This window comes from Bos grunniens, chromosome 19, assembly GCF_055505025.1.
Source record: "Bos grunniens cultivar Pamir isolate PY7600 chromosome 19, Bosgru_T2T1.0, whole genome shotgun sequence".
NCBI classification, from domain to species: Eukaryota; Metazoa; Chordata; class Mammalia; order Artiodactyla; family Bovidae; genus Bos; species Bos grunniens.
In genome coordinates, this window is record NC_141183.1 from 22,894,073 (window position 1) to 22,954,118 (window position 60,046).

At 45.0% G+C, this 60,046-nt stretch overlaps 2 protein-coding genes across 14 annotated transcripts; both read right to left on the reverse strand.

Moving 5' to 3' along the window:
- Positions 1–3,966: 3,966 nt before the first annotated feature.
- On the reverse strand, positions 3,967–14,974 carry CDC6 (cell division cycle 6). Of its 7 annotated transcripts, none has more exons than XM_086357775.1 (12): positions 14,853–14,974; positions 13,715–13,905; positions 12,654–12,935; positions 12,330–12,529; positions 11,903–12,078; positions 11,435–11,541; positions 10,291–10,430; positions 9,129–9,229; positions 7,879–7,943; positions 5,554–5,756; positions 4,972–5,112; positions 3,967–4,657 (listed from the first exon to the last, which is right to left on the reverse strand). In XM_086357775.1, exons 2-12 carry the CDS (start codon positions 13,890–13,892, stop codon positions 4,568–4,570), a joined length of 1,683 nt encoding a protein of 560 aa, XP_086213901.1. In that variant the 5' UTR covers positions 13,893–13,905; positions 14,853–14,974; the 3' UTR covers positions 3,967–4,567. The 7 variants fall into 7 exon arrangements, 5 of the variants coding, with proteins under 5 accessions (XP_086213901.1, XP_086213902.1, XP_086213900.1 ...); XM_086357776.1 differs by having other exon boundaries at positions 11,903–12,075; positions 14,741–14,974; XM_086357774.1 differs by having other exon boundaries at positions 14,741–14,974.
- A 3,526-nt stretch (positions 14,975–18,500) lies between these two features.
- On the reverse strand, positions 18,501–59,585 carry WIPF2 (WAS/WASL interacting protein family member 2). Of its 7 annotated transcripts, none has more exons than XM_086357779.1 (9): positions 59,085–59,234; positions 54,558–54,742; positions 38,580–38,711; positions 34,892–35,024; positions 34,083–34,199; positions 33,084–33,740; positions 25,201–25,407; positions 23,628–23,729; positions 18,501–23,389 (listed from the first exon to the last, which is right to left on the reverse strand). In XM_086357779.1, exons 3-9 carry the CDS (start codon positions 38,640–38,642, stop codon positions 23,349–23,351), a joined length of 1,320 nt encoding a protein of 439 aa, XP_086213905.1. In that variant the 5' UTR covers positions 38,643–38,711; positions 54,558–54,742; positions 59,085–59,234; the 3' UTR covers positions 18,501–23,348. The 7 variants fall into 7 exon arrangements, with proteins under 7 accessions (XP_086213905.1, XP_086213907.1, XP_086213904.1 ...); XM_086357781.1 differs by lacking the exon at positions 54,558–54,742 and adding an exon at positions 49,826–49,949 and having other exon boundaries at positions 59,085–59,224; XM_086357778.1 differs by lacking the exon at positions 54,558–54,742 and having other exon boundaries at positions 59,085–59,295.
- Positions 59,586–60,046: the final 461 nt, after the last annotated feature.

Sequence of the window (60,046 nt, forward strand, 5' to 3'; positions counted from 1 at the left end):
CTGGTAAACGTTTTGCAAGGGGAGTTGCACACACCTCCAGCAGCAAAGCAGGGGAAACGTCACAGGGTGAAGGGCCAGGGGAAGTCAGGGACAGAGTCATGGAAGGGAGAGGGCACGGCCTCTTCCTAGAAGGGGGACAGGGTGGCAGCACTGCTTCCGCCCCTGTGTCAGTCTGGCAGGAACTGGGGAGAGGAGCTGGATAGCAGGTTGGGAGGGCCCCAGGGTGGAGCCGGTGGGGTGAGCTCAGGTCAAGCCTTTCACCCTGATGTGCCTCAGTTCTCTCCCAGCTGTTAACCAGGGCTCTGGGTTCTTCCCAGGCAGTTAATGAGTGTTTACAGAGGAGCTTGGAGATCTTCAGATCTCAGCTGGGCCACCACTACAGTTATAAAGCTCAATAAGGGCTGAGTGTCATTGGGGAGGGGAAGGAGCAGAAGAGGGAAACAGACGACTCTCTTACAACCTAAGGATAAAGCCACGCTCAGAGAGCAGAGCCAGCCTCAGCTGCCACAGGATATCCTTGTGCCCAGGGATGGAGGTCACGTACCCGCATCCTTCTCACCACCACCAAAGGCTGGCCCGCAGCTAAGTGTGGGCAGAACCCAGACTACAGCTGGTCTTCATTAACTCCAGCTCTTTTTCACCCCCCACTGTGAACCCACAGCTTCTACAGGCCCAGGCTGGAGGGGCTGCCCTAGCCCGACCTCACTGCTGACTCTGGGGTAGGGGGCACCTACTGTAGGCCAAGCTACCAGCTGAAAATAAGGTCGAAGCAAGACTCACTTTTCCTACTGGGAGAGAGCAGAGAGGAAAGAAAGGAGTGTGGGGGTGAGGGTGGAGGTGGGGGAATTTAGGGCAAACAGCAGGCAGTGAAGTCAACTGGATCTAGGCCCAGAAACCCCCACACCCTGGGGCCAAGTCTTACTCTAGCTCTGCTTTCAGCCCAGTCTTGGCTGGGCCCCAAACTAGGGAAGGCCCTGGCTGCCCCTTTCCGCCTCCCTACCCCCACCCTTATTAAATACACATTTTATCTCTCAGCATCTTCATTATCTTAACTGAAGGAGACAAGCAGTGGATGGCGGCGGCAGAGAGCGTCAGGAGAGGGGGGGCGGGTGTGGGGAGCAGGCGCACCCTTGTTGTAAAGTGCTGATGAAGCTCTTTCAGGCAGTGTGGGAAACAGAGGCGGGATCAAAGGCAGCGAGGCTGATTCAGAACTCAATTAGAGCTTTTTAAAAAAGGAGCTGGCTCCCTCCTTTTGCCAGGCTTCAGACAGCCTTTACCCAGGCCCCTCGCACCCAATTAGCTTCTACTGCCAGCACCCTGGGGCCGGGGTTGAAAACCAAGGGGAGGCCAAAGGGCACAGCTTCTCCCCCTGCAGACCCACCCCTTCTGAGAAGGCGGAGACCTACTGCTGTGCGTAACTTAAAAGGTCTCCGAGGGCACCTGATCTTTTCAGGAGGAACCTGAGATCACACCTTTTCCTCAAAAGTTAAAACAGCAGGACTCCAAAGGTGGGCTCCTCCCTAACCCCTTGCCAACTAGAGGCCACGCAGCTTCTGGCCCATCTCTGGGGACACTAGGTAACATCCAGACAGACACCCCCTCCTCCCAGCCAGTGGGTGGGACTCTTTCCCTCAAAGCCAGGGGCTCCTGGGAGCAACATGGAAGTTGCCTCAAGCAAAATATCACATCAGAGGGAGCCATTGGGACGCATCTGTGAGGCTGAGAAGCCTCATGACACCTGCCGCAGGATGGAGCGCCCCCTCTCCCTGCTCCACCTCCGTGCAGAAGCACCAGCCCGGGCTGCCTCCAGATCAGAACTGTCCTCAAGATGAAGGGGAGGCGGCGTCTTACTCCATCATGGATCTGTTCACTCAACAACTGTTAATGGAATACGCCCCTGGCCCCCGCAGGTCTCAGGCACTGAACTAGGTGCTGGGGACAGATACAAATGTTAAAAAAGCTCTCCACCTCGGCTCTGTTTTGGCCTCTCTCTCAGTAGTCAAGGTAACCTCTCCACAGATATTTTTAAAAAGCCCCAAGTCGTATCTCCTTCCTACTTCTCAGTTTTTATTGGTGTATCTTAAAAGGGCGCAATGAGGGGGAAGAAGGAGAGAGCTCTGCCAACTTTGGATCTCTGGGCAGCTTGGACCTCACACCCTCTTGCCAGTCATCCAGACACAGGCAGGTCTTCACTGAGCCAGAATTGTCAGTTGCAGCTCCGGGGTTGAAACTCAAACCAGTTTTATTGTGTCTGAGTGTGTTCCATGGCAATACCCACCGACACTCTATGGCAGCTTCCTCTGCCTCTGTGAAGAAATAAATAAACCAGGAGACAGACACACACACCCCACCACCTTCGAGAGGAAGAATGTAGGTCAGCATCTCTGCCACTACTCCATGTGAAGCGGCCTATGCTCCTGGCAGAAACCAGTAACCACAAGCCCAGCCCAGCCTCCTAAAAATCCCACCGCCTTCCCAGAGCTCTCAGCTTCAGCGAGAAAAGGACTTTCTTCCTGCTCTCAGTCTGCTCCCCGGCTGTCTGAATTACATTTAAGACTCCGCTGTCAAACATACATCAGCCTGTGCTCCCATAAGGGCAGCGGAAGCCAAGCAGGGACTCGAAGTCAGCTTCACGCATCGTTGACGGAACCAACCCTGTTCCAATTGCTGAAGTCTTAAGAGCAGCAATGACCTAGAAATTGACAGTGGGGGGAGAACCGAAGGGAAGGAAAACTAACCAGTACACAGAAAACCCGATTTCCTAATTCCAGGGGAAAGGGAGAGAGAGGAGGTAGATGGGGGAAGAAATTTGGCCTCTTTGAATCTGCAAATGCGACCTTGGCTCAGTGCCATAGAGGATACACAGCAGCCCCAATGCGAGTCAAGCCATGTTCCTGACTCCAGCCCTACAGTTAAGAGGAAGGCGCCAAGCCTCAAACACAGCGAGGTGGGCAGGTCGCTCCTCTTTGGGCAGGATCCTACTGTGGACACAGAACAGACAGCAGCTGCCCACAGTGTGGAAACAGACTGTAAAGCAGTCACGTCTCTTAAGGCTGCAGCATCCAATAAAGCGTAATTTAAATCAAGCCTCGCATCTGTTCTCAATCCCATTCAGTCTCTGCTTTCCATCAGCCTTCGGACAATCTCTGCAATTATGCTCGTTAACCCTTATAGCCCCGGACACTTTCCAAGCTGCGAGGTATAGACCTGTGTTCTCCCCCCGCAAACTGACCGCAGAGGGAACAAATGCTCTAGTGAAGGAGAGTGTGAGACATTCAGACTCCTGTCTACAGACCACGCTCTGCTACACACACCAGCAGGTAGTGTTCATTTCAGAGGGCTCTCTCTGTGTGCCCTCCTTCTATCCTGTACCACCTGCCGCAGCCCAGATCACATTGCAAGGAGACAGTGGGCAGCATGAATGAAACAGTGGCCAACTGATCATTTGTACACATATCAAATTCTCAAACCCAAGCCATGTCAGGAAGGCAGGAGGCAGAACTCAGGGAGCAGCACAGACTTGGTCACTGGCTGTCAGACCATTCCTATCACACACGGTTTGCATTCCAAGCATATGCTTGAGTTATAAAAGTACAGCAGTCTCCCAGAGGAATCAAACTTCAGTTTTTTTTCCCCCTTCCCTCAACTACCCCAGTCCCACACCTGCACTCCTAAGGCAGTCAGTGTTATCATGGTGCCCTCTGGTGTCCCCATCACAAATTGCCATTTAATGCCACTGGAAGCCAAACCCAGAAAAGCGGGGACTTGAGTAACTATGTGGATTAATTTATCTAAGGAGACTGGGAAAATGAGGTTCCAATGACAATCCAAACCCAAACGAGGGCATCTTGAAACAAGTAAGTGGCTTCAGCTGAGGACCGTGGGACAGTTTGGGGAGGAATTTTCACATTGCCTTCTGAAAAGTTTGAGCTCTCTTGAAATGTGATAGCTGAAGAAAACAAAGACTGCAACTTGAAAATAAATATATTCACAATCTGTAGTCACATTCTCCTGACCACCCCCACAACCTTGGGAGTGCCCAGGAAATTCAACGAGTCTTTAAAATGTCGCAGTGCGGAAGTCTCTGCAACATAACACGAACACAGCACACTCCAAAAAAAAGATATCCTTTGATCAAAGTGTCCTCCAATCTCCACGTCAGCTGGCTTATTTGTCTGGAGTCTCCTTTTTCGTTCTGCTTCCTCTGATCCAAACGTTCTTGAAAATATACCAATGTTTGAGGAGACTAAGAAATCAATATATGAACTTTCTGCAGCACCCATCTGTATACCTGTAAGCATGTTGGTTAGGGGCACACTCAGGGTAGAGGCGATGAGTGTAATTAAAAAGGGTTTCCTTGGTAGTTTGTAATTCATAAATATAATAAAACTCAAAGATATAATTCTGTGCTAATAGTCACAAATCTATAGATTATTTTTTATCAGGTTTAAGTAAAAAAAAGGTCACCTGCTTTCAGACCTGAGTGTATAAAGTACTAAAATGAAGACTCCATCGGTCTCTAAATGCCAGCTGGATACTTTCGGGTGGGGTATTAGTAGAAAAGAATTTAAGGCAATCCAGTAGCTAAGATATTTCCAACTAAAGCTTTGTCTTTCAGAGCATGCTCTATTTCCGTCTCTTCAATCTTCAGAGACACCTGCAAGGAAGAGAAAAGGACTTTTTGTGGTGGAGAACTCACAAAAGCCAAGTTTTTATTACAGAAACCTTTACTATGTTAAACTTTTCTCACAAGAGTCAAGCAAGCTAAACACTTCTTTTCCAATAACATGGGGGGAAAAAATCTGATTCATTCTATAGCCATATCTTCACACACCTTAAATCCTACCTAACAAACAACAAAAAAGTGTTTATCTAATTGTGATCATTTTTAAATCTTTACTTTAGCAAAAATCTAAGCTCTTCAAAGCAAGACAATTAAAAGCAATGTCCCAAAGAAGCAGGACATTGTACCTTTGTGAAGCGGGTTTCCTTGTTTTTCTTTAATCCAAAAATGCCTCTGGCCTCCAAGAGACCGGAAAGTGACAAACACTCCGACTGGGCCACAGCTGCCACCTGCTGTTTGCGACAGACGTTACTGTAGGCTTCATGTAACTGGAAGGGAACAAGGGGAAACAAACGTCGTTTAACAGCCCTCTCTCTTCTAACTTTGTCATCTTTTAAAATAATGTAAATCTGGGTTTGCAAAAGAGTTATCTGAACATCCTAATGCTCTCCATTTTCAATAAAATCCTTGAAAATGCTTTCTGGAGGTACCGCCAAAAACCTACACTGTAATGCAAGGAGGGGGCTTTATTGTGTTTCATAGGGAGAGGCAGAAATAAAGGGGAGAAGATTAATGGTAAAGGCTCAACCATAGCCCAAGGGAAATAAAAGTCAGCTGCCTTTTACATGATACCAGTACTTATTCTCACTGTTAAAATCCATTTTTAATTCACATCAGCTGCAGCATCATAGGCCTTTAGGAAAATATCTGCTCTGCAAAGCAGATTCTCCTCTCTACCCCAGCTCCATCTGCTGAGATTCCTGACTAACCTTCCCCAGGGTGACCTCTTTGATTTTCAACCGCCTGGTCAAGAGCAGCAAAGAGCAGACCAAGATCTTCTGCTGGAGGGGAAAGGAATCTTGTGCTCCTTCTTGGCTCAATGTCATTCTGTTTCCATCAACTTCCGAGATGACTTGTGATATGTGAATAACACCAACCCGCTTGGGAACCAATGACTCAGAGGGTGATTTACCTATCAAGTAAATAAATCAGGATTAACTCGATTTGAGACAGATGATACTAAGTTTTAGTGGAAGGAGAGGTTACAGTTCTGTAATGAGAAGTCAAAGGATGAGACACAGCACGATCCTCAGGAAGATGCCAAAATGTGACACGACTTGGAAAGTAAGGTTATCCTCTTTCTGGGCAGAACGGTGAGCTATTTCATCCTGTATGATGCAATTTAATGTCAAAAAGATGAAATCTACCTCACGAAAGAATAAGGACTAGACAGAGAACTAATGTAAGGTTCCTGATATCTCAAAGGCAAAGAAGGACAGAACCTTGAATCAAAGATGACTGGGCCTGGTCATTGATAAAGGCTGGAAAAATTACCTAATATTTCAAATCAAGTGAGTGGCTAAACGTGGACAGTCCTAAGTCCTCTTGATAGCCTCCCCAAATGACCTTCGAGGTTTGGTTCATTTGCCCAAGCCAATCTCCAGGAGAGCAACACTTGAGAAAATGTCATCGGATAGTTCAGCAGATAGCACCATCTCAGAAGCCGGAGGTTGGGAAACTGCCAAGGAGCCACAGAGGACTGTGGCCTCATTGTCTGGATGCAGGAATGGCAAGACAGAGAAGGATCTGCTCTGTAATAAACTTTGCCTCATGTTGCCTCATGTTACTTCCTGAGACCAAGTCAGTTGTCCCAGAAGAGTTTGCTTCGATTGTTGTTGTTCAGCCGCTAACTCTTTGCAACCCCATGGACTGAAGCACGCCAGGCTTCCCTGTCCTTCACCGCTTCAATTCCATGATCACAGACAGGATGCTACCGAGGACTAAGCGTACTGGAGAAACTGGAGTTCAGTGGTCAAGAAGCAGAATCTCACAATGCTGAGAAGAATTCAGGTCTAGTCTTACTCCCTATCCAATGGCTGAGTCTCTTCATAACAGTTCCAAGAAGAGGTCACCTACCCAGCTAGTGTCTGAGTCTCTTCAATACTGGGACACCCCCACTGTGTCAAAAGAAGACCAGTTAGTGCTCTTTGCTGGAAAGTGCCTTCTTTTTTTCTTTTTTTTTTTGGCTGCACCACAAGGCATGTGGGGTTTTAGTTCCCCAACCAAGGATCAAACCCACACCACCTGTGCTGGAAGTGTGGAGTCTTAACCACTTCCCTGGAGCCACCAGGGAAGTCCAGGAAAGTATCTTCTTATATTTAAAGTCATTCTCCCTGTAGCCTTCTAAAGCCATTAAAGCTAACCACATCTACCAGAGGTTAAAAGACAGGAATTAGATTAGTTTCATAATTTATGACAAGAAAACACAAATTCTTTTAGTTCTGTGTGTGTGAGCGGTGCTCAGCGGGTCCACTGACAAGCCTAAATGTTCCTGGTAGGGGAAAAAAGGGAATGATGTGAAAAGTTGAAGAGAAACCAGCATCTAATCTGTGCACTGGCAAATATTACCTACTATCAGTCAAAGCACTGTTCAGCTACTTCTGAAATATTTTTATTAATCTTCTTTCAACAAGTTGATGATAAGGAAGAAACAATCAAATCAGACTGTTCTGTTTCTAAAGATTAACACGATATTAACCACAAGATATGCAGTTCATGGCCATTTTACATCCTCTATAGCTAAGAGGACAAGGCTGAGGGAAAGGAAAACTAATTTTGTCGTTTCTGTGAAAGCGTGCAGTTTACTGTACCGATGCTATCTTTGTATCGCCACCCTCTGAGGCTTGTTGAAAGTCTAGCGATATCCCAAGCTGAACTAATTCTTTCCCTGTCTGACTCTTATTTCCTGGGCTTTGCTTTCACCTATATCAAGACCTAAAGTGCACTCGATACAAGTACCCAGAGAGACGCTGATCCAATCTTAGTGTCTAGTTTTCATTCCTAGGACTTGGAAAGAAAACCGACTCTGTCCCAACTATTCATGTAACACCCTGGAGAACCCATTTCCAGTAATGTGTGGATTACAGCACTGGCAGGCAAGACTGAAATAAAGTAGATGAAACTGATGAAAAACACAGACACCCATACAGAAATGGATAACAGGATTTAACTATGCTCATCTCATTTTTCTATCTCTTTCAGAAAAGTAAAGCTTCTAATTATAAAGGAAGAGGGAACAGAGATAAACTACTCACATTCAGAGAGTGGTTTGAGGATAGTCTGACTTTTGACATCTGACTCTACAACTTCAATAGCCCTCCTATAAAAAAAAAAAAAAAAAAAAAGTATTTCTAGAGTTAATTTAGGCTGAGCCAAACCAAACACCACACCAAACCACCAAGCCCAAAAATAGGCACATTAACACAAAGCAACATGTTTTATAATTTTAAAACCCAAGAAAATTGGATTATGCCTCAACTCCAGGGGACTTAATTGCCTCGAAATAAATCATGGACCAGGGAATCCAAGAAACTTCAACACTACTCAATTTCCTCTTATAGAGGCCGAGTAAGTCATCATACATTGAGCCAATGATAATATTTTGGACAAGGAAAACATGTCATGGATAGAAGAGAGGACATGCAGTGTGGGTGACTGACTAAAGAGAGACAGCACCACCTATACACACCAGCCCTAAAAGAGGAGCCCGCAGTTATCTATACATAGGCTATGTGCAGGCTAAAACCACACCGGCCTACGTGACTCTTGCTCATAGCTGCAGTCTTTATCCAAGTAGTTTGCTGACTAGGAAGAACTTTCAAATCCAGGATCACATCATCTAGCAAGAGGAAGAGCTTACTCTCCCACTGCTCTCTCCAAAGTACTTTGCCCACAGGAAGCCACAAGCCAGACCTGGATCTTCTGCGTGGCAGTAGGGGGAGGTTGGACCAGCGGGCCAACACAGCAAGTGTCATTTTAATGGCCCCAGTGTCCTACTGGGAAAGAAGAAATTTCATCAGTCAGCACAGAGGCTTTCCCCAGCAGGAGGGGCCAGGGGATGGGAAGGGGGAGAGAGAGCGGTCTGGAACACAACTATGGGGGACCACCAGCTGGAGGAAGGGGTGCTCACAAAAGCAAAGGAAGGGGCAAAAGAAGTCTCAAGGCAAGGATGGTTCAGGTCCATAAATAAACCTGCTTGAGACCAGCTAATGGAAAAGTAAACTGGAGTCTTTTTTAATACAAATGTAATTAACCAATCTATAATCACCACAGGGAGTGCCAGCAACATCTCATTTGTTTCTCCCTCTGTAGGTAATGGACTGATAATGTTTCAGACATTAACACGGTGGAAATGCAGAGCTCCCCACTGAGAAACAAGTCCTCCTTTCTGAACGTAAAAAGTGGCAGAACGGAGCCTCTTAAGCCACATTCATTTGAGTTACACGAGACAATTAACAGCATTTCTTCTTTTTTAATAAAAGCAGCCAACAGTGCCATAACTCACCTGCAAATATCAAGCGCTTTGCGAACATCTCCCGAAACAGCAGAGACTTTGCGGGCGCAGAACTGAATGGCAGCATTGTCTAGGACCTGGTCATTAGATGCCTTTGGACAAGACACAGAAGTTTACAGTTGAAAGTACACAGCTCCTCTTCTGCAATTTAGGTCTCAGACATGAGTACTTTCACACTTAATTCTAAACTTGATTGACCAAACTTTAGGGTCTAAGAGATGCCTTTTCTGCTTAGGAATGGGAATTTCATACATTGAAGCATTTTGTAGGAATGTGGTGGAGGTTCACAAAGGGGAAAAAAGCAACTGAAACTTAAATTAGCAAAACTACACTATACTAAAATCTACTTGGTCAAGAGAAAGTGTTTTCTTGGTCCTATTTTTTTTTAAAATTTTTTGGCCAGACCATGAGACATATGGGATCTTAGTTCCCCGACCAGGGATAGGAGCTGTGCCCCCCTGCATTGAAGTGCAAAGTCTTAGCCACTGGACCGCCAGGGAAGTCCCAGGTCCTATTTTTTTTTTTCTATTTCTTTTCGGCTGTGCTGGGTCTTCACTGCTGCGTGGGCTTTTCTGTGGTTGTGGCAAGCAGCAGCTACGCTCTACTGTGGTGCACGGGCTTCTCCTGTTGTGAAGCCCAGACTCCAGTAGTTGCGGTTGCCAGGCTCAATTGCTCCAAGGCTTGTGGGATCCTCCCGGATCAGGGATGGAACCCGTGTCTCCTGCACTGGCAGGCAGATTCTTTACCACTGAGCCACCAGGGAAGCCCCCTCAGGTCCTATTTTAAGACTATTGTGTGTGTGTTCGTCGCTCAGTCATGTCCGACTGTTTGCAACCCCATAGACTGCAGCCTGCCAGGCTCCTCTGTCCATGAAATTCTCCAGGCAAGAATACTGGAGTGGGTTGCCATTTCCTGCTCCATGAGACTATTAGAGAAGCATTTGAGTGACTCCTCTCTTATGTTTATTCCAATACTGAAGCACCTAATAAATGGAGCCATGGGTGGAAATTCACACAAAATGTTCTCACTATGGCCCAAAGGAATGCCTTGTTTAGCCATGCAGTCAAAGCAAAATATTTTAGAACTATTGTTAGGCTTCCCTTTCACAGGTGATACAAGGAACAGACACCTGGGTACGGTGCTTGGCACTCACCTGATTCAGTCGATCCTGCAAGATGGTGGCTATCTGATTTTTGGTATAAGGTGGGAAGTTCAACAGCTGTGGCTTGCATTTTTCTCTAGCTTGAAGCCTCGGCAGAATTCTGTCTGTGAGATCCAGAGTATTAGCAATACCTGAGGAGGAGATATGTAACACTTATCATCAGTGGTCAAATCATCCTAAAAGGAGAAATAAACCTTCTGAAAGCTGAATAAAATTTCTAGTCATAATCCAGCATTCCAATTGTTGCTTCCCACTCATCCCCCACTCTCAATACTCATTAGGTAGGATGTACACAATCACTGAAGAATGCTTTTTTTTAAAGTGTTCTTTATTTTTTGGCTGTGCTGGGCCTTCGTCATGGCATGTGGGAAGAATGCTGTATTCAAATTAGGTTTAAAATTCTGACTAATAAGCAGGACCAGACACTCCCAAAATTGACTGTTGCTGAAATGCAGTATTTTGTCATTTCTATTCAGAGTTAACAAAAATGATTTGATTAGTGAAAGTTAAAGTCGCTCAGTCGTGTGTCTGACTCTTTGCAACCCCATGGACTATATAGTCCATGAAATTCTCCAGGCCAGAACACTGGAGTAGGTAGCCATTCCCTTTTCCAGGGGATCTTCCCAACCCAGATCTCCTGCATTGCAGGCAGATTCTTTACCGGCTGAGCCACAAGGGAAGCCCTGATTTGATTAAGTTCCCTATTATTTTATAATAACTTTCCTTTAAAAAAAAAATTCTTATTTTATTTATTTTTATTCTTTTTTGATTGAGCTGCACAGTATGTGGGATCTCAGTTCCCTGACCAACTTATGCCCCTACCGTGGAAGTGTGGAACCACTGGACCACCAGGGAAGTCCCTATAGTAACTTTCTTATTATGGTAAGAAAGCAGAAAGCTCGTGTAAGATAAAGTAATAGGTGATCATTTCCTAGCAGTCCGGTGGATAGGACTACTCGCTTTCACAGCCAAGGTTCAATCCCTGGTTTGGGGAACTAAGATCCCACAAGCTATGTGGCACAGTGAAACTTTTTTTCAAAAAAATTTGCTTTTACAAAACAAAACTGATAAGCCGAAGAGATTTAAAAAAGAAGTCTTTAGAACCACCATGTAACATGAACAACAGAGCACTAACCAATCAGCACCAACCGAGAATTGCTTAGCCACGGCCATTCAAAGAGTGTGTACAAGACATCCTGCCCTCTGCTGTCCAGCTGATCCATCTCGTCCAACACCAACACACTACAAAGAAGCAATGAGGATCCATGTTCACCTTCTTAAGTCTCCAATCTGTTTGATGTGGGCTAACTCTAGGTCACATTCCTACAGCTCAAACTAGTTTGAAGGTAGTCATCTACCCCATTTGGTAACATACAGCAATGAGCTTAAAAACATTTTCCCCCAATTTGAAATTAGAAGGTTTTTTTTTTCTTTCTTCTTTTCTTCTTTCGCTTTAAGCTTATGTAACTACCTCTCAGAGAGAAAATATAGGAAATGTTCTTTTGAGGAGTAAACCGATAAATTCAAGAGACAAGACTGTGAGTTTGTGGGCAACAGATCTCAGAGACTTTCACAAAGCAACATGCAACAGAGCAATGCTTACATCATGGGGCCCTTCTCTGCAGTCATATGGTTTTCCAGTCTCCTCATCATGTCCTTCCCAGCTGGCCTGGATACTTCTTCCTGACAAATCTCCTGAGCAATGGCTGGGAATACAGCCTGGGCACTCCTCAAGGACATGCAATTCAGCACGATAGTTTTAAAGCCTTTTAGTTCCTTCTAGAAAAAATGCAAACAGGCAAATTAGTTTGGCCTCAGATAAACTTCTGATGGAACGTGAAGTGTCTTTGAGGGGTTAAACAGCATAAGAAAATAAGCTCCATTTTCATTTGGAAAGATTTTGACAATGAAATTAAAAATGTCTTATTTGGGGGAAAACTGCAATCCCTGAAGTACTTCCACTTTTTCTTAACCCTTAATAACCAGATGTCATTTTAGTAAGAGCATCATAATTCAGACTCTCAATGTACCTTGAGGTCTTGTAGAATTCGGCTTAAGCAGGCAGTTTTTCCAGTTCCAGGAGCACCAGAAAGATAAAGACTTCCAGCTTTTTTCCCATAGATGTGCTCCCTTAGGAAATTCCTGATGACATCCATCTCCTTTTCCCTGGCAGGCAGCTGATCCGGGACAGCTGTAGTCAGGACCTGTTTCGCTTGCTGGTAGCAAGTGCCTGTGCCAGACATGAAAGGACAATTAGACACCACAGAGGGGACTGAGAAGACCCACCGGCTTTCACTTGGAATCATCAGCCTTGGTTACGAGGCTGCACTAACAGCTGCCGTGAAAGAACCAACCTTCTTGCTTGAACAGTCTCAGACATGCAGATTCTTTCTCCGGCGGACACCTCTGTTCAGAATTGGTTGTGATGTCCTGACCTTTTGGAAGTGAGGGATGTATTTTGTTTTGGTGAACTCTGGTGTGTTCTCTTTTGCTAGGAGACTTAGTTGTCAGCTGACTGTCAAATACCAATCTGCGTCCCTTTGACGTCTGTGAGCGAGGGGGACCATTCTCTTTCTTGCCTTGCTTTGGTGGAGAACAGGGAGATAAACGGGGAGTGTTGCACAGGTTGTCGTCACCTGAAACATATTAAAATCAGAATGGGTCACTCATAGCAGTGGACAGTAAAAGGACTTGGAAAGATCTCTGCATCCACCCCTCAAAAGGGGGATGAATTTCTACCAGGGTCAGAATCACCAAAATAAAATGCCTCTCAGACAGAAGCAAACATTGGCCACCAGATGGCACCACTGAGTCTTCCTAGTTGGAGGTTTTAATGAGAGGAAATTCTAGGACTGCTCTAAAACAGGGCTTTCCAACCTTGGCATCATTGATATCTTGGACCAAATAATTTTTTACTGTGGGGGACTGTCCTGTGCACTGCATCACAGTGAGCAGCATCCACCGTCAGTGGCATCCCCTCAGTTATGACAACTAAAATGTCTCCAGGTACTACCAGATCACCCTTCATTAAAAATAGATGCGCTAAAACAAGAAAGGGGAAAAAAGAAAACAAAACTTAAAGAAACAAGAAAGGATTATCAACCACAAGAACTGTCACCTGTTTCTCATAATTTCACAACCACTGAGGCAAGTTTCAAAATACTATATAACGAACAGTGACACTGACAGAATCAAGTTCAGTATTAGGAACTGAAGGTCGGCCCTATCGAGTAGTTCAGAAAGCGATTTCAAAAGCAGCTTAACTCTGAAGTTCAGTAAGCAACCATTCTGAAAATAACCAAAGGGAATAGAATTGTTTTACTTGTACTCAGAAAGCTGTTTCAAAGTCATCTTATTATTAAGAAAGAGGTTGAGAGCTACGGGTTAAAAAGTACTCAAACAATGGCTGTCTTACCCAGACGTTTTCTGGGGCTAAGAGGCAGAATTTTTGCACAAGGAGAACGCAGGATAGCCTGGGCATTTGTCAATTCTAGTTTGGTGTCACTGGAGCTTTTAGCTTTGTCCACTGTCCGAGACGGTTTCTTTTTTGGAAAACTGATTGTAGCCTGTGACTGGGAGCGGGTTCGAGGCATGATGGCAGCACAGCTGGGTACAAAAAAGGAACAGGACATCCAGTCAATATGTAAAAGTGAAGGAAAAATAATTAACATGGAACTTAAACCAAATGATCAACACTCATTTCATAATCAGATTATGTTGTGACAATATTTTAGCATTTAATTCGGCTTCATATCCAAATCTATGCAACAAGAAATACCTTGTCTACCTACTACACATAACAGGCTGCCATAAGTTTTTTAGGTATTTACTCAGCGTCTCTTGTAGCTCAGCTGGTAAAGAATCCACCTGCAATGAGGGAGACCTGCATTTGATCCCTGGGTTGGGAAGATCCCCTGAAGAAGGGAAAGGCTACCCACTCAGGTATTCTGGTCTGGAGAATTCCATGGACTGTATAGTCCATGGGGTCGCAAAAAGTCGGACACGACTGAGCGACTTTTACTTTTATTTAAGTTTTACAACCATTTTAGAGGTAGGTACTATTATCCTTTTCTTACTGATAAGTAAACTGAGAGGCAGTGAGGTCCAACATCATAGCAAAGTAAGATATAAGACCAGGTATTCTGGCTCCAGAACCCAAATTTTTAACCACTCAAGCCATGCAATAAGAAGTTGATCTTAATTGGCGCCTACAGCACTTCTAATTCTCTAGCTCCAGGCCCGGAGTAGACCATTATCACCACCTTAGCGCAGCAGCCTCCCATACTTACAGGCTTCCCCAAGCCCTCAGTCCCTACTCCGCCCAACCTCGGCCCCACATAATCCCAGATGTTCGGGGAACATCGCCCTCCTATCGCACTCAGCACAACTGTCAGACCATTCCGAGGGTGCATTCCTCCCTATCCGACCCCGACCTCATCACCTTCTGGCGATCTGAGCTCTCCTCCCGCGGTCCTTGCCCCAGGCTCTCACAAACTCCGCCGTCCCCAAGGACCCGGGCCTCCTCTCCTTTCCACCATACAGGGCTGCGTCACCTCGGTGCCGGCTCTTCCTCACGTCTCCGGCAGACAACTTCAGGGACTGTCCACGACAAGCTGCTGGATAAACCCCACACCGACAGCAGCAAAGCCCAGCCACGCTCGCGCCAAATCTGCACAGCCGCAGCTTTCCCGCCTCCCGCCAAAGCCCGGCCACGCTTCTGATTGGGTGTCGCCAGAGCGCCGCGCGCGCCTTGGAGGCAGCCCCCTCCTTCACAGCCAATCAAGCCGGAAGGTATACAACCAATAAGAGAGCCCCAGGTCTTAGCGCCACCGTGAGGCCACGCCCACAGATCCGTTTACATCCGGGGCCTCTCCAGAAAGACGCGCGGTTGCGCCGGGGCCGTGTGAGTCCGGCTGGCCCCGCCGCAAAGCCCGGCGGGAGATGTAGTCTTTGCAGCTCGCGACTGTATTCCCACTCCCTTTTTTGGTTCTCGATGCCCTTTCTCAGTGTTGCACGTACCCCTTTTCATTATCCTAATGGGCTAGACCCTGATGCTGGGAGGGATTGAGGGCAGGAGGAGAAGGGGACGACAGAGGATGAGATGGGTGGATGGCATCACCGACTTCATGGACATGAGTTTGAGTGAACTCCGGCAGTTGGTGATGGACAGAGAGGCCTGGCGTGCTGTGATTCATGGGGTCACAGAGTCGGCCACAACTGAGCGACTGAACTGAACTGAACTGAACTGAATGGGCTAGACTTTCAGAGAGATACTACATAATCAGTTAATCAGTTCAGTCGCTCAGGCGGTCCGACTCTTTGCAACCCCCTGGACTGCTGCACTCCAGGCTTCCCTGTCCATCACCAGCTCCCAGAGTTTGCTCAAACTCATGTCCATTGAGTAGGTGATGCCATTCAACCATCTGATCCTCTGTCATCCCCTTCTCCTCCTGCCTTCAATCTTTCCCAGCATTAGGGTCTTTTCCAATGAATCTGTTCGCAACAGCTCCAAAGTATTGGAGCTTCAGCATCAATCCTTCCAGTGAATATTCAAGATTGATTTAAGATTGACAGGTTTGATCTAACTGCAGTCCAAAGGGATTCTCAAGAGTCTTCTCCAACACCACAGTTCAAAAGCATCAATTCTTCAGCACTCAGCTTTATGGGCCAACTCTCACATCCATACATGACTACTGGAAAAACCACAGCTTTGACTAGATAGACCTTTGTCGGCAAAGTAATGTCTCAATACCTACCATTATTTGGGCAATTCTGGGTGCCAGGTTTGATGCCAAGTGCTTTACTAATGCTCAACACTGCAAGGCACAAAGCAAATCAATCCGCTGAGGGTTAGAGGTCACAAAATTTTTGGTGGCCTTGAAGGGCCTAGGATCATTATTTGATACCAGTTTCTTTGTAAAGTTCTGCATAAATAACACTGCACTTCATCACATTAGCCCCCTTATTTGTGTTTCAAAGATGAGAAATAGGGCCAGGCCTTTGCTTTTATTTTGTTACAGATAAGAATATGATACTCTGTGTACCTTCCCATCACTAGTCCCATTGATCCACACAATGTGGGGAGTGGAGAGAATTATGGCCCCTTAATTTAAAAATATTTTTTAATGGCTAAACACAAGGGTTTCAGGACCAGAGAAGATCTCTATAGAAGAGGCAAGCTGAGCTTTTAATGAAAAAATATAAATTAGAGCAGTAATTTACAGGCCAGCTTCCAAAGCTAATAACCCAGTTAAGCCTCAGGCGCCATTAAAAACCAGAACCCAATTCTAGGTGATGGTAAGCATTTATCTCTCATCCTTCTATATCAAATGAAATAGAGCAATAAAACCAGGTAATAGGAAAACAACAATATTACAATCAAGTTAGTTGTAGTTGATTCATATAGGGTATAAAAGCTAATACTTATGTGTACGCCAGGCTTTGAGCTCTGGTATTTTACCTATATCACCCTATTAATTCTCACAGGAACCCCATGAAGTTGGAATTATCTCCATTTCACTAATATGGAGACAGAAATAGAGAGGTTGGAGATGTGCCCAAGATCACACAACTAGTGAGTGGAAGAATTGGAATTTGAACCCAGGAAGTCTGAAAGGAGATCAAACTCCTAACCAGTAAAAACATCCAAGGAGTAATAGAAAAGTCAAAGTTTCTCAGTCATGGCCAACTCTTTGAGACCTCATGGACTATACAGTCCATAGAATTCTCCAGCCCAGAATACTGGAGTGGGTAGACGTTCTAATCGAACTCAGGTCTCCCACATTGCGGGCGGATTCTTTAGCAGCTGAGCCACCAGGGAAGCCCAATAGACAGATGCAGGTTCTATAGCAGAGAGAGGGCAAGGGAACACATTTGAGGAAGGCTTTCTAGGAGATGAAAACTGTAAGAATGAAGGGCATAGGCTGCCACAAATGGAGAAAGTGTTACCATAGAATTGAGGCTTTTTTACCAGCTGGTATTTCTTATCTCTTAATAGGGCAATAGAACCTAGGAAGCAACTTCCACTGTTGATATTTATTTCTATAACCTGGGCACCTAAAAATTGTCCTTCATAACCAATGGTAACAAGTGCCCAGCGAGCTTTTAAGGGATGGTGGTGAACAACCTACCTATCTTAATTACAGAGGGAGCAGAAGCAGCCATGAGTACTTAATGTGCATACTGGAGCCTATGGAAGCATCCACCAAGAAATACAGCACTGGTCCAAGAAAAGCCTACAAGAGTCAGGGACTATGGGGAAGCAGGCAGAGAACTGCAGAATGTCCAGATTGAAAGGTCTCTGAAAGGGTACCTACTTGAAGCTTTCCCTCTCCAGTACTCCAGTAGTTATGAGATACCATCATAATGTTTCTTGCTTCTGTGCCTCGTCTGGAATACTGCTCACCATCCTTCCCTGGCTAATTACCATGAAGACTTTTAGTATCCCTCATAGGTTTCTCCTGGTGGCTGTCCTGCTCTCCTGCTAGACTGTGAGCTCCTTGGAGGCAAAGACCATGTCCTATTCATCTTCATACTGTCACTGTCTGACACAGAGCTAAAATATGCAATCAGTGCTTGCTGAATGAATGGAAAAGACATTCCTGCCAAGCGGCTATCCATCTTTTGCGTGAACATTTTTTTGTGGTCAGACAGTACACAGTCCTTTAAATCTCACACCCCCCTAAACCTAGGAGGGGAGAATGAATTATGTGTAAAATGATCCAGACTGGGCTCCGGCGATGTCAGAGACAAAGCATCTCTCCATCGTTATCCTCCAGGGTGATGAGGATCCTGAGGTTGACATTTTAGTCCTTTTAACTCTGTCTGCAGAGTAATAGGGAGTCAGAAGCAGGCAGCCTCCTTACAGTAACCTGCAGTTTGTGGCTGGGCTGGGTCAGGAAACACTGAAGCGACACTTTCGCCATAGCAGCTATGCCTCGGTAATAATTAAAGTGGGACAGACTAGCGTCCTTATCACCTGCTAATCCACACACAGTATCATGGGGGAAGGAATGAAATCACACAGGAAGAACCTGTCTGGCATCCTTTTGTGAGTCTGTGCACATGTCTTTGTGTGCACTGGTGGGTGTGACTAGCAATACCATCCCAAAAGGACAGAGAAAGCTGATAGGAAGTTAGGAAGTTAAGGGTCATTTAGGCAACCTCCATTTGAGAGCTATTCAAAGGCACAGGAGGAACAATTACATCAATAAATAGGTAGTTTATTAATCATATTAATAACAATGATGAATCAAAGAATCAAGAATTCGGCCTATCTGGCAAATATGGATGAAAATGAAAGGAGGCCCTTTTTCCCCCCTCACTCCCTCCCCCCATAGGTTTTTATATCAAAACTGCGAGTGACTCATCCACACACCCGTTATGAATCAGTCAAGGAAATAATTCCAAGACCTCTGCTAGTGATGAAAGTACAGGTTAAGCTCATTAAATCTATGGTGATTATGTCAGCTGACCACAGTAAGCCGAGACTGTCTGGTTCAATTTCGACACCTGAAGTCAAAGTTCAAGGAAGTCAGCTAAGATTTCAACTTGAAAAGGAGTGAAGGAGAAACGCCAACATCCACATAAAAAACCGACGCACACAGTCTGTGTTCTGTCCTCACCTTTTCTTCACACCTCACTGTGAGAATCTACCATTCGTACAGGCGGAAGAACCATCAGGGATAGAGACAAGGCCTGGGGGATCTCCTTGGGCTCCCTGAAACCATGGGCCAAGGGGAGTTAGGTGGCAAATACAAATAATGACCAACTCTCAGAATCACCCGGTAAGCTTGGCGAAGTAGAACTGTGAGTTTCCAAACACAGCAGGAGGGGAGGAGAGAAAATTCTCAGGAAGCTGCAGATGCTTTATGTCCAAGTGAGTGTTTCTACTGCTCAAGGGGACCTGGAGTCAAACCACGACACCCCCAAAGCAGCAGACTTCTTCCCACTCTCTGCCACCACTTGTGGCAGTAAGTATCCCAGACAAGAGTACACAGTTTGCAGGTTTTTTGTGTTTGTTTTTAAGCAAGGTTTAATTAAACTGCACGGCATCCAGAAGAAAGAAATGTACCAAAGAATCCAACCTGAGACCAGATTACACATTTGGGGGGGGAGTGGAATCAATGCTAAGTGGGGGGAGGGAGTACTGTAATCAGAAACGCCGCCAAAATAAATCATACAATAAATTATTTTTTAAAAAGAGAGAAACTGATCAACATGCCAAGATGGACACGCACATACATACACACACTCTTCACACACGTCACTCTAGTCTTGTATTCAGTGTTGATGAGGGCTCCCGTGCTGGTTGCCATGGGAAAAGACAAAGGTTAGACACGAGAAGAGAAGGCTCAGCCTCTCTGCCACCAGTGGAATGAGGTTCAAGACAGTTAAGAGAGGGAACCCACTCACTTGTCAGAAACAAGAGTAGAAAGAAGGAAACAGCAGTTTATCAAGGAAGATTTAATTGCTTCAAAGAGGGACAGAGGAAGAAAGCACAGAAATCTAACACAAGTAAAGGCACAATGAATGTGGAGTTGAATGGAACCAAACCCTTCCTTCGGTTAGTTATCCTTTATTTTGTTTTTGTAAGTGTTTTGAAGGTGGTTGTCGTTTTGCTTTATTCTGCTTTTAAGAGATGAGTCCTGAAGGCAGAGTCGTAATGCCTCCCATTCCCTAAGTTAGGGTGGCGCCCAGAGAACCACCATGACCACGTGGAGCTGGGGACTGAGATTCAACAGGGAAAGAAAGCCTACAACTGGAATGTCAGGAATCTGATCTGTAGTTCATTGTAGGTTGGGTTTCCAGAAGAACAGACAGCTCAGTGTAGTGCCATCAAAGGGCCTCAGCCGCCCTTTACTCCACCCCCAGAGCTTTGCAGAAGGGAAGGACCCTGGAGTCACACTCCTCCCCCACTCCCATAAGCATGCAGCCTACAGATTATTTCAAGTGATCAGGAGAATTAAAACACACCCCAACCCTGAGTTGCTCTGTAGCAAGTCTATTTACAATTTTCTCTCACCTCTCCCTGGAGGTGAGTCTGGGTTTCAAGCTGGGAAGCTGTGGGGTGAGGGGATGCCCCCAGTGCAGTGGCCAGTCTCCTCGCCTCCACCAGCTGAGAGAGCTGGTATACTTTCTGGAGGCCGGAGCCTCCCATCTGTTGGTGGGAAAACCTGAAGTGCTCTCGCTCAGCAGGCCCAGGCGGTGAAACTACTGGGGGCGCTGTGGCTGGAGGAAAGCCCCACCAGAGAGAAAACCTGGAATATTAAAGTGCTGTGATCCAGGTCTGGGGACCAGAGATGAGGGACACGGGGACATCGAGCTCATTGAAAAACCTGGAGGCCACTGGCCTGTTTCCCAGAAAGGGCGGTAAGAAACAACTATTAAGTTTTTCCCACTTGAGAAAAACAGCATAAAACCAAACCCACATGAGGGCTTTTAGCACAGCTTCCTGATGCTTAGCTGGGCAATGTCTCTTCCTTCCAGGAAGGAATAAGGGAGTTAATGGGACTGGGCAACAGCCTCAACATGAGACCACCCAATCTTCCACTGAAGAGACGACATTCCCACAAGCAGATAAAAAGAGCAGTTTAAAAGGTGAGAAGTTTTAGTGCTCTTATAGCCAGCCCACCTCAAACCTATATTACAAGCTTTTTACAGCGTACAAAATAGATCAGTAACTATGAGGCTCACATTCCCATTCTTCAATAGTAAATATACATGATAATAAATCTGTTATTAACAAAGGAACCAAATAAGGTATAAGGCAAAGACATTTAAATAGGTACTGTGTCATCAACATGCTCTGCGGAAGAAAATCCAGCTGACTAGATCTAGTCCCAGGCCTTTTCCCATGAGGCCAAGAAACTGAAAGTACAATCCATACCCACATGACACAGTCCAAATTCTGGGGAATATGGGGGGCAGCAGGGCACAGGGGAGGACGAAGAAGCCCCAATGAAAACCTGGGGTTTGGCTTTTACGTGTAACGCTTATTTCAATGCTCTGTGTTTGAGTAGTGGGGGTAGTGGGGGAAGGTAACACTTTGATAACATTATACAAAAGGCATCAACTCCCATTTCAAAAACAAATGGGAAGACTTCACAGTCCGAGTGCAGTAACCGGTCAGTGTCTACCCTGGAACTCTGCTGCAGTGTCAAGTCTTGCACTTTCTCCTTTGCCCTCCACTAGCATCCCCTCTCTCAGCTCCCCTGGCTTCAGGATGCCAGGGATACTGCTGAGAGGTAACTGCTAACAGATGTGAAAATAAGAATTATAAATAAAAGAACGATTAGAAAAAGTGTGTTGCGGTTTGCCTCAACAGTCAGTATGGTCCAGGGGATGGCAAAGGATAGCAGACCCCAGACAAGTAACCCAAGTTACAAGCTCTCTCATCTAGCAGTGGGAAGACCTGGGTTTCACTGGGCACCATGAAAAGACCCTTAGTTTGTGATTCAATAGATTGGAAAGTCCCTAGGACAGTTTAAGCCTGTGACGTACCTGGTGAAAAGTCTTCGTGGACTTTTCCCCATTTGTTCCAAACAATAGCATGGTTCCTCTGCTCTCACTCTAAGCTCTGAGCAGCCTCTGCACTCAAGAGCTTAAGCAAACCACACCAGCTGGATGTGGAGCTCCATTCTGCTGTCGGAGAAGGGCAAGTCCCTGTACCATGATCCAAGCTCAGGTCCTACCTAGATTGGGAACCTCCATTTTCTCTGGGCTCTTCAACTAGGACTTGGAAGATGAAACAACACTGCTGGCTGCCATAGAAGATCAACTGGATCGAAGCACACCTCACCAAAGTCATGGTGCTTCTTGGCACAGAGGAATCTTTGACTCCCCCAGAAGCTTCCTCACCTGTCTCTACTCAGAAATGTTAACCTATGCAGGCTTGCGGCAAAATGGGGAAGGGAATGGGAAGAGCCTGCTCAGTCAGCTGGGCTATGAATTTCAGAGCCGGTGGGCCTTAGTTTAAAGTCTTCACAGCCCAGAGAGCTGGACCTTTCCACAAGGTGCTTCACCCTTCCCTCCTTTGTCATCCTGGGGGCTGCAGTTTCTGAACAGGACTGAAAGGGCCAGGGGCTTCTGGAGCCAGGCAGTAAAAGACTGAGGCAGCCTCAAGGTCAAGGTCAAGGTTAAGGCCAAGGCCCTATTTTCCTATCTCTCACTAGAGGTTTTAGGGATTTGAGAATCCATAATGAATGAATGAAAGGGACTTTTCTCTTGAGGGGATAAGGTGGTGAGAGAACGACAACATCCCTCAGCCTCAGCACCTGCGGAAGTGGAGCAGGGAGTCCCAGAGTGCTCCCACCATGGCCCCTGGTCCCTGTGCTGCAGAGGAACTGACTAGCTCTGAAAGGATGCCCAGTTTATTTCACCTTCTCTTTTCACTGATGTTTAGTTCAACTGGTTAGTATTTAGTGTTTATATCCAGCCTATTTCTGGGTATGGGTGTGGGGTGGGGTTACAGCAAAACCAAAATACCCCTAAAAATAGAGCAGATCCATTTCCTTGCCTATGCTCCAAACGTGACCTTTAAAACAGATCATTTCTCTGCAAACTCCTTTCCTGTTTCACTAAAAATGCCCACTCCTGGAAGTCCTGGCCATACCAGCTTCCTAAAATGAAGAAATATAATGTAGCCATCAAGTTCCTCTCTCCCCACCCCACTACAGTGGGTAGGAGAAGGTGGGAGGACCATTCCCACCCTACCCCGACAATGAGTTCATTCATCACAACAAGGCACCTTTCCCCAGAGGAAAGCAGGAGACATGGAAGCTGCTTCCTCATTTGGCCAGCAGGGCTTGCTAGAGGGATGGATGCAGGGTTTGAGGCCCTACTGTCAATACAGACAGTCCGTCACCAAGTCCAGAGATGAGATGCATACACAGATGGAGGTGAGTTGGGAGGACGCTTGGAGTCTAGAGGTTGGTTGCACTGGAGAAACACATCAGGAGCTGTCATGCAGATTTCAGGGGAATGGAAGGGACCATCTGAGAAGAGGAGAGGGTCCATCCTTTTCCTGAGGAGCAGGACCAAGCCAGGCTTCACCTGAGAATGGGGGGCTGAGGTGGGGCTCCACGGGCAGCTAAAAAAAAATAAATAAAAACCACATACATAAGGTCACTCACCAGACCCAGAATCACCCAAACATTCCTAAAACAAGAGACAGACAGGCTCTTTGAGCTATCCTTTAAAACCTGGGATGAGGTTTTGTCTTTTTAAGAAAATGCAGACAAGAAGAAGCAAATGTTAACCTAAGAAAAACACACATCAATTCTATAGCCTGCATAATTATGGAGGAACTTTCTTGATTCTCTTCTTACCTCGGTTTGTTTTGCTGGGATATATTCTCTGAAAGTGTTTATACTCTTCCGGAGCAGGAAAGTCTTCGACTGGATGGAAAGAATACTTTGACTCAAAATCATCTGCAAAAGGAATGGAGCATTAATTCCTATCACCGCCTAATTAATCCCTAAGTCTGCCTCGGCTCCCACACGCCTCGCCGCTACTCCTAACCCTTCCTGATGCACTGTGAGGGCCTGCCTTGCTCAGTAAACCCATGAGGACGGCAACAGCTCTCCATGCCTGGTATGCAGAGTGTGTTCAAAGGCTCTTTACACTAAGGAATGAGTCTTTGAAATGGTTCTTTACTTCTTTCCACAAACTGGCTCTTTACAACTTTTGGTTTGGATGTTTCCAAACCAGGCACATCCCAGTAAAGGAGCCCAGCTGTTTGCCTGGGAGGGGAAAGAAATATAATTCTGTTTTAGTAACATAGTCATCTTAAAGACTATCACCACGGGAAACCAACTGAACTGAATCCACAAACTGGTAGAAATTAAGCTAACCTGGGAATATCTGTCACCAGCTACTGAGAGATTTTGACCAGGTTAATTCCTTCTCAGTCTGGGCTCCCCTCAGGGAATTCTGTAACACAGCTGGGAGAGCCATGGCATGGCCTCTGCTCCTCCCTCCCACGGCTCCTCTACATGAAAGCTCAAGTTTCCTATGGGGGTGACTTGATTACCATTCCACAAGGCATATCTTCTAAGCAAAAACCCTAGTCCACTTAATAGGAAGAAACCAGAGCAGGGGCAGGGAAGAGGTAATCACTAAAGAGTCGACAGTGCGCAGGCTAAAACGGACCATGCAGATCTTTCCAGACTTCCTCAACAGTTGTTGTTCCGTTGCCCAGTCGTGTCCAACACTTCACAACCTCATGGACTGATGCACACCAGGCCTCCCTGTCCCTCAACAGAGGGTCTAACAATACCTGCTGGACAGTCTTTACTTGGTGCTTCATCACAGACCTAATGAATCAGATTCCCTCAGGTGGAGCCCAAGATTCATTTATAACCTTGGAAAAGTGGACCTGATAACTCTAGTCCACTTAGTCAATCTCCTTGTTTCACAGATAAGGGAAGTGAGGTCCAGAAAAATGAAGTGACTTCTTCAAAGTAACAGAGCTAGTCAGTGGCTTTGGATTATCAGATAAATGCTGTGCATAGAATGTTCTGTTTTCAAAGGTCCAGAAAGGAGCCTTTCTTCCTCAGAGAATATGAAATTCCTGTCTCAATAATCCTGAAGAGGATACAGTCTCGGACCTAAAAGCTAACCACACATAATGAGCCTTGAGGAGCAAGAGAGTTAGCAAAACACTTCCTATCAGAGTTAACAAAACACTTGCTCATTTTACTTTTAATCTCTTCCAAAGCAATTGAGCTGAGAATTCACCTAAGGAAAGTAATGTACGTGGATAGGAACAGAAGTCTGAAGGGAAATCAGGAAAGGAACTGCAGTGAAGAGGGTACCAACTGGCCATGCCCACTGTGCAGTGGCCACTGGAGTCAGTGAAGTCCCTTAGGAGCTACAAGACTAATACCGCTAGCTACTCACCCAAGAAAGATCGGACAGTGGTGATGGAATCTCTGTGGCCATTCCTCAGGGGCGGCGGTGGTGGAGGAGGCCCGGCTGGCGTTCTTGAGGGCGGAGGTGGGGGCTTTCCTCGGCTCAGGGGTTCTGACCCGTGCACTCGGTATGGTGGTGGGGGAGGGGGGGCATCCCTGGCACCATTTCGGATCATTGGTGGTGGGGGTGGAGGAGCTGCAATTAGAATCGAAAGCAGTTAGGCTTGGATGCAGAGACAGTGATGGGCAGAGGGATGTGAAAGGCACGGGTCAAAAGAGCACCTCGGCACCTTCCCGAAGAGCCAGCCTCTGGGAGCCTCTGGGCAGCATGTTGATGTCACACCCCCTCCTCTCATCCCTGTTTCTTTTTCAAAATTTTTACTTTCTTTATTTTACGTTATTTATTTGGCTGTGCTGATGCAGTATGTGAGATCTTAAGTTTCCCTGATTAGGGGTCAAACTCGTGCCCCCTGCACTGAAAGCAGAGTCCCAACCTCTCAGATCGCCAGAAGTCCTCCTGTTTCTTTAGCAACATCACATTCTTCCAGAGACAAAGTTCAGAATGAACAGATGACCCTTTTTCATTTCCCATGACAAGTCAGGCAAGAACTCTACTTATTCGTGATGATTCCTTCTTGGCTTTTCCACGCCTGCCTCCACAATTCAAAGTCAGGGCTTTCTCACTTTTAGCTGGTTCTACTGCAAAAAGCCTCGCCATTGTTTTCCTTGCTTCTGATCTTTTAGCCTTCCCATCCATTCTGCATACCAACTCACTAATCTCCCTCAAATACTAGCTCAAACTTTTCCAAGCACTTTGCATTTCCTACCTCATAAAGTTTCAAATCCTTAGCTTCCACAAGTATCACCCCACGATATTCCTTGCTTACACGTAATCTACCACGTAGGTGACCTGATCTTGCCTTCGTTCTTTCCATCCTTGCCTGCCTCCTAGGTCGAACTGGCACCATTCCACCCACACTCCCACTGTTACCTCTGTCTCTCTCTACTACTCTACTATGCTATAATTATTCATTATATGTGCTTCTTTCCCAGTATACTGTACATTCCTTAAAGTCAGAGCAGTGTCCATTCATCTGAGTTCCCAAGCTCAGCCAGATGTATAGCAAATGGTAGGAATTTAATCAATATTTGCTAAATAACCTGAATTACCTATGCTTTCCTCCTGTGACCAGTCCTTACTATCAAATCCTACCTATCCTTGAAGGTTTAACTCAATTCCCATCTTCTCAAGGCTTTCTCAAAGCAATCCACTCTATTCTGATTTCCTCCTTTGTTCCCTGGCAGCATTTAGAGACTATGTCACTTATTCCAGCACTCAGCAGCACAGCCTAAAATGTGTGCCTTTCAAATTATGTATAATAGTTTCATTGACAGAAGTTACATATTTCCAGTGACAGACTCATTGCTCAAAAAAAATCGGAAAAGCCTCTTAAGAATTGTCTCCAAACCCAGTCAGACAGATCCATAATTATTATTATATGATGGTCATTTCCCATTTTCTGAGGTTGCACCACCAACAAAAATATTCTTAACTATATCTTAACTATGTCTGACTCTGACTTTTGGCCATTTCCAAATATCAAATTCACCCTTAAAAGACAATCTGCCATCAAGTATTAGATAATACCAAAAGCATGCTGGACATTGGACTTCCCTGGTGGTCCAGTGGTTAAGATGTGTCTGCCAGTGCAGGGAACACAGGTTCGATCCCTGGTCCAGGAAGATCCCACATGCTGCAGAGCAACTAAGCCCACACACCACAACTACTGAGCCGGTGTACTAAATCTTTAAAACTTCTTATAGCCAGCCCCGTACAAGTATGTGGCACTATCCCCGTGGCATTGCATAAATGAGGAAACGGGCACTCTGGCTATTTATCTAAGGTCACAGATCTAACAGACCCAGAACAAGCCTACTCTTTCACAGTAAGAAAACTGCTACATACTGCTTTTCATAATTACCACAAGTATTAATTACCTCCCCAACAAATGTATAACCCAGTGAGATGGAGGTATGTCTTTTGGTACCTAGGCTATGCCCAATAAGAAGTTGTTCCTTACACAGTACATAGAGATACTACTGTGCTTAACAAACAACACTGTCTTAATAATTAGAGTATATATTATTCCTCCTGAATTACTGTCAGAATTTCTATAGAGTAACCGTAGTTAAGCATGAAACAGTAATGGGTTGATGCTTATAGACAAGGAGTCTGGCACCTTAGGCCCAGTAAATGTCAGTTTTAGCTTCCCACAAAACACATTCAGAACGTAAACTCTCCCTCAATCTCCAAGGTCTGTGTAAGCATGGACAGTGTCCATTAGAAGTAATAATTAAAGAGAAACCTCCTTAACACCTCCCAGCAGATCTCTGAACCCTGTTTTCATACCAAATCTGTTCAAACCAAAGCTCTTTCAGGTCATCCTCAAAATATTTCCCTCATGGTCAGATTTCTTCAGTTCAGTTCAGTCGCTCAGTCGTGTCCAACTCTTTGCAACCCCATGAATCACAGCACGCCAGGCCTCCCTGCCCATCACAAACTCCCGGAGTTCACTCAGACTCATGTCCATTGAGTCAGTGATGCCATCCAGCCATCTCATCCTCTGTCGTCCCCTTCTCCTCCTGCCCCCAATCCCTCCCAGCATCTGAGTCTTTTCCAATGAGTCAACTTTTCGCATGAGGTGGCCAAAGTACTGGAGTTTCAGCTTCAGCATCATTCCGTCCAAAGAAATCCCAGGGCTGATCTTCAGAATGGACTGGTTGGATCTCCTTGCAGTCCAAGGGACTCTCAAGAGTCTTCTCCAACACCACAGTTCAAAAGCATCAATTCTTCGTGCTCAGCCTTCTTCACAGTCAGATTTCGTAGGGTCCTGGAAATCTGTGTCTACCCAGACTCCCTGGTGGGGATAGGGCAATTAAAGTAGACAGCATCAGCCAGGCTCAAAAGGACACCAGTGAGGCTGTGAGCAGGTGGCAGTGATGAGAGCCAACCTGGACAGGCAAAATGGAGCAGGACGAAGAACCACCTGCTTGGCTTCCTTAGCTCAGGGATGGAAATCCTGACCAGGTTCTACTGTTTGTCACATCCAGTTTTAAGACTACTTCAAGTGACAGAGCTGGAACCCAATGACCCCAAGAGACAAGCAGTGTGTAAAAGAAACCTCAGGGTGGGAAGATCAACTTTTGTAATCCAAGATAAACCCAATTTTGAGTAAAGCGTGATGTTATTGATTCTTTTGTTTTAAACTGAAGCAGGGCTTCCCTGGTGGCTCAGATGGCAAAGAATCTGCTTGCATTGTGAGAGACCCAGGTTCGAACCATGAGTTGGGAAGATCCCCTGGCGTAGGGAATGGAACCTGCTCCAATATTCTTGCCTGGACAATTCCATGGACATAAGAGCCTGGCAAACTATAGTCCATGGGGTGGCAAAGAGCTGGACAGGACTGAGCACACAGACATAGCTGATTTACAATGTTGCACTTACATCTACTAAACCCAACCTCCCACTCTATCCTTGATTCTTTTCAAAAGAAAAAAATGCCCTTTAAAATAGTGTTTTACTCTACAGAGAAAAAATTCAAAAAGAAACTTTATGGACCAATAAGAAGGGATATTTTTGGTCTCTAAGCACCCTGGGCACGGCAAAAGACTCCTTTTGCCTGTTTTACATATTCTTTTGCCTTTTTACATATTCTTTCAAATGTAAATCATTCATAAAGAAACAAAAGTACATTATAACATGTTATCATTATCATAGTATGATTAATTAATAGAAATAAGTCCACGAAAACTACCCAGAAGCCCTTTGCATAAATCCACTAAGCTCACCAGCACACCACAGTTTAAAAAGCACTTCTATGCATTTTTTCATTTACTATGAATATCATTTTACAGATCATTTTACAGATCAGGAAACAAACTCAGAAATCAGAGCGATAGGCCCAATCTCATAAACAAATGGAGCCAATACTCACAAGATCTCTGACTAAAATATCTCAATTTTTTTTTTTTTCAGAGTATCATTTTTAAGAACTGTTGTTCTGGTTACTAACAGAGAAGGCAATGGCACCCTACTCCAGTACTCTTGCCTGGAAAATCCCATGGATGGAGGAGCCTGGTGGGCTGCAGTCCATGGGGTTGCTAAGAGTCAGACACAACTGAGCGACTTCCCTTTCACTTTTCACTTTCATGCATTGGAAAAGGAAATGGCAACCCACTCCAGTGCTCTTGCCTGGAGAATCCCAAGGACGGGGGAGCCTGGTGGGCTGCCGTCTATGGGGTCGCACAGAGTCAGACACGACTGAAGCGACGCAGCAGCAGCTCTGGTTACTGATGCAGAAAGTAGGCCGAGGCCAATGGCAGGCTTCAAAGTTGGTGATGGCTAATAGAAGAATAAGACTTATAACTTCACAATATTCTAAAGAAATCACAAAGAAAGAACTGAGAAGTGGGAAGCAAGAAGTTTACAGACATTTAAAACGACTCAATTCAACCCACGGAAATTACATTTTCCCCTGCTTCTATTCCTGGTTGGGTTTAGAAAGATATGTGCTCTGGCTCAGTTAAAGGGTCATTTAAAAAACATTCTTTAGTTAAAAAAAAATTTTTTTAACCAAAACTTTGTAAAATCAAAGGTCATGTTGGGACTATATCCTTCCAGCTAAAGCCAGAGAGATACAGGGTTGGCCATGTACTAGGCTCCTATGTGACCACCTGATGCCATGGCCAGCTCCCAGAACTGACATCTCTGTACTTAGTCAAGCAGCGTGCAGGCTAATGGGCCTTTAATACACGCTTCCTGGTGACAAACCTCCCTATTCGATGATTTCACCTATACACGTGGGGTGTCTAAAGCCAAAGTTCAACAGCCATTTGTGGAGGGTGCCGCTCAAAGCCCAGTGATAAAAAAGAATTGTCGCTATTTAGTCTCTAAGTCGTGTCTGACTCTTCTGTGACCCCATGGACTGTAGCCTGCTAGGCACCTCTGTCCATCGGATTTCCCAGGCAAGAATACTAGAGTGGGTTGCCATTTCGTCCTCCAGGGGATCTTCCCAACCCTGGGATTGGGACCTGGATGTCTGACAAACAGACTGCTTACCACTGAGCCACCAGGAGAGCTTATACAACAGAATATGGGAGCCAAAATTCCTGGGCCTAAGAAGGGCTTCCTTGGTGGCTCAGATGGTAAAGAATCTGCCTTCAGTACAGGAGACCCAGGTTCAATCCCTGGGTCGGGAAGATCCCCTGGAGAAGGGAACGGCAAACCACGCCAATATTCTTGCCTGGAGAATTCCATGGACAGAGGATTCTGGCAGGTTACGGTCCATGGAATTGCAAACAGTTGGACGCGACTAACACTATAGAACACTAAGAAGGCCCCAGAGAGCTGTCAGAGTCTCATTCACTCTCTACTTTCACCTATTTTGAAAGATGACACAACTTCTTCGCTTGATTCAGAGTCCAGAGAGCTCACCGTCACACTGTAGAACTCCTCTCTTCCACCTTTTCAAAGGTTCCTGAATCTTTTCCTCACCCAGTTTAGCAGCAGGGTCCCTTGTGATAACCACTCCCTTACACACCCCCTTACCTCCCTTGCCTGACTCTCCCTCATGGTCACACATGCCTACAAAACGCTAACCTGGGTAATTAAACTCTGCCCCGACTCAGGACTGGCAGAGACGCAGCTGAACACACGTCGAGCTGATGAATCTCACTTGAAACATGTGGCCCCTAAGCTGGAGTGAGCCTTCTGTGTCACTGGTCATCGCAGCACACTTCCCTCTTTCACTCACTCACCCGTGCGCCCAGATGGCCAATTCATGCCCTCTTCTGTCCTCAAATCTCCCTCTAACTCCTTACCCACATTCACAGCAGATGTCCTTGCTTTCAAACTCACCAAGAAAATAGAACCACAAAAACAAAAAAACAGAAGAAACTTTCCACACGCTCCCATCACTACACCCACCTACTCACTTGCTTCTTTGCCTATATGCTCAGTCATCCCTCCTGCTACCCAGAAGAACTATCTGAATTCTTACCTAAGATCAACCCTTGACCTGTGGATCAGATTTCATTCCTTTCTGCCTCCCTGAGGATTATCCAGGCAATCTCCCTTCTCTACAGGATCATTCCATCAGCATACAAACAGATGTTGAAATCTCTCCCATCTTGGAGCATGGGGCAGGGGGATCAGCCCTCAATCTCATATCCTCCTCCAGCAACCGTTCCGCATAGCTGCAGCCCTCTCCCCTTACAGCAAACTCCCTAGATGTCTACCGCTGTCTTCATCAAGGCCTCTCCTATTCCCGCATGCTTGAACCCAATCCAATCAGACTTTCGCGTCACCCTCTCCTCCGCACTCCACTAAAACTACTCAGAAGGGTAGTTTGTGGATCCTCAAAATGACTCTTCGTGTTGCTGAGACCAGTGTCATTCTCAGCCTTCAGCTTAGCTGACCCACCTGCAGCACAGGCCCCAGGTGCTCACTGACTATCTCGGACTTTTCCCATTACTCTCTCCGCGTTCCTCCTTTCTCCCTCACTCCAGGCCTTTTCTCAGCTTCCTCTGCCTTAGTACTCTCAATGCTCTGGCCTCTGCTATAGGAAGGACTCACGCCCCAGACTTCTCCTCTCCTTTAATGAACTCACTCCCCAGGTGGTTTCACCCCAGCATGTAGTTCTCAAAATTCTTCAAATTCCCCTCTCTAGCCCACACCATCCCCCTGAAGTGCAGAGTCTCAGAGCCAATCGCCAATCCATGATTTACCCTCAGGTCTCAAACTTGACATTCAAAACTGAACACCTACAACTTCCCTTGTGGTTCAGTGGTTAAGAATCCACCTTCCAATGTAGGGGACTCGATCCCTGTTCAGGGAACTAAGATCCCACATGGTGTGGGGCAAGAAAGCCCTCGAGCTACAGCTAGAGAGAAGCCCACGCATTGCAACTAAGACTGGAAGCAGCCGAACAGATAGATATTTAAAAGCAAAACAAAAAAACAAGATCGATGGAACACTGATCTTTCCCCAAAGCTGCTGTGACCCACGCATACACCATACACCCAGTTCACTGCCCTAGCCTCCCAAGTGCTCTCCCTTGGCCCCTCTGTCTTCCTGTGGTCTTTCTCAACACAGGGTCCAGTGACCTTTTCAAAAGGTAGATCAATGCTACTTCCATGTTCCCATCCTCCCCGCAACCCAGTGGCTCCTCATCTCACACGGACTAAAACCTGAAGCCTTCACAAAGTCCTTGGCTACTCTTTCATGGAATCTAGCTTCCTGACCTCCATGTCCTGTCGCTTGTCCCATCGCATATCCTGGTCTTGCCACAGCGGTCTCCCTGCTGTCCCCAATCTCAGGGCCTTAGCATCTGCTGCTCTCAATGCCTGCTTAGTGCATTCCCTCAGTTTCTTCAGGTCTTTGCCAAACTGTCGCTTTATCAGTAAGGCCTTCTCTGACCCTACTTTTACCCTCATCCCTGCAATTTAAGTATTTCCTCATCCCCACCCCAGTACACCCCATCCCCTATCTCTGCTTCGTATTTCTCTAAAGCATCTATATACTATGTGTTTATATATATATATTTTTTGCTTGTTTTCTTTATACATACACACACATATATATTTTTTTCTATTAACTTATTTTCCTCAGTGTTCAGAACAGGATTTTTTGCCTTTTTTTTATTTATTGCTGTTTCCCTAACAAGAGAATCTGACATGTAAAAAGGCACTAATAAACCTGTCCAATGAGTATTCACTTCAGTCACTGAAGAAGAGCTTTGGTGAGAAGGGTGAAAAGGAAGAGAGACTCAGTCTGAGTATGAGGGGAAACACAAGGTACTTCCAGGCACTTACCTGCTCCCCGGCTGGGAGGGTCACGGGTTGGGGGAGGTGGCCTATTACTCTGTGAAGAGGGGGAGGCTGAGGTGGGCGGAGGAGGCGCCAGGCCTCTGGCAGGCCCTGGAGTCTTCCTATGCAAAGAATTGTGTCTCTGTGGCAGCTCGGGGGCTGACTCATTCGTGGGGCTGGAGGGTCCGTTGGGGACCCCAGGAGGCTGGCGGTAAGGCGGCGGAGGAGGAGCCAGAGACTGGCCACTTGGTCCCGATCTGACATTCACAGGGGAAGGAGGCGGCTTGACTGGGGGTGGAGCAGAAGGTCCCTCTCGACCGGGGTGAAGCCTCTGTCCAGGCGTGGGCGGCAGGGGTTTCTCTCTGTTGTAGGCCGCGGCTTTGTTGCTGTGCATAGGCAGGGGCGTGGGCGGGGCGTTGGCACGCCTCCCCGGGGGAGGTGGAGGAGGGGCAGAGGAGCTGTGCTTCATCCCGGTACTGCTGGTGGGATTGGGCCGAGAGAGGTCCGGTAACGAGGGTCTCTGCGTCCGGGGCAGCTCTGGGAGTGAGGCCCGGCTGCTGTCTGTGTCATCTTGAGGACGCCCGCTGGCTGTGGTCCCTGGAGGCCTCGGGGCAGCAGCTCGGGAACTGGGGACTTGGAGCGCTGGCTTACCAGCCAGGTTCTCTACAAATACAGCAGACAGCACCAGGTCAACAGAGCCAGGTGCACAGTGGTGAGTTATCTCCGTGTCACCCCGCCTCCTCTGTGCAACCTGCATGGCAGCAGGTACGGTGCTGGGTTTTAACCTGGTTTCAGGCTCAGGGTCCATTAGCAAATACTACTGCTACAAGTCGAACGCACTTTCATCGAATGCCTCAGCTCCCGCTTTATTCTGCTCTGTCACTCCTCCCCTGCTCCCCTCTTTGTCGCACCTCTACCGTGCTCCTGATCTCCAGAGGTCCCGCTTGGGATCAGTCCAAAATGAACACATTTGAGAAATACCCTAAGGAAGTCCTTACCACATACCTGAACTGTCCTTGGCTCCCACAGGGCGCAGCTTTGGCACTCCTCCTTGGAAGAGGCCTCCCTTGGCCTGCAGGGCAGCTGCTCCAGAACCGTAACCTCCACTGCTCCCTTTGGGCTCTGGAAAGCACACCATTAGGATTGTCATTTCATGCGTGCTCTGAGCTGGTGACCAAGTCAATCCTGAGGAGAAACCCGTCCTTCTCCCTGGGCTTTAATTTGCAAACCGCCACTGCTTTTGTCCTTCCACTGAAATAGAAAGTGAGCCTCTCTGCTCCACAGCTTCAAGTGGGCATGGGGATGAAACTTTGGGCTGTGATGAGAGAGAACGAAAGGAACGAGAAGCCAGTCTTCCTTTATTTAGGGCACAGGGGTAACCAGGATGAAGAGAGTTCTCTAAGCTCTCCTCTCCAAGTCCCAGATGATCAGGGGCTGATGGCTCTGGGACCCAGGTGTGAGCCAGCTCCCCAGAGGCCCTCCAGCAAGAACACTTGCAGCAATTAAAAAATCATTACTGGCTTCAGCTTATCAGTTTTCAGGACTGTGGTGGTTCCCTCACAGAAAAGCCAAGGATGTGCCCTAACAAGCACGAGGCATAGGAGGAGACGGGAGGCTTAAGACCCCAAGAATGTTTCTCAAAGGTCAAAAAGAAATTTCTAAGGCATTCAAAAGTACAGATGAGAAGACAGTCACAGAATACCCTAACACAAAACTCCCACCCAAGATCCAACAGTAAAAATGACAGCCAGGCCGAGTCTCCAGGCCAACCCTGGGGTCCTGGCGGTTCGCAAGGCGATGCAGCTCAGACTCACTCTCGAGGATGGGAGCGCTCCGATCGTTAACGTTGGTCACCTTCTTCAGCTTAGTGCCCTTGCAGATGTCCTGTAAGAGGGCGCCTCGACCCCGCTGCTCATCTCTACTCAGCTTAGGTGGCTCGGTGTTTGCCTGAAGGAAGAGGGAAACAAAAGTTCACCCTCAATATCCTCTTCATCACAAGTTCAGGATAAATGTCTTCAGCAAACTGGATTCCATGCAATGCCTGTCTAGCCTGATAAGGTACATGTGCCAAAAAACACCCTTCTCACACCCTTTGCTCATGCTGTCCCTTCGGTGAAGGGACAGCTCTCCCTCCTGTTTAGAGGCTTCTGATAGGAGGCCTGCACCAATCTAACAGAGTACCTATGTGCTAGGCTTGTGTCAGACGCTTTATCTGTATTGTATCACCATCATCAATGCAAACATTTACGGAGTCCCTACTATACCAGAAGCATTGTGCTAATAATAATAAGCACATTACTTTCATTATCTCATTCAAATCTTGAAACAGTCCTATGACCAACTATAACAAGAACACAAGGACAGACACCTAGATTAATGGAACAAACAGACACTCCATAAGCAGGCCCAGATCTATAGAAGAAAAAATAAAAGTATAGTTCATCAGTGCAGAAAGGATAGGTCATTAAATACACGGTGTTAAAAACTAGTGGTTAATTTTCTGGGGGATGCACCATGGGGCATGTAGGATCTTAGTTCCCTGGCTAGGGCTCAAACCTGAGCCCCCTGGAGTGAAAGCTCAGAGTCCTAACCACTGGGATGCCAAAGAAGTCCAACAAGTGGTTAATTTTCAGAAAAAAATTATAAAGTTAAATACCTACCTTAGGGCTTTACTCTGGCTGAATTAAAAATTTCAAGTGTAAAAAAATAAACCCACAGAAGTACTATATGGAAAAAAATAGGTAAGGGGAAGGACTTCTTATCAAGACAACCAAAATACAGGAAAAGACCAACAGATCTCTTTATTATAGATTATTCACTTAGGAATATAATATGCAGATAACACACTGGAAGGAGAAATTATCAGTGACAAACGTAACATATGATAGAAACAAAGGTAGTGTTCTAAATCTATATAGCATTAACAAACAAGATGACTCAGAAATCAATAGGATAATAAGCAAGAAAGATTATATAAACAGTACTGAGGTTTCCCAGGTGGCTCAGCAGGTAAAGAATCTGCCTGCAAAGCAGGAAATGCAGGAGACTTGAGTTTGATCCCTGGGTCAGGAAGATCCCCTGGAGAAGGAAATGGCAACCCACTCCAGTATGCATGCCTGGAGAATCCCATGGACAGAGGAGCCTGGCAGGCTACAGTCCACAGATAGGATCACAAAGAGTCAGACGACTGAAGCGACTTAGTGCACACACATGAACAATACAGGGTGAAGAAAGTCAAAAGAGCCAGCAAATATGAAAAGAAAAAAAAAAAACCTTCAACAATAAAAAAAATACATAGTGTAAAACAGTATTATTATCTACCTATGATATTGGTTAAGGTTAAAATTACAAAAGGAGTTTGTTAGCTTTGTCAAGGCACTGCCTGCGTAGTGCCTGGCACACTGAAGATGTTAAAAAAACGTACAGAACAAAAACCTGCCCTGTGGTGGTCACAAGATTCAGGCAAGTCTAGCACAGGACTTCCCTGGTGGTCCAGCAGTTAAGACTCCGTGCTTTCACTTCAGGAGGCACAGGTCTGATCCCTGGTCACAGAACTAAGATCCTGCATGCCACGTGTGCGAGCGTGCGTGCGTGCTCAGTCGCTTCAGTCATGTCCAACTCTTTGTGACCCCATGCACTGTAGCCCTCCAGGCTCCTCTGTCGATGGGATTTTTCCCAGCAAGAGCACTGGAGTGGGTTGCCACACCCTCCTCCAGGGGATCTTCTCAACCCAGGGATCGAACCTCCTGCGTCCCCTGCGCTGCAGGTGGATTCTTTACCCACTGAGCCACCTAGGAAGCCTACATGCCATGAGGCACAGACAAAAAATAGCACAAAAGTCTAGCACAAGAGTTCTACTTCCAGAAATTAACTTGAAGAAAATAATTGGAGCAGTGCACAAAGATAATAACAGGAAAAAAACAGTTTATAATAGCATAAAGCTGAAAGTAATCTAAAAGGTCAATCAAAAAGAACAACGAGGAGGATGCCAGTTAAGCAACTTCAAGTGCCTACCTTCACCCTTTTCTGGCTAAACTCTACTCATCTTTCAAGATTCAGCTCAGCATCATCTCTCGCCAGAAGCTTCTCTTATGGCTACCTCCTCTCCTTCGACCACTGGTGAGGTGCCCTTTTTATGGCCCCATATATCTCTGCATAGCATGGATTTTGTCTGTTGACTTACCTGTCTCACTCATTATACTGGGGGCCCTTAAAAGCAGAATCTGCTTCATTTCAGGTTGTCAAGATCACAGATGATTTTTATCTGCTTCTTTTTGCTTATCTGCATATTTCCCCTTTTAATTTTTAAATAAATTCATGTGGAGAGTCAAGCAATATATAAGCTCTTACATGGGAATTCCCTGGCAGTCCCATGGTTAGGACTCTTGCACTTTCACTGAGGGCACAGGTTCAATCCCTGAGCAAGGAACTAAGATCCCATAAGTCAAGTGGTACAGCCAAAAACAATAAAAAATGTTTTTAAAAAATGAAAATTATAAAGTATAGAGAAAATTAAAGTATAGAGTAAAATTATATGGCTTTTCGAAATTGTAGTCAGCCAAGTCTCTGACACATAGTAAGCCCCCAGTGAAAAGGCTATGAGGGAATGACTAAGAACAATGCAGCGCAGTAACCTAAAGGCTACAGGGATCCAAGGATTAACTGTGGATCTTTGAACTCTACTCTATCAAGAGCAGTTCTGCTTTTACCTACTTTACTTATTGGTCTTCCACATAAAATTTCAACTGAAAAGGGAATCCAGGGATTCCCTGGTGGCTCAGTAGCAAAGAATCTGCCTGCCAAGGCAGGAGACATGGGTTCAATCCCTGATCCAGAAAGATCCCACATGCCTCTAAGCAACGAAGCCTGGGCGCCATAATTATCGTTGCCAGTGCTCTAGAGCCCAAGAGTCACAACCACTGAGCTCACGTGCCGCAACTACTGAGCCCTCACGCCTAGAGATCATGCTCCCCAGAGAAGCCACCTCAATGAGAAGCCCGAGCACCGCAATTAGAGAGGAGACCCTGCTCACCACAACTAGAGAAAAGCCCCCACAGCAATGAAGAGCCAGCACAGCCAAAAATAAATAAGGTTTTAAAAGGGGATTCATACATATTCTCAAACAAAATGTCTAAAACCCAAAACTTAGAAGGAAAAAAAAACACAAGTTGGCAGGTCTGAGTTCTAGTCCTAGTACTGAAACAAACTAGCTAGGTAAGTCTCTTTTGGGGCACAGAGAAAGGATACACCGACCTTTATGTCACAAATAGTTTAACAGGGAAGAGACACTGATGCCACCTGCTCAAAGCTCCACTTAGACTGAACCAGGAGAGGAAAGCCAAGACAAGCCATATGGTCCCAAGAGGACTTCTCAGGAATCAGAACTAATTGAGGAAGACAGACTTTTATTCAGTCTCCATCTTCCCACACCATATGTCTTACACCAGGAAGCCCTAAGTATGCATTCAGGTTTTGAGATAGCTGAGTGGAAGGACAACCTACCTGATGAAAAGTGGGAGGAGGAGGAGGACCGGGGGGTGGAGGAGGAGGAGGAGGAATTGGCATCCTTGCCCTGCGTGCAGTTGGCACTGCTCTCTCTCCGTTTTAATCTGCAGCTTTAGGTCACTCATATACCTGCAAGTTAAGCAGAAACAAATTCAAGAGAACAACTCTGCCCTGAGAGACACTGAGTACCAGAAGAACCAGAGGCCCGGGCACGACACCAGAGAAACTAGGCACTCATCTCCTAGGCGCACCGTGATCCAGTCCTGGGCTCGGTAAATCTCCGTTAAAGGCCAGATAAAAACAATACTTTAGGCTCTGTAAACTGTCTATGGTCTCTGTTGCACATTATTCTTTTATTTTGCTTTGACAGCCTTTTACATTACTAAATTTCATTTTTAACCGCGGTTTTAGGTTCACAGCAAAAGAGCAGCAAGTACTGAGTTCCCTTAAAACCTCTGTCCCCCCAGCCAAACATACAGTACCCCACTATCTGCATCCTGCTGTGCTGCATTTGTTATAACTGATGAAGCTACACTGATACCTCATAATCGGCCAAAGCCCACAGTTTACACTGGGGTTCACTCTCTTTTTTTAATTGAACTAAATCATTTCGTTCTTTTTGGCTTTGCTCTGCGTCTTCGTTGTTTCAGGTGGGCTTTCTCTAGTTGCAGCGCTCAGGCTTCTCACAGACGTGGCTTCTCTTACGGCCAAGCACAGGTTCCAGGACACGCAGGTTTCAGTAGTCTGCGGCTTGCATCTAGAGCACGGGCTCAGTAGTTGTGGTGCATGGGCTTAGTTGCTCCAAAGGCATGTGGGATCTTCCTGGACCCGGGAGTCAACCCGTGTCTCCTGCATTGCAAGGTGGACTCTTAACCACTGGACTACTGGAAGCCCTAGGGTTCACTCACGCAGTTGTACATTTCATGGGTTTGGACAAATATATAATGGAAAAGACCCTGATGCTGGGAAGACTGGGGGCAGGAGGACCCGGGGGTGACAGCGGATGAGTCGGTTGGATAGCATCACCGATTCAATGGACATGAGTTTGAGCAAGCTCCAGGATATAGGGAAGGCCAGGGAAGCCTGGCACTCCACAGCTCATGGGGTCGCTGAGTTGAACACAGCTTAGTGACTGAACAACAAATAATGACAACTGTCCAATAATGTAGTCGGCTCTCCAGGTGGTGCTGGTGGTAAAGAACCCACCTACCAATGCAGGAAATGTAAGAGACACGGGTTTGATCCCTGAATCGGGAAGATCCTCTGGAGGAGGGCATGGCAACCCACTCCAGTATTCTTGCCTGGGGAATTCCATGGACAGGGGAGCCTAGCGGGCTACAGTCCATGGGGTTGCAAAGAGCTGGACATGACTGAGTTACACAGCACGCACGTAAACACCAATGTCATACCATACAGAATCATCTCACTTTGCTAAAAATTCTTTTATGCTCTGCCTATTCATCCCTCCCTGCCCCCGTCCTTTGAACCCCTGGCAACCACTGAGCTTTTTAATGTCTCCATAGTTTTGCCTTTTCCACAACTGTCACACTGTTGGGATCATACAGCATGTACCTTTCTCAGATTGGCTTCTTTCACTTGATAATATGCATTTCAGTTTCCTCCATGTCTTTTCATGGCTTAAAAACTCATTTCTTTTTAGCGCTGGATAACATTCCACTATCTGGATGTACCAGTTTGTTTTATCCATTCACCTCCTAAAGGACATCTGAGTTGCTTCCAAGTCTTAGAGCAATTATGAATAATGCTGATATAAACATCCTTGTGCAGGCTTTTGTGAGGACATAAGTTTTTGACTCATTTGGGTAAATATCAAGGAGTAAGAATTGATGCTTTTGAACTGTGGTGTTGGAGAAGACTCTTGAGAGTCCCTTGGACTGCAAGGAGATCCAACCAGTCCATTCTGAAGGAGATCAGCCCTAGGATTTCTTTGGAAGGAATGATGCTAAAGCTGAAACTCCAGTACTTTGGCCACCTCATGCGAAGAGTTGACTCATTAGAAAAGACTCTGATGCTGGGAGGGATTGGGGGCAAGAGGAGAAGGGGACGACAGAGGATGAGATGGCTGGATGGCATCACTGACTCAATGGACGTGAGTCTGAGTGAACTCTGGGAGTTGGTGAAGGACAGGGAGGCCTGGCATAATGCAATTCATGGGGTCGCAAAGAGTCGGACACAACCAAGCGACTGATCTGATGACTGATGGATCATATGGTAAGAGTATGTTTTGTAATAAACTGCCAGAATATCTTCTGCAGTGGCTGTATCAATCTGCAATTCTCACAAGCAACAGGTAAGAGTTCCTACTGTTCCATATCTTTGCGAGAATTCTGAATTTTGGGCATTCTAATAGGTGTGCAGTCCTGTTGTTCTAATTTGCAATTCCCAAGTGACACGTGATGTTGGGCTCTTCTCAAGTGCTGACTTGGCATCTATATTTCTTCTTTGATGATGTGCCTGTTCAGGTCTTTTGCCCACTTTTTAATTGGGCTGTTTTCTTATTGTTGAGTTTTAAGAGTTCTTTATACATTTTAGCTAATGGTCTTTTATCAGTTGTACCTTTTGCAAATATTTTCTCTTATTCCGTGGCTTGTCTTTTCATTCTCTTGATCTTTACATTTTGAAAATGTAAAAAAACGTTCTTAGTCATTGTACCATACAAAACAGATCATGGACCAGATCTGACTCGTGGGCCAAACTTTACTGACCCCTGATATAGTCACATGACTGGAATCTGATAAGGGCATAAGTACTATGTGCAAATTTAACCCATCATCAGTGGCTGAACACTTAAAACTCAGAAACTATATGGCTGTCTCCCTATTAAGAGTTTCTAAGTGTTCCTCATTTCACAAATGAAACTAAAGCCAGGGGACTCTTACCCTAAGACACTGAAGTAGGGGGCAAAGCCAAAACCAAAACTCAAGAACAATACCTCCAAAAAGTCACCCTAAGGAAATCCCACTTCTTGAACCCCTAAAAGTCAAAAGCCAAATAACTGCAGAGGTTTCGTTCTAAACTCTTTATAGGAGTGAACAAAATCTTTCTGTGAATAAAGAACACTTAAAAACTTCTCTCAATGCCCGGAGAATGATAAAACAGCAAATATTTCAGTTTCTATAAAACCAAGAACATTTGTAGGTAAGTAAAATTTAATTAAAAACATTACTGTGAATGTCTTCAAAATCCCAACTCCTCCCAGTGTAATGCCTCTAAAGGTTGTATGCCCAACAGAACTTTTTGCTCCAACCACAAAAACCTGGACACTACTCTGGCTGGGTGGCTCCCACAGGGAGAAGTGTCTGAATTCACTTCAAAGAACAAGCAGCTGACTCTCCTCTAAGGGAACTACCTCCTCATTTCTGGTTTCAAAACTAAGTCTAGTTTTCCTTTCCCAGGAATCTAACATACTAGGCTTGAGGAACTGGTCAAAATAGTAAATGCTAATAAGCAGAACATCTATCACAGAGTGTGGCGGGTGTTAAAATGAAAGAAACATATGGAGAAGAAGAAATAAACTTTCTTCTATTCAATTCTCTGGGATCACTATGACCATTCCACTCAGGTCTCCATAGCTGGCATATAGCCAGCAGCCTAACAATAGGGAAAATTATAGTCCATTCAGAAACAAACATTGTCAATTCCAGTCACCTCAGTTTCTGCCTTTTCTGGGGTTCCCGTTTTACCTACTTTGGCCATTGCCACGGCTGAAACTGTCTTCTAGAATGACCTGGAAAAGAGGTTCAGACAAGTCCCTAATTCTTCCCAGACCCACCAACCTACGTGCTACGAAATAAGAAATAACCTGAAGGAAACCTTAAATCTGATAGTGAGTGTCACTTATTAGGCAAAGCAGTAATTCTCTAGCAAGGCAAACCTTTTTTTAAAGTCACCCACTGCAAAAGACCACTAATACATTACACAGTTAAAGATACCTTTTTAAAATAGGCTCAATTCAAACTCCAATTTCAAAATAGATCCCTCAAAAAAATCACTTTTGGGAGTTCCCTGATGGCCTAGTGGTTAGGATTCTGGGCTTTCACTGCCATGACCCGGGTTCAGTCTCTGGTTAGGAAACTGAGGTCCTGCAAGCCGTGGAGTGTGTGTGTGTGCGCACACACTTTGATCAAGTGACTGTCTTTAGCGCTGACTACCAGCAGTGGCTCTCAGCCTCCCTGCTGCCTTCACAAAGACTGCAAGCATGTCACTCTCCTGTCAGGGACACGGAGTATACAGTGATGCCCTGTACAGTAAAGTATTATCACTCCCATTTTACAGGTGAGAACTCTGAAGTTCGAGGAGCAGGAGTCTGTCTACACACTACTGTAAGAGGCAGACCGACTGAGCTAAGGGCAATTCCCATGATCACTCAGGAGGAAACTGCAGAGTAAGGACTCAAACTCAGGTCTCCTTGTCCCTTTCTACCTCACTCATCACTATGAAACAAATCTCGACTGCAAGCTGGTTGGGTTTAGCAATTTTCCATTATTTTTCCTAAATAAAAACTTAACTCACTCGAAATTCCGATCTTAGTGATAGAATACAACCAGATCTCTACATTTTCCCAGACCAGACCAATTTATACAAATTTAAATTAACCCAACTTTCCTTTCCCTGAAGATTCCCCAAAGAAGTGTTATTCAAACCAACTCAAGATGGATACTACAAGCACTAACCCAATGCAGAGGGTCTGCTTTGAGAAGTGCTTTCAGTTAAGAACAAATGAAGCAAAAACAATTCATAAAGCTTTATAACAGAAAGACAAACTTTAGTGATTAACATTTAATCAGAGGACAAATCCAGGCCTTCTGGAATCACTGTCTATTGCATTTTTAAGAATCTAACACTCGTGAAGTTAAACAAAAAAGAAAAAAAGTTCATCACAGAATTAAGTCTTTCCTTTCTGATCTATTAAATTCAAACTACACACCTCACCATCTCTGTTTTTCAGAGTCCCTGATTTTCAGAAAAATTCTCATTCCTTTCTTAATCCCTTCCATCTTAAAAACCATGATAAAATAAGCTTTATACATCCTCAGGAGACAGTTTCTTTGAAATAAAGAGCAGAGAGCATTATTTTAAGTCTTCTTAATGTCAACTTTATCTTAGAATTCAGAGATAAGTCTCTATAAAACTCAAGCAATGCACTTTTTAAAAAGTGCTTTCTTCTACTCCTCAAAAGACAAAACTTATTTTTCTATCCAATTCTCAAATATTCATACATTTTAGGAGCAGGAACCCTCCTGAGGACAAGACAATGATGCTGCCTTTTAATTTGATAAATGAAGAATCCAATTTAGCTGCTTTTTTCATATATTTAAAATGATCTAAGGATATTGTAGTTACCACTATAATTTGAGGCCTTTATTCAAATGGTATTCTACTGTTATAAAACTGAGGTTTTGTTTACAAGTTATTTTAAAAAGAAAAAATAATTTTTAAAAATCTAAATCTTAATGCCATCCACTTTCATGCTGAGAGACCTCAAGTAACAGTACTTTCCTTTGATCTCAACTTTGATTACACAGTAAATTACAGTTTTTGTACCAAAGTACTGAAAAAAATTCCCCAGTGGGGAGAAAAAAATGACCCTCAATATTTTTTAAGTAGGCTATCTCCCTCAGGAAAGACTCAAGGGCCTTAGTTTCACCTTACAAGACTCAGTCATATGGATAGGAATTTAAGATGTTAACAAGAAAAAATATTTTTTGGCCACACTGCACAGCATGTAGAATCGTCACTCCCTGACCAGGGACTGACACTGTGCTCTCTTCACTGGAAGCACAAAGTCTTAACCACTGGACCACGGGGAAGTCCCTGTCTCACCCTTCTTAAACAAGTGTTTGATTCTTTAATATCCTATTAAGGGCTCCCTTGCTGGCTCTGTGGTAAAGAATCTGCCTGCCAATGCAGGGGACACAGGTTCGATCTCTGGTCCAGGAAGATCCCATGTGCCACGGAGCAACTAAGCCACCCACAACAAAGAATTATCCGGTCTAGAAATGTGAATAATGCTGAGACTGATAAACTCTGTTCCAGTGGCTTAACAAGACAATTTTTTACAATCTTGGACCTTACATTCTAGAGGAAGGAAACAAATATAATCTCATACATCAGTGATAAAAAGAATGGAAAAATGAGAATCATAAAGGGGAGTTAGGAGCAGGGGACGGTGTTGTTAGATGGGGAAGGGCACGGGCTGGGGGCCTGGCTCTCAGAAGCCTCTCCATGAGCAGCCAAGCCCTAGGAACATCTGGGGAAAGCATCTTCCGAAAAGAATTAACAAACATCAAGGAGATGGAAATGAGTTTGATGTGTTAGAGAACTGAACGCCAAGGTAACTAGAACAGGGTAAGAAGAATGGGAGGAGATGAAACCTGAGGCCTTTATCAGCCATGCTCCATATCCTCCAATTAAAAATAAATAAAGAAGAAGCCATCCTCCAAGTCCAATAGTAGTATCCTTCTCTGGACTTCCCTGGTGTACAACGGATGGGACTCTACCTGCCAATGCGGGGGACACAAGTTCAATCCCTGATCTGGGAAGATCCCACATGCCACGGGGCAACTAAGCCCACGAGCCACAACTACCAAGCCCACGCACCTCGAGCCTGTGCTCCACAACAAGAGAAGCCACCGCAAGGAAAAGCTCACACACCACAACTGGAGAGTAACTTCTGCTCGCCGCAACCAGAGAAAGCAATGAAGACCTAGCTCAACCAAAACAAATAAATAAAAATTTTAAAAGTAGTATCCTCCTCCATCCAATATGCCTATTATACCAAAGAAGTCTAAACAAACCAATAGCTTCACATCCAAAGTAAACAAGTTCCACCAGTTATCTCATGCATTAACCCCACAGACTGTACCTCACCTCTCTTTGGCTTGAGCACAGCTAGGGACCTAGGTACTAACCAAAAGCCTTCCAGGGTTAAAAGTTCCCTGCTGGGAATTTGCTTACCCGTCCACCTACCCTTCAACCTTGCACCTGAAAAGCAGCAGTCTAGGGAAGCATGAGCTCATCACCACAGTGGCACAAAGGCATCCAGTTCCCAAGCCGCAGAACCCCACATGGGAGAAGAGCCAGGAGCTCTCTGAGAGGATTCACATACCACTGCCAGAGACTAACAGCAGGAGTCAAACAGGTTCCTCGAATTACGCAAGAACTGACATCAGCAGCGAACTATGAACACGCCTCCATGTGTTCTATGACAGAATACCGTAGAGTTTCCACTAAAGTAATTTTGGTTTCTCTAAAACACAAGGCAACAGACTAGAGTAACTTTCTTGTTCTACGTCTTTTACCACCCTCCCCTCCTCCAAAAGCTTTATATAATCTAAAAGTAATCTACAGCCCTCTTCTCTCAGGGAAAAAGGTGCTCCCTCTCCCTTGAAATTCATTTCAGTCAAACCTCTGGTGAAACAGATTTCTATCATGTATGGCCATGGAAGTAATTAAAATTCCAAAGTTACTCCATGAAGGATAAAAAAAATCATCTTTCCAATGACAGGCATTTTCCATCGAGGAAATTTAACTATGCAGCAAACCTGATTGATACAACAAGTAATTAAAAAAAAAAACCTCTTTACTTCCATGATTTTTCACTGTTACAAGCAGCACACAATCCTGGAAGAAAAAAGGATGGAGGCAGAAGTGTGAGCGCGCGCGTGTGTGTTTAGTCGCCTAGTCGTGTCCAAGTCTTTGAGACTCCATGGGCTATAGCCTGCCAGGCTCCTCTGTCCACAGGATTTTTCAGGCAAGAATACTGGATGGGTTGCCATTTCCTCCTCCAAGGGATCTTTCCAACTCAGGGATCAAACCTGTGTCTCCTGTGTCTCCTGCATTTCGGACAGATTCTTCACCCACTGAGCCACCGGGAAGGCAGAAGAAAAATATATAACTTTATGATGATAATCTTTCAAACATAATTTTTCTAATAAGAATAAAATTATATATCCCAGAATTCAGCTTTTCCCCCTAATAAGACTCTTTCCTCTTGTCCCAAGTTATTTTTCAAAAGCCTGAAAAACATAAACTCAGAAGCCTACATATGCATAGACTACTTGATGTGGCAAATACCAGGTTCCAAAGGTTATGTACGATTCCCAGATACAGGGCAACACGGCAACCAAGTCCTCTCATCTAAAAGGAACACAAATCAATGAGAAGTCTACTCTTGTGTTCAATTAAATAACCAGTTGTGAAGAATGGCTTCATTAAAAAGATGGCTGCTGCTAAGTCGCTTCAGTCGTGTCTGACTCTGTGCGACCCCATAGACGGCAGCTCACTAGGCTCCTCTGTACCTGGGATTCTCCAGGCAAGAACACTGGAGTGGGTTGCCATTTCCTTCTCCATTGTAAGGCCTAACGATCTAGAACACAAAAAGAAGAGAAAGTGCCCTCTCATACTGTCAAAATTAAAAACAAACTTCAAACCACAGTACTTTAACATCTCCGAAAATGACACTGCATAAATCTAAGGCAGATTACTAGTAAATCTGTTTTTAAAGCCTGAGTCAATTCTCCATTTCAAACAACAACAAAAACCAGATTCCTGGACTTGGACAGTGAAATGATGCAGAGCAGCTCAATGCTCATAACTAATGTTTCCTCCCCACCCACACATCCCAGGAACCGGAGGGTTTAGAAATGGTGGCTAAAAAAAATGCAGTCACACGAGGCCAAAGTTATTACCATTTGCCAGTATTTAACTTACAGAAGAGAGGAGTTAATCAGATGAAGGACACATTCTAATTTAGAAATCCAGACCAAAGCTAGACAGACTAAAACACAGCCAGAATACAAAAGCAACTCAGGATAGCAATAAATGGTTTAGAAGGTCCTTCTAAAACAGAGCTTCCAAACTTGCCTGAAGAAAAAACACATCCTAGGGCATGTTTAACAAACACACACACAAAGATTTCTGGGCCCTAATCCAGACCTACTAAAATCAGGAAAAAAAAAGTTTAAGGCATAAATTTTTAAAAAAAGAGAAAATGGGAAACGAGACAACATAAAGAGAGGTATCAACAAAATTTTGGAAGCTGGACAGCAGATGCACTAATGATAAATAACTTCACAGAAAGGAAAAAACCAAATGCCTGCAGTGGAAAGAAGCAAGCAGATTTCTACCACAGAATCTCAGAAAAGGCTCAGAAACTGGAGGCATCCAGTACGTCTGGAGAAAGGGGTGTAGGAGGGGCTAAAAGAGAACTGGTTGAAAGTCTGTGTAACATACCTGTGGCTAATTCACGCTGATGTGTGGCAGGGGCCAACACAATATTGTAGAGCAACTGTCCTCCAATTAAAAAAAAAAGAAAAGAAAAACAAAGCAAAGACAAAAAGTCTGTGTAAGAAATAAGATTCTTTTATCCCCTCTGTCCCCGCCCCTACACTGCCTGGCAGGAGATGAGAGAAGCTGAACCAGAGGGTCTCTGAACCAAGGGACCAGTGATAGCTAAGGGCAGCTGAGCCATACTGAGAACAAAAGGGGATCAAGCGAGCCTAACTTGTCTTCAATAATGAGACCTCTCCCCATCCCCGGCTCTCTTCTCCCACTCCGTTCCAAAAACACCTGCTGCTGGGCTAATACTCTCCAGGCAGAAAACCGGAGCAGTTCTCTCTGAGCAAAGTGACCAGTGCCAATCCACCCTAAAATGGTGCCTGCCACTTGATGAGCCAGGGATCTGCACTCAGCTTTTTAGTGCCTCATCCTTAAAAATGAACAGATAGCCAAGAATTATTAGACGTTTCAAGAAAACCTCTCACATGAAAGACAGGAAGCAAAGTAAATAAGCAAAACAGAATTCCTGACAACAGGCAAAACTATTTATACATAAAATTCTGAGATATGTATACCTATGGCTGACTCATGTTGATGTATGGCAGACACCAACACAATATTGTAAAGCAATTATCCTCCAATTAAAAATAAATTTTTAAAAATTTGGAGAAAATTTCTTGGAAACTAAAAAAAATTGATGGTAAATATTTAAAATACAAGAGCTGGAAGAAAAAACTAAGGCTGTCTGAAAACTGAATGAGGGGAAAAAATTCACAGGGGAAAAAAATTGAGGGCTAGTCTAGGAGTTTCACCATCTGGATAACATGGGTTCTGAGAAATAGGGAGGAGAGAAATAATTATCAGAGAGAGAATACATTATAAGAGATGATAATACAGGAAAACTTGACAGATGGAAAGGGTGAAAGTGTTAAGTCGCTCAGTCAGGTCTGACTCTCTGCGACCCACAGACTATGGCCTGCCAGGCTCCTCTGTCCATGCAATTCTCCAGGTAAGAATGCTGGAGTCGGCTGCCATTCCCTTCTCCAGGGGATCATCCCAGAGACTCCAGGGATCAAACCCAGGTTTCCCACACTGCAAGTAGATTCTTTACCATCTGAGACACCAGGGAAGGAAATGGAAATAAGCTGCAGACTGAAATGGCCCACTGAATCTCAAGCATGATGAATTTTTTTTCCCCCTGGCCATACTGTACAGCTTGTGGGATCTTATTAGTTCCCCAACCAGGCATCAAACCTGGGCCCCCACTAGCAGAAACACAGAGTCCTAACCACTGGACCACCTAGCATGATGAATTCTAATATCCACCCCAAGGCACATCACTGCATTTCAGAATACCAAGGATAAGGACAAGACCCTAAATGGGACTAGTCTGGTGGTCCAGAGGTTAAGAATCCACCCTCCAAAGCAGGAGGCAGGTAAAGACAAGACCCTAAAATCTTTCAGAGGAAAAAACAGATCCTATACAAAGAATCTAGAATTGAATAGCACCAAATTTCATAATATTATTACTGAAAGTTAGAAAACCCACAAAGCAAGGTTTAAAATTTCCAAAGAAATATGATCCCCAACAAAGTATTTTATATCTAGTCAAACTATCAACCAGCATGAAGGTAGAAAAGAGATGATTCAGACAGGCAAACCCTCAAAAAGTGCACCCATCCTATAGATCTTTCTCATAAAGTCTCTGGAAGAGACTCCACCAACGTGTTTAAATGTGCTGAGAAGAGATACTTCCATCCAAGGTTAGGGATGAATTAAAGACTGATACTTAGTAAATCAAGCAAAAAAAGGAAATAAGACAGGAAAAAAAGGCAAATATAATACTTAAGGGAAAAAATATATATATAAAAAAGGAAATATAATCATAGTACACAGTCATTATATTGGATGCTACTTTTTTCTCTTCTTTTGGTAACACTCACCTCTACTCCCCTCTGGACTCACAGGAGAGGAGGGAGGCTGGAGGTCTGGGAACTACTTTTCCTAGAATCCCCTGTCACTGGGTTGTGGTTTAAATCCCACCAACACATAGCATTCACTCAAGATCTAGAAGATAGAAGGAAGGTAGATGCCATTATTGATCTTCCAGGAACAATGAGCAGGTGTGTAGCCTCTGACAGATGACAGACATGTGGTTTGCAGCAGTTTTCAATATTCTGTAAATTGGCTGCTTTGGTCTTTAAGGCAGTCAGGATTATTAATGACTGCAGTTTCTTTCAAGCCCTGCAAGTGGCTTTCCCTGACCTATGCTCCCCTGGCCTTTCATGATTTGATAATCTGTGAAATACCAAGAATGGTTGGTTTTTCTACTTGAATCATGATATATAATGCTTCCCTGGTGGCTCAGACGGTAAAGCGTCTGCCTGCAATGCGGGAGACCTGGGTTCGATTCCTGGGTGGGGGAAGATCTCCTGGAGAAGGAAATGGCAATCCACTCCAGCACTCTTGCCTGGAAAATCCCAGGGACTGAACAGCCTGATAGGCTACAGTGATATATAATCATGATATATAATACCAAAACATATAGAATATTGATTTAATCAAGACAGTGATATATATATAGATATATATAGATATATATAATGCAGAGAGCAGGAAGGGTTGTGCATGAATAGCAGCATAAGAATGCAAAACTCAAGTGTCCACAGCAGAAACTCAATAGATAATATCTAAGAATGGAAAAATCAAGACATAACAGTGTAAGAATACTATGTAGAAACATGAATATACATCACAAAAAATATTACAAGTATTATTAATTATTAAAAATATTAAAAGCATTCAGAGGATAAGTAAGGAGAAATGGAGCAGCTCTTAAGTACTACGAGACTTACAGTACTATTTGACTCTTTATATATTCTTACTATTTTCATTTTAAATTTAACTACTAAAACCAAAAAATCTAACACTGTACAACAAAACCAAGCTTCAGACTACCAAAATTTCCCAAGAAAGGTCAACATTGGATCTGCTACCAACACAGTTAAAGAAAGTAGAAAACCCCAAACAAACCAAAATAACTCATGTCTCAGGCTCAAATGCAATGAAGCAGGCTGCCTAATGTGACCTGAATCTGTGCCACCGCCTGGGTGTAACCAAACAAGGTTCACCACCCAGCGCTCACACCATCTCAAGTCAAATACGTGCGGAACTTCCAGGCCACTGTAAGAACGCATAAGCAAAATTTAATTGCAAAGGTAAGCACAAAAATAGAGGGATAAATCTTAAAACCAATTACTTAGCCCCCTTTTCAGGTCTTGTTCTCCATTTAATGCAACTAACTAAAAAACAAAAATAACCAACATCTGCTATCAAAATATCTTTACAAGTTCTAAGAAACTGTTAATGAAATTAAAAGACTTAGCAGGTAGGCTGAAATCTAGTCACTGATGACAAAAACCAGCTCTTCTCACTTGAGGCTGGCCATCTCATAAGACTAGCACTTGGCTTCTATGTGTATTCCATCATTTGCACAGCACAAATATAAAAGTAGAAAACATACAGAGAACAGTCAGAGGAAGGAAAATCAGTGATGACAGTCTCCATTAAGAAAAGGCCTGAAAGAAAATTTAAGCAGATGCTCCATAAAACGTTGATCCAGACTTCACATGGAGAGAAGTGTCATGCCTCATTTCAAAGATAATATATTAAGTCCCAACTCACCACAGAAAGTCTATTAACAAAGCTGTGACTTTCACTGCAGAAGAGTTTCTACTCTCACTCTAATACCCTTAAGCCATCAGATACACAGATGCTCCTTGCTGAAATGCTAGAAAAATCTGCACATTTTCATTCTGAGATCACTAGTGATGGTCTGCAAAATCAGGAGTCTACTTTGAAGTATGAAAACAGGGCAAGCTGATCCAATTACACAAGTAAGTACTAAATCAAAACGGGACCATCTGGGCTTTGAGGAAGAGTACTGTGATTCCTGAACAAAAGTCAATATAAAATATACTGCAGATAGAGCAGATAAAAATGGTTTCATATATTCAGAGTTATAATGGCCCTGAGCTACTGATCCATTTGCATGTCCAGTAAGATGCATGCACCGTGTTAAGACATACGGCCTAGATGACAAATTACTTTCAGTAGTTCACAAGAAGAACATCTGTGTTCTCTCTCCAGCCCATGAAGCTTACCAAAAAAACAGTCAATAATCCCCAGAGGTGAAGAGGTTTTGTTTCTTAAATAACCAGGTCTGGCAAACTAACAAGTCCATCATCCCCCATGATCTAAGAACAGCGCCCCAACAATCTCCAAACCAGTTCTCAAGAGCCCCACATTTTAAGTTCTAATCCAGCCACAAGAGTTTAATGGGCAGGAGCTAAAAGAAATCAAGACTAAAAGAACAGGCTTTATCCAGGAAATTTTTCTGGAAACATGTTCCGCTGTACAGAATTCCTGTTCTTTATGATACTGATGATTTCAGCATCAACAGTGGTAAACTACTGCCAGTGGAGAGAACTGACAGAAAGAAATCTCTACTGGAAAGGTTGAACTTAAAATGAACTACGCCATTTACCTGTATTTTTTAAGAACTCACACTCTCTGAAGTCCTGCCTCCTATCTCTCTGCTTCTCACTCCCTAAGGTCCAGACACACTGGGACTCCCTTCAGCTCTCCACATAGCCACGTTCTTTCCCTCCTCAGGACCTTCACCTTTGCCATTTCCTCCCCTCATCCTTCAGGTTTCAGCCTTAGAAGTCAATTCCTCAGGAACCTTCCCTGACCGGCCACCTTCTCAATGAACTACGGTCAGTTGCACTCTTCACTGTGCTGTCGGCAACCGTAATTCATTACTCGTTTAATGGCTGTTTTCCCCACTAGACCATAAGCGCATGAGTGCAAAGGCTGAATCAGTTTTGTTTTCACTGTTGCATCACCAGTACCTACCACAGTGCTTGGCACACAGTAGGAACTCGAAAATTGTCAAGGAAATGAATAACAGGGCCCCCAAAAAAGCAGCCTCAGCAATTCTAATATACCCTACAGATATAATCACACATGCAAAAGGCCAGATATATATAGTTTTTCTGGAGCATAGTTTGTAACAGCAAAAGACTGGAAACATTAAATATCTACCTGGATAGGGCAGGTGTTACTCTCTTTACTGTTCATATAGAATGACTGATTGCCAAAGTAAGTTTTTTAAAAACTGTACATAGAATTAGTGTGTGACACTCATTTTAAAAAATGCAAGACACATATATATTTACTTTGTACACATTATCTCTGGAAAGGATGTCAAGAGGACTTACCTGGTGGTCCAGTGGGTTAAGAATCTGCCTGCCAATGCAAGGGATATGGGTTCCTTCCCTGGTCTGGGAAGATCCCACATGCCTCTGGACAACTAAGCCCATGCGCCACAACTCCTGAAGCCTGAGCATCCTAGAGGCCATTCTCCCCAATAAAAGAAACCACTGGAAGATGAATCCCAAGCACTGCAGCTAAGAAAAAGCCCACGTGCAGCACAGACCCGGTGCAGCCAAAAATAAATAAATGAGACTAAAAAAAGAAAAAAATGATCTCAAGAAATGGATACTATTAGCTGACTCTGGGAAGACAAACCAGAACGAAGAGCAGACAAGGGTAGAGGGCAGACTGCTCAATGCATACCCTTTTTTACCTTTCACATTCTGGGCCATGTGAGCACATTATCTATTTAAGAAAATAATCTTTTTATTATTATTTTCTTAAATAGAGATTTATTATTATTTTCTTTAAAGTCCTGTCCTTGTAAGACAGTGACAGCAAGAGTTTAATCTCATACCTGGATCTTTAATGACAAACACCCTGCCTACATCTGAGCACTGGGAAGGTGGAAGTGGAAAGAAGGAAAACTCACTCTCCACACGTCTCAGACAGCATGTCCCATAATTCACTGTACCCCTTTAGAAAATTCCTTTTTTAAAAAATACCAAATGTTCCAATATGGACATATGGAGACTGTTTCACAGTCAGAGGGTTTATTGGGGGGGAAAAAGAAAGAGACTACTTGATTCAGGCTTTCTATGAGCACAGAGAGCAGGCTGATGAATTCGTATGGAAATATTATCATAAATACCAACTAAAAACAAATTACTTTCAGGGGCCTCAATCTAAATGGAGCTTAATATAAATCCATGAAGTTTAAGAAGCTAAAAAATTTTTGAAAACCAATTATTAAATGGGGAGGAGGACATCCCTGGTGGTACAGTGGATAGGAATCTGCCCACCAATGGAGGGGACAAGGATTAACTCCCTGGTCTGGGAAGATCCCACGCTGCAGAAACAGCCCGTGCACCACAACCATAGGGCCTGTGCTCTAGAGCCCCCAGGAGCCGCAACTGCTGAGCCCACGCTCTAAAGCCCACGCCACAACAAGAGAAGCCACTGCAATGAGAAGCCTGTGCCCCCAACAAAGAGCAGCCCCTGCTTGCGGCAAGTCAAGAAAGCCCGCGCGCAGCAACAAACACCCAGCACAGACCCCCCGCAAAATTGTTTTTAATGGTGAGGAAATCTACACATGTTCCTTGTTTATACAGATTTGCCTCACTTCAAGACACTCTTCAGGAAAGAAAGACTCGAGACTAGATTAAACACAACTCCAATAATCATATTTGTTACCACAATCAAAGCCCTGGACCAGGGTCAAAACCTCTGGATCTGAACCTGCATATCAGGAACAGAATCCTCTGGGCTAATGAAGGGAGGAGAAAGGTGAATCCAGGGCCGCCAAAACTTGTCTTGAGGTTCTCTGCAATGTTACGGGGCCACTGCCATATACTGCGAGAAATGATCTTCATAATCCATTCCAAGACCTAATGGAAACACAGTTATCTTCAAATAATCATCTCCTGAAAAACAAAAGTGCATCCACTAAGCAGAACACCCTGAAAAGAGCATTTACAAGTAGAATTAAGTATTTAGGATGGTCATACTAAATTGTTACAACTTTGCCAAGCCTAAATGGCAAGTGAGAAGCTAATTCCTGGCTTCCCTATTTGATAACCTATTTGCCTCCACAGGCATCAGCCAAAATCTTAAGAGAGCTAAGACTGACACAGGTATTAGCAAATGCCTTCTTTCCCTACTAACATTGCTTTTCTCCATAAAGCTCTATCCAGTATTTTTAAATACCTTTAATAATAATACCAAAAAGTGCTCATAAGTTTAGTCTGTGGCTCCCTAGGCTCAAAGGCCTGGGAATGAGAGTGAGGGGACAAAAAGTCGGAAACACTCTCTTCCCCTCAACGCCTTGGACTTTGAAAGCTAGGCAAAGGCAATGATTCTGCATTTAGTCACCAGATGAATAAGAAACAGATTTGAATTTAGAAGAAACATAAAGGAGTGTAAGAACATTCAGTAAAGAGTACCGCCTCCATTTCCTTGCAGAGAGGCTCTCAGGATCTGCCAATGAACCTCACTTTGACATGGAACACCCCATCTACTCTAATCCAGGCCACATCCCCCAAGAGACAGTCAACCGGAACTCTGCCAACTTCTGCTCGGGAGCTGTGTGCAGAACAGTAGCAACAAGAGCCTACTTTGAGAAGGAGATCAACAATCACACTCAGGAAGAAAAGAAGTTATTTGGCACAGGGAAGCATGTTGCCAAAATGTTAGTCACAGCTTCAAGGTCCCGGTTTGTGTTTCTGCAACTATTCTCTGCTTTGACAGAGTCCATTCTCTAGCCCAGGAAACCCAGCTCAGCTTCTGTCACCCTCTCCCTCTGAAGCAGTAAAGAATTCTTTCAATTTGGTGGTATCAAACTGTGACACAAACAAGACATCCACCAGAGACTAAAAAGGAGGGGGAAAAAATGTGCAATTTGCTGTTTTCCACTTGGGACTGGTTCCAGCAGAGCAACAGAAACACATGGCAGGATAGGAAAAACGGAAAACCATTATGTGGAAGAAGCAGGCTACACTAAAAGTCCGCCCAGAGCCTCCACAGCTTATTTCCAAACCTTCCTAAAAACAAACCAAAAAGACACACTGTAGGCTTAAATGACAGCAAAATATTAAGCAAGTTTTTAACCCTCAAGTAAGTGTACAGACAGGTTACATCCTGATAAGCCCATCATAAACTGAAAATACCATTAAGTCGAAAATACATTTAATACACCTAACCTACAGGACATCATAGCTTACCTTAGCCTAGCCTACTTTAAACATGCTCAGAACACGTACATTAGCCTACAGTTGGGCAAAATCATCTAACACAAAGCCTATTTTACAATAAAATACAAAATAGCCCTGGTTTTTCCAGTAATCACGTATGGATGTGAGAGTTGGACCATAAAGAAAGCTGAGCGCCGAAGAACTGATGCTTTTGGAATTGTGGTGTTGGAGAAGACTCTTGAGAGTCCCTTGGACTGCAAGGAGATCAAACCAGTCAATCCTAAAGGAAATCAATTCTGAATATTCATTGGAAGGACTGATGCTGAAGCTCCAATACTTTGGCCACCTGATGGGAAGAACTGACTCATTAGAAAAGACCCTGATGCTGGGAAAGACTGAGGGCAGGAGGAGAAGGGGACAACAGAGGATGAGATGATTGGATGGCATCACTGACTGGATGGACATGAGTTTGAGCAAGTTCCGGGAGCTGGTGATGGACCTGGAAGCCTGGCATGCTGCAGGCCATGGGGTCGCAAAGAGTTGGACACGACTGACCCACTGAACTGAACTGACTGAATAGCTCATGTCATTTACTGAACACTGTACTAAAAGTGAAAAACGGAAAAGTTGTATGGGCACAGGATGGTTATAAGTGCATATCGCCTGACTGCGAGCTGCGGCTGTCTGCCTCTGCTCAGCATCATGAGAGCCAAATACTGATAGCTCAGGAAAAGATCAAAATTAAACATTCAAAGCACAGCTTCTACTGAATGCATATCCCTTACACACCACTGTGAAGTTGAAAACTCTAAGTACATAGGGACCATCCCTATGTACTTCATACCTTGCAGTCCTTCCTGGGGTTGAGTTGCTGAAACAACCTGAACCAGCAGCCCATGATTTTCAGAATTAATTCAGAGCAAAAGGAACAAAGATTCAAGTACACCAGGTTACTCTCCCAAAGAGCCCAAGACAGACTTCCCTGGCGGTACAGTGGTAAAGAATCCACCATGCAATGCAGGAAACACGGGTTCAATCCCTGGTCTGGGAAGATTTCACATGCCACAGGGCAACTAAGACCCCGCGCCAAACTAAGGCGGAGAGCTGAAACTGCCGAAGCCCACACGACCTTAAAGCCCGCCGCAAGAGCCTCCAGAACGAGAGGCCCTCGCTCCGCAACCGAAAGCAGCCCCTGCTCGCAGCACCTACAGAAAACCCATGTGCAGCCAAAAATAAAATAATACACAATTAAAAAAAAATAATATATCAAAGAGCCTAAGAAATCAAGAAAGAACACCCACCAAAAGGAACAAAACTCGTCTCTTCCCTCTTAAAAGCCATCAGTAAAACCTGAAAACCCCACAGTTCTCAACACCTTCCACTTTCCCCTGCATTTCGTCTCTGTGCTAACATCACCTAACTAATCAGTACCAACTAAGATAAACACTACTCTGATACCAAGTGTGAAGCCGAGTTAGAAACTGCCCCCTCTTAAGCAAATCCACGTCAGACTTCAGAAATGCCAAGACTTTCAGGAACACGTCTAAGCTAAACAAGTTCGCCTATGCACCAAGTGTTTAGAGTATTACACCCAAAGGAAAACCTAGAACAGTCAAGATGTTAAAGGATTAAGAAGAAGCCAAAATTGTCCATGAGCACAGTGGTCCCCAGCAACTGGCAAAAAGGGCCGAAGTGACTGAACCATGGCAAAAGGCTCAATGACCTACAACTATTTTTTAGTGAATTCTCAAAGAGTTCACGAAGCAAGTGTTTGTCAGGAGTAAAATACTCTGGTAGCTAGAAAATAAAATACTGCATTCTCCCACATTCTCCATCAGTTCTCTCCATCAACCAACCTCTTTCATTTCCAATTCTAACTTCCCCATCCCCATCTTGACGGCAGCCAATACAGCGTAACACAACAATATGAAATTTCTGGCTACTAAAAGTTGACAATAAGAAAAGTTTAGAAATTGGACATGTATCAAATCCAAACCAACTCTTCCCAGGCACAAGGCACAAAAAAAATGGACAAGGTTGAGAGGAAGAAACTGGGAGCGACGTATCTTCTAAACATCAGTATCTCAGTCTTATTTTCAGGAACCACTTCTTTGCAACCACTTTAAAGATCCCATTTGCTTAACACAATCTTTTAGATGCAGAAAGGGATCAAACCAACATCTCCAATGTGGTGGTGGTGTGTGGGGGCGGGGGGGGGGGGGGGAGGACAAAAACTGATCTGCCTCGAAGTTACTTAGTAAATCCACAGGACTAGAACCGTCCTTATTCCCTGAGGTTCTCCTCTCATGTGTAGAAGAAAGAAAAAGTCACCCAAAACATGCAGTAAGTCATTCAGAAACAAACACAGGGCAAAGATAACAGAGTGAAAAGGAAGGTGGATCCTAGGGAGGTGGCGGAGGCCAGAATTAAGACTTCACATCATTCCAACCTGAGTCCTCAACTGCAGATCGCGCTCCCTCGCGAACTTCAACATTTATCAATCCAACCTTAAACTCAATTCTGCTTTCTTCTCAACTAACGTTCTCAGATTCCCTCTAATGTAAGCGATTTCCTCAGTTACCCCATAACCAGTGGTTTTCACTCATCAATCCCCAAATATTACAGCGGCCTCCTCATCCGGAGCATCCTGTTAATTACCTGTTCCCAACAGGTCCTCCCTCCCCATCTCCCTTTTTGCGCACGGTTACCTCGTTCCTCACCCCAGTCGCCGTCTTACTCACCTCACCCAGCCCTTCAGGATCCCTTATTTCCTGTCTCTCAACAACCTTCCTTCGCATCTCACAGTTAGCGCTCGCCCCACACCGATTCCCGACCACTCCTCCCTACTTAGATTCCCCACGCCCCCTCTTCTCCAGGTTCTTTAGATCCAGCCTCCAATCCCCCTCCCCTTAGGTCCCGCCCCCAGGACCCCTCTTCCCCACAGGCCCCTCCTCCAAAGTCCCCTCTCTCCCTTACAGCCCCGCCCCAGTCCCCCCTCCCCCGGCTCGCCCTCCCATTCAGATCCGCAGGTCATTTCAGCGACGGGCCCACCCTTCCTGGACCCACTCTTCCCGACCTGGCCGCAGCGGCTCCAGGAGCTACTCCTCCGCCACCTCGGCTCTGGCTCCGTCCAGTCCTGCTTGCCCCGCGGCAAGCTCCCCTTCTCGCCGCCGCCGCCCCTTTTGCCAACCCGGAAATGGATCTGCTCCCACCGTCCCCAGCGTCCGCGAACAAAATGGAGGAGGGGGAGAAAGGAGGAGGGAGCAGAGGGCGAAGAGACGCTACACGCATGCGCACCTGGAGAGCCCGCCCCTTGCCGGTTTACGTAAAGGCGGAAGCTGTCAGTGGCCGCCATCTTGGGAAGGTCGCAAGAACGTTGCTTAGCCGCTGAAGAGCAGGGTTTGCCACTTTGGTTGCAATTAGAATAACCTGGGAAGAGTTGACTAAATAGTGATACCTGAATTCCACACCCAGAGATTCTGATTTAATTGATCTTGTGTGTGGCTAGGCATCGGAACTTTTAAAACTGCGCAGTGATTCTAACATGTTGCTGAAGAATCACTGAGCTGAACACAGTTTCGAATATCTTTTTCATCTTTTTTCCGCGTGCTCACGCGCACACACACACCATAAATGTCCTTTCCTAATTTCGAGTTAACGAAGAACCCGCCCCAGACAAACCTTGAAAGGGCTCAGTAATCAAGCTCCGGTTGTCATGGCAACGGGGAGGCAGGCCCTGCTAACTAGTCACCCGTTACCGTCATCTTAGCTGCTTAACCCGAACACCTGTGAACATCCGTCTTCACTTTCCCGGGCTTGGGCTTCCCCAGTTTCCATGGCTGGGGGTTGGTGCTGCAGACTTCCTGCTGTTTGGGTCGGGGGAGGGAGGGGGGGTCGGGGGAGTGGGGGGAAAGGAATCCTGTGCCCTCCCTGGCTTGCCTGCTGTTAGCTCTGTCCCAGCTAAGTATTCCTCCCTAGTCCACCCACAAAAATGCTTTTCCATTGCAAACTCATTGCCTCAAAATGTTCTTTGGGTCT

Excerpts from the sequence above, each read along its gene's own strand:
- CDC6 (XM_086357772.1), bottom strand. Across the intron at positions 12,079-12,329 it reads GAATTCTACAAGACCTCAAG|AAGGAACTAAAAGGCTTTAA; the intron begins GTACATTGAGAG and ends CATTTTTTCTAG. Across the intron at positions 7,944-9,128 it reads AAAGCGCTTGATATTTGCAG|GAGGGCTATTGAAGTTGTAG; the intron begins GTGAGTTATGGC and ends TTTTTTTTATAG.
- WIPF2 (XM_086357777.1), bottom strand. The coding sequence starts at position 59,363 with ATGGCGGCCACTGACAGCTTCCGCCTTTACGTAAACCGGCAAGGGGCG. Across the intron at positions 23,730-25,200 it reads CACTGTCCGATCTTTCTTGG|ATGATTTTGAGTCAAAGTAT; the intron begins GTGAGTAGCTAG and ends TTCCTTTTGCAG. Across the intron at positions 23,390-23,627 it reads TCCCAGCAAAACAAACCGAG|CTGCCCGTGGAGCCCCACCT; the intron begins GTAAGAAGAGAA and ends ATTTTTTTTTAG.